The sequence below is a fragment of the Aegilops tauschii genome, chromosome 7 (assembly GCF_002575655.3).
Source record: "Aegilops tauschii subsp. strangulata cultivar AL8/78 chromosome 7, Aet v6.0, whole genome shotgun sequence".
Taxonomy (NCBI): Eukaryota; Viridiplantae; Streptophyta; class Magnoliopsida; order Poales; family Poaceae; genus Aegilops; species Aegilops tauschii.
The window spans coordinates 531,917,637-531,989,363 of record NC_053041.3 but is presented as its reverse complement, the minus strand read 5'-3'; the positions used below and the strand labels follow the sequence as shown (position 1 = coordinate 531,989,363).

Here is a 71,727-nt window from a genome sequence, read left to right as displayed (position 1 = left end):
AACGAATTGCCCAAGCGTACGTACGAAGCAAAGAAGGCTGACTGCCCTCTAGGATTAGAGGTGCAGAAGATACATGCATGCCCTAATGACTGCATCCTCTACCGCGGTGAGTACGAGGATTTGAACGCTTGCCCGGTATGCGGTGCATTGCGCTATAAGATCAGGCGCGATGACCCTGGTGATGTCGAGGGCGAGCGCCCCAGGAAGAAGACTCCTGCCAAGGTGATGTGGTATGCTCCTATAATACCACGGTTGAAACGTTTGTTCCAAAACAAAGAGCATGCCAAGGCGATGCGATGGAACAGAGAAGACCGTAAGAAAGACGGAAAGTTGAGAGTACCCGCTGACGGGTCACAGTGAAGAAAAATTGAGAGAAAGTATGGGAAGGAGTTTGCAGATGACGCAAGGAACGTATGGTTTGGTCTAAGCGCAGATGGCATTAATCCTTTTGGGGAGCAGAGCAGCAACCATAGCACCTGGCCTGTGACTCTATGTTTGTATAACCTTCCTCCTTGGTTGTGCATGAAGCGGAAGTTCATTATGATGCCAGTGCTCATCCAAGGCCCTAAGCAACCCGGCAACAACATTGATGTGTACCTAAGGCCATTAGTTGAAGAACTCTTACAGCTGTGGAATGGAACATGTGTACGTGCGTGGGATGAGCACATGGGGGAAGAATTTGACCTAAAGGCCTTGCTGTTCGTGACCATCAATGATTTGCCTGCTCTCAGTAACCTTTCAGGACAGACAAACAAGGAATACCGCGCATGCACGCACTGTTTGGATGATACCGACAGTATATATTTGGACAATTGTAGGAAGAATGTGTACCTGGGACATCGTCGATTTCTTCCGAGCAGGCATCCCATAAGAAAGAAAGGCAAGCATTTCAAAGGTGAGGGGGATCACCGGACGAAGCCTCGCCACCGTACGGGTGCTGATGTACATGATATGGTCAAGGATTTGAAGGTAGTCTTTGGAGAGGGTCCTGGCGGACAACCTGTTCCAAATGACGCTGACGGACGCGCACCCATGTGGAAGAAGAAATCTATATTTTGGGACCTGCCCTATTGGAAAGACCTAGAGGTCCGCTCTGCAATCGACGTGATGCACGTGACGAAGAATCTTTGCGTGACCCTGCTTGGCTTCTTGGGCGTGTATGGGAAGACAAAAGATACACCTGAGGCACGGGAGGACCAGCAACGTATGCATGGAAAAGACGGCATACATCAGGGTCATGCCAGCTACGCTCTTACCAAAGAAGAGAAGGAAATCTTCTTTGAATGCCTGCTCAGTATTAAGGTACCGTCTGGCTTCTCGTCGAATATAAAGGAAATAATAAACATGGCAGAGAAAAAGTTTCAGAACCTAAAGTCTCATGACTGCCACTTGATTATGACGCAACTGCTTCCGGTTGCATTTAGGGGAACCGGATAACGTTCGATTAGCCATTGTGAAGCTATGTGCATTCCTCAATGCAATCTCTCAGAAGGTAATCGATCCAGAAATCATACCAAGGTTAAAGAATGATTTGGTGCAATGTCTTGTCAGTTTCGAGTTGGTGTTCCCACCATCCTTCTTCAACATCATGACGCACGTCCTAGTTCACCTATGCGAAGAGATTAACGTTTTGGGTCCTATATTTCTACACAATATGTTACCCTTTGAGAGGTTCATGGGAGTCTTAAAGAAATATTTTCATAACCGTGCTAGGCCAGAAGGAAGCATCTCCAAGGGCCATGAAAATGAGGAGGTCATTGAGTTTTGTATTGACTTTATTCCTGACCTTAAGCCGATTGGTGTTCCTGAATCGCGGCATAAGGGCAGACTGGGTGGAAAAGGCACGCTAGGAGGGAATCCAAAAATATGTATGGACGGACGTTCTCTCACTGAAGCACACTACACAGTTCTACAGAATTCCGCCTTGGTGGCTTCGTATATGGACGAACACAAGAATTTTCTACGCTCCAAACACCCGGAGCGGTCTGATGACTTGATTACACGTGAACAAACCAGGAGTTTCGCCGGCTGGTTGCAGACACGTACCATGCATGACGCCTCTATTGAAGATGACCTGTACTCGCTGTCCCAGTTACCATCTTCGAATATAATGACTTTCAAAGGGTACAAGATAAATGGTAATACATTTTACACGATCGCCCAAGATAAGAAGAGCACCAACCAAATCAGTGGTGTCCGCTTTGATGCAACAACCAAGACGGGAAAGGAAACATATTATGGTTACATAGAGGAGATATGGGAACTTGACTATGGACGTGGTTTGAAGGTCCCTTTGTTTCGGTGCAAATGGGTCAATATGACACGAGGCGGGGTAACGGAAGACCCGCGGTATGGAATGACAACAGTGGATCTCAACAATCTTGCGTATGCAGACGAACCATTCATTCTAGCTAATGATGTGGCATAGGTTTTCTATGTGAAGGATATGTCTACCAAGCCGAGAAAAAGAAAAGATAAGGAAGCGAATGCATCATACGATGAGCCAAAGCGCCACATAGTTCTTTCTGGGAAGAGAAACATCGTGGGAGTGGATGACAAGACAGACATGTCAGAAGATTATGAAAAGTTTGATGAAATTGCTCCATTCACAGTGAATATTGACCCGAGCATCCAGTTAAATGATGAAGATTTTCCATGGCTACGGCGCAAAGGGACACACGCGAATAAAAAGTTTCATACCCAAAGATCTGGGATGTGATCGGCTTCACTATCATCACTTTCTTCTGTGTTTCACACCCAGGAGGGAATCTCTATAATAGTTAGGGGAGTTATGTGTTTTGGCATTTGTAACGCGAAGAAATTTTATGTGCAAACAAATTCTTTCATGCATTTACTGATTTTTTCCAGCTAAATGACCCTAAAATTGAAAAGCATTTCAAATGAACTCAGAAAAGGTTGAAAGTTGGCATGGTATCATAATTTCACCCACATAGCATGTGCAAAAAAGTAGAGAGGGTTACCGCAAAAACTGGATGCACTTCGTGTACAAAATGGACAATCTCTTTCGAAGTATCAGGGTTTCGGACGAAAACTCATCCGTTACAAAGGCATTTTATTTTTTAAATAACCTAAGCATTACCAAATTGAATATAATGATAAAACACACTAATATTAAACATAAGAAAAAAGAATCACTGAAAAATCTATTTTCAAAGTTAAGTTATTCACAAACTAGTGATTCACACAAATTTCAAATAATTCAAAATGTAAACTATTCAAATTTCTAAACTACCGGCACTAATAGAAAGTTTGTAATTTTTTGTACCTAAAGCAAAAATATTCACAAAGAAACTCTAAATACAGCAAAAAACAACTCAAAAATAAATAAAGCAAAAATAAATAAGAAAATAAAAAAGCCCGCCTACTGCGCCACAGCGGCCTGCATACGACTAGAAACCCAACCTGTTGTTGGGCCAGGATGCAGGCCCGCAAAGGCCCAGTAGGCCCACAGGGCAGCACAGAACATTTAGGCCTAGTAGGCCTGCTTTGGAGAGGAGCTCGAGAGAGCTACCGCACTGGGGCTTATAAACCAGTGCGGACGCCCCTCGGCTAGCGAGGTGGGACTAAACATGACGCACCGCACCTGCGCCAGCGCACCACCTTTAGTACCGGGTGGTGGCTCAAACCGGTATTAAAGGGAGGGTCATTAGTGGGCGCTTCCTGCCGCTTGGCCTGGCCAAAATTGACCTTTAGTACCGGTTGGTCGCTCCAACCGGTACTAAAGGCCCATCCTATATAAGAAAACACTTCAAAAAATTCGGTTTCTCATCTGCTTCTTCTCCTCTGCCCCGTCGCCCGCCGCCCCCCGTCGCCGCCCCCGTCGACGCCCCTCGTCAACGCCCCCGTCGACGCCCCCGTCGCCGCCCCGTCCCCGTCGTCGCCGCCCCAGCCGTCCCCGTTGCCGCCCCGTCCCCGTCCCCGTCGTCGCCGCGCCCTGCCCCGTTGTCCCGTCGTCCCCGCCCGGCCCGTCCCCGTCCCCGTCGTCACCGCCCGTCCCCATCCCCGTCGTCGCCGCCGGTCGCCTTCCCCGTCGCCACCCCCCATCGCCTCGTCTCGCCGGTGAGCTCCTGCCCCGGCCGCCATGTCCACACACACACACACACATTGTTTTTTAGTTTTTTAGTTATAGAAATTTTTCTGTTTTTTAGTTATAGAAATATTAGAAATGTTAGTTATATAGAAATGTTATAAATTTGTCTGTTTTTAAGTTATAGAAATATTTATAGAAATGTTAGCAATTTTTCTGTTTTTTAGTTATAGAAATATTAGAAATGTTAGTTATATATATAGAAATGTTAGAAATGTTAGAATTAGTTTTAGTTAGATGAATTAGATTAATGTCAAATTGTTAGAATTTGCATATAGAATTTTAGTTATCACAATCCAATCATTTAAAAAATGTTACTTTTTGCGGGCATATAGTATTTGTTCTCGACGATGCCCGGCCCGCATCCTCGCCGTCGACCCGTTCGCGACGACGTCCGGCTGACCCATGTCCGGGATTGGGCTCCGCCGGGCTGGCACTGGGAGGTGCTACCTGGAGGGGCGCGCCGCTTGGTGCGGAACCCGGCCTCGGGTCCCATCGTCGACCCTGATCTCCTTTGGTGGCGTTCGCGTGGGCCACATTCGGTGCAGAGGGAGCCGGCCCCGCCGGAGGTGGTGCGTCGTCGTGTCAGGGAGGAGGACGAGCACGTCCATCGCTACATGGCTGCTATGGACGTCAGGTTCTCCAATACCTGGCAGGTTCTTTGGGCAGATGACCGAAGATATGATCCTGTGATGGTTCCTTGTCCTTGGGTGTCCACCGCCCGCGCCCCAGGAACCGCGAGTGGCCTAGATTCTTCTATAGTATTCGATCTTTATTAGCTACCTAGCCAGTGATGTATTCGAGATTATATATTATTCGAGACGATGTATTCGAGATTATATATTATTCGAGACGATGCATATTATGTACTATATGATTCAGTTTTTCCTTATTGATTGCATCCATGCATTGTAATTTGAATACTAAATTGTTTTATATTTCTTCTGTATTAGTTAAATAAAAGCTATGGCGGACAATACCGGCAGAGAGGGAGAAGAGGCCCTGTTCGAGATCATACGCAGCCCTAACAGGCCAGATGATCTGAATGAAGCAAATGACGGCTCCCAATATCTGAACAATACCGGGGAGGGTGATGATAAGATATTCGATCTCGACGACCGAGCTGATGAAGTCATGAACTATGATTATGATTATGATGACGCGGACAATGATTATGATGACGAATACAATGTTGATCTTGAAATAACAAAGACTACCGGCGAGGTATATTTATATAAGCAGGCATCTAGTGATCATCACATGTTTTTTTATTTGAAGATATATTAACGAATCGATCTTTCTTCTTTCAGCTCTCCGGATCGAGCAAATCTGCTTCTACAGACCGCAAGACAAAGCGCCGCCCGGGCAAAAAGTTGAAGGAGGGTGTAAAGTACAACATCGATTCCATCAAAGCTAGTGACGAACCCCTCACGCCTAAGAACATTGCGAACAAGTTCGTTCGTCAGTGCGGAGTTCTTGTGAAGGACCAACTCCCGATCTCCATTCAAGAATGGAAAGAGCCAAAAACTAAACGCCCAGATGTTACTTGGGTCGACGACAGAGCAAAACAAAAGCTTTGGGAATCTCTGGTGGAACATTTCACCCTACCAGATTATTTCACTGATGCAGATGTGCAGAAAGTCAAGGACGCTGCTCTTAAGAAGATGGAAATTGCATTCAACACCCACAAGAAAACTGTATGGGACAACTACCTCGCTGCAGAAAGGAAGACTCCAGAATTCAAGGGAACACTGGAGAAGCAAAGAGAACACTGGCCCGCTTTCATGAAATTCAAGGAATCAGAATTATCTAAGGAACGGTCGAGAAAAAACAAGGCCAATGCCGCAAAAAAGACGCAGTTCCATTGGCTGGGTCCAGGTGGCTACGCGGTGGCAATGCCTAAGTGGGATAAGTCTGAGCAAGAGATGGAGGATGCAGGGGTCACTCCGGTTACTAGGAGCTGGCCCCCAGGTGCAGAACTTGGTTCTATGCGCATGGGAGGGCGTTGGACCCGAAGACAGGCCTGGCTTCGAAGAAGGCAAGTCTAAAAGGAGCAGAACAAAAGTTACTTGACGCAATAGAAGATGCTCGAAAGGGGGTGTTCACACCCAACAGAGAGAACGACGAGCTTACGCGCGCCCTGGGAAATCCTGAACACCCGGGAAGAACACGAGGCAAGGGCGTTATTCCCTGGTATGAGGGCTTTTCGGAATGGAACGACGACTACAGGACTCGTGCAAGAAAGAAGTTGGAGGAGGAGAAGAAGAGGAAGCTGGAGGAGGAGCAGAGGAAGCAGGACGCGGAACACCTTCAAGGCCTAGAAGCAAGGCACGCAGACTTGGCAGTCAAATTCCAGCAGCAGCAGCAGCAGATCGACTCACTTAGCCAGGAAAGGGAGTCTCAGCAGCGGCAGCGGCAAGCGGATGATCATCCAGCATTGGATAGCACCGTCCCATCCATGCCGAGAAGCAGCGTTGGTTCCTCCCCGGACGACGCACTGCTGGATACATACCCTGTGGATGACATCATAGAGAACACTAACTGTGAGCTACACTTCAAAATGAAGAACATATCCATGAAGGTGGCGGACGTCGTTGCTTTTACAATTACCCCCGAAGCAACCTTCCATTGCGCCCCGATTCCAGCGGGCTATGCTCGTGTCTTGGTTGATGAGGTGGTGGACCCATATTCGGGGCTAGAGCTTGACATTCCTGGAGGTGACGATGAGCACACACTGGGAGAGGCCATACATCGTATCATCCTATGGAGAAAGGATTGCATCATCTGTCGAAGTCCACCGACACCGCGTCTGCCGACTCCTCCTCGAAGTCCGCCACCGTGTCAGCAGACTCCCGCTCCTCCAAGTCCACGAACGCGTGGGCCGACTCCTGCTTCAAGTCCGGCACAGTGTCAGGCCACTCCTCCTGTTTCAAGTCCGACACCGTGTCAGGTCACACCTCCTGCTTCAAGTCCGGCACAGCGTCAGGCCACACCTCCTGCTTCAAGTCCGACACCGTGTCAGGACACACCTCCTGCTTCAAGTCTGGCACAGCGTCAGGCCACTCCTCCTGCTCCAACTAAGCCACATCAGCCGTCTCCGCCGCCTAAGCAATCGCAGAAGAGACACGCCGCAGCTATGGTGCGTAGCGGTACGAGTCGAGGTAGTACAGGAAGTACAGGCGGAGACAAGCGATATAAATATGGTCCAAGCAGCCTCGCTCCTCTTCCTCAAAGGCCTTATGACATGACCGAGGAGCAAAACGATGCAATAGTGCGGGCCGGAGTGGACGCTCATTTTGGACCGAAACCGGCAACGCCGCCGTGGGAGAAAGTGCCTGAGGAAAAGATTGACCACTTCATTCGTATGGCTAGACCACCAGCTCCCAAGCCTGTTGACTCAGACTATGAGCGCCAAATCAGGAAGGCACATCGAGCACGACTACAGAAAGAAGCGAGCTCGAGCTCGAGCCAACAAATAGCTGTCAAAAAATGCGGGAAAACCGTTCCCCAGCTGGGAGAACAGGCGGCGCAATCGACCCCCCCCCCCCCCCCGCTTGTTGTGCCAACAACACATGAGAGTACGCACGCCCAATATTATTGTGGGCAAACCGTTTACGTTCCCGAGCTGGGCGATGTGGTAATAACCGAGGAGCATATAATGCAGGCTGAAATGCTCAAGATCACTGTTGGACAACTCCTCGATATCGAGCCCATGTCTCCGCTTAGAGAGGAGGAAATAAAACGGAAATATGTCCGGGGCCAACCTTTGGTCGAGCCCGAGGAGGTCAAGAACCTCCCAACGAGAATGTATGAATTGCATGATTGGTACATGAAAATTACCAAGATTTCCAATCAAGAGTCCCTCATGGTGCAAGTCGAGGAAGATCATTACTTTAATAAGAAAGCTCTGTCCGTTGAGTATTCAGAACTATTTCAGTTATTCAATCAAGATGCACTCGACAAATCTATCGTCAGTTGCTATTGTCTGTAAGTGATTTCTTTCTGTAATTTAAGTCTCAAGCTAGCTCTAGTGCTCATTGATTGATCATTAATTACCTATAATTATATATCCTCACTATATATTCTTTTCTGTGGTATTATGCAGGATGAAGATGTATGAAATGAAAAAAGCTGGACGCTATGGCATTGGGTTCATTGACCCAAATACCGTTAATGAATACACATGGAAATTGGAATGGTGTAGACAAGATGTAGAGAAAAACATGGTAGAGTTCTGGAAGCGCCTCAATAGCAATGAAGATATACTACTTCCTTACAATTTTGAGTGAGTCACACTGTCTTGTACTACAAATTCTGTTTTTGCTTACTAGCTAGATGTTAATAAGTGTATAGGGTTTAGGGTTATAGTTGATTAGTGTTATGCACATGCCCGCTTAATTTATACATGCAAACGTACGCGCATGCAGCTTCCACTGGATCTTGTTAGACATTAAAGTTGACGAAGGAAAAGTTGAAGTACTGGACTCACTACTTAAAAAAGATAGTGACTACAGCATCGTGAAGGGGATAGTCTACCAGCACCCGGGCCTAGCTCGTGCCACGTGGTGGCACTTTAGCGCCGGTTCGTGCCGAACCGGTAGTAAGGGGGGGCCTTTAGTCTCCACTCTTTAGTGCCGGTTGCAGAAGCGGCACTAAAAGCCCTTACGAACCGGCGCTAAAGCCCGGTTCTGCACTAGTGGAAGTAGATGATTTGCATGCGCTAGCTAGTACCTAGGGTATATATCGATGCTCCGCAAAAATAATAAGACAGTGGCCCACCATGCGTGACGTAAGCTTGTGATGAAGTAGTCAACAAAGTAGCTAAACTTCGTCCTCTATGGGTCATGGTTTGGGCGCTTCTTCAAATGAATGGGTTCTTCCGCCATCCTTCTCCTAGTGGCATGGTGGCATGATCTAGAATGCAAGGATTTTTTTTTTAGGAAACAACAAGACTGCTGTGGTGCAGAAGTAGCGTTCAACAATGCAAGGACTAATTGGAATCTGGTGGGCGGCCACTTTTCCAAGTTTTCTTCATGTGGGTGAACTTTTCCTCTCTGTAGGTGTTCCTCTGCGCGTGATGCAGCTTTACTCGTGGTCGGAGTTGATGAGAGGAGCACCCCCGGGCTAGGAACACTAGTGCAGAACAGGGCATTATCACAAGTTCGTAAGGCCCTTTAGTACCGGTTCTGTAACCGGCACTAAAGGGTAGGGACTAAAGCCCCCCCCCCCTCTTTAGTACGGGTTCAACACGAACCGTCACTAAAGGGCCACCACGTGGCGTGAGCCAGCGCTGAGGGCGGGGAGACCTTTAGTACCGGTTGGTAACACCAACCGGTACTAGAAGGTTGGGGGGGTTGGGTTTATGATTTTTTTCTTTAATTTTATGTTTTCCATTTTAATTCTTTTTCATTTGTTGGTATTTTACAATACTACATATTGTACACGTTATGCATATATGTAAATAGAATTTCACGTTATGTACATATATATATATATATATATATATATATATATATATATATATTATATCGAATGTCTCGCACCACCATTCACACATACACATGTACATATATACAATTTGGTATATACAATTTCTCCTACATGGAGGCATTACTGCGGTAGCGTGTAATGGTATTCTCCTTTGGGATCTATGGCCTGGTCGAGCAAAAATCCCGCTATTTCCTCTTGAATTGCTCGTACACGATCCGTTAGTAGGAGCTTATCCCGCACCTCATCGAACTTTTAAGAAGGAGATCAATATGCATGTATTAGTCATTGTGTGATTAGATATCGATAATGATGTAAAAATTGTGAATAGTGTTCTGGCAAACGTACCCATAACTGTCTAGAAGATGTGCTCCTTTTGGACGTCATCATACGAATGTTCTCGCAAACGTAGTATGCACATAAATCAGTCCCCGGCGCCTGCTTCACGGCCTTTACGATAATAGAATTCAATCAGATAATAATTAATCAAGCATGATAATTAATGGCATTAAAACTAGAATTAAAGAGATGGTAGCTAGCTAGTACTACTTAATTACTTACCTTGGGTCGATACCAAAACAACTTTTGTTTCCATTCGTCTGGAACCGTTTTGATAACATTTTTTAAATTCTATATGCGAATTCTAGCTAATTCATCTAACATTAATATATATATCTAGCTAGCTAATTCATCTAACATTTTGACAAAAGTATAAAAAACTAATTCATCTAACATTAACTAAAAGTATAAAAAAAGCATCTAACATTAATATCTAGCTAATTCATCTAACATTTGACATTATAATCTAATTAATTAATTCATCTAACAGCAAAATAGAAAAAACTAAAAACTAAAAACAGAAAAACATCTAAGTGTGTGTGTGTGTGTGCGGGCTTGGGGGTGGCCGGGGTTCTCACAGCGGGGCCACGGGCCGGGGCGCGGCGACGTGGGCGGTGACGGGGGCGGCGACGGCGACATACGGGACGGCGGCGTACGGGGCGGCGGCGAGTCGGCGACGACGGGGATGGCACGAAGAGGGGCCGGGGCGCCGACGGGGACGGGGGCGGCGGCGACGGCGACGGCGCGCGGTGGGGGTGGCGGTGGGGATGGCAATGGGCGACGGCGCGGGACGGGGGCGGCGGCGAGGTCGAAGCAGAGGAGAAGAAGTGGAGATGAAACTGCAAATTTTTCATAAGTGTTGTACCTTTAGTACCGGTTGGAGCCACGACCCGGTACTAAAGGTCAAATTTTGCCAGGCCAAGCGGCGGGAAGGGCACCCCTTTAGTACTGGGTGGTGGCTTCAACCGGTACTAAAGACCCCCCCCTTTAGTACCGGTTGGAGCCACGATCCGGTACTAAAGGGGTGCGCTGGCGCAGGTGCGGTGCGACAAGTTTAGTCTCACCTCGCTAGTTGAGGAGGGCCAAGACCTGTTTATAAGCCCCGGCGCGGGCACTGCACTAAGCTCCTCTCTAATGCAGGCCTTCTGGGCCTACCTCTCCTACTCTGCCCTGTGGGGCCTACTGAGCTTGCGGGCCTGCATCCTGGCCCAACTACAGGTTGGGTTTCTAGTCATATGCAGGCCGTTGTGGCCCAGTAGGCGGGCTTTTTTATTTAGTTTTTTCTCTTTTCTGCTTTATTTAATTTCTTTTATTTATTTCTGAGTTGTTTTTTTGCTGTATTTAGAGTTTCTTTGTGAAATTTTTTCCTTTAGGCACAAAAAATTGCAATCTTTCTATTAGTGCCAGTAGTTTTCAAATTTGAATTATTTGAAATTTATGTGAATCACTAGTTTGTGAATAACTTAATTTTAAAAATAATTTTTTCAGTGATTCTTTTTTCTTATGTTTAATATTAGTGTGTTTTATCATTATATTCAATTCGATAATACTTAGGTTATTTAAAAAAATGAAATGCCTTTGTAACAGATGAGTTTTCGTCCCAAACTCTGATACTTCGAAAGAGATTATCCATTTTGTACACGAAGTGCATCCAGTTTTTGTCGTAACCCTCTCTACTTTTTTGCACATGCTATGTGGGTGAAATGATGATACCATGCCAACTTTGAACCTTTTCACAATTTATTTATAGTGCTTTTCAATTTCAGGGTCATTTAGCTCAAAAATTCAGTAAATGCATAAAAAATAGCAAATGATGTCAGAAAGGGTTGAAAATTGATGACGTGGCTTTGAGTGGTGCATACTAAACGCACAAAAAGTCTGGAGTTGAAATAAGTTTAAAAAAATGAAATGCCTTTGTAACAGATGAGTTTTCGTCCGAAACCCTGATACTTCGAAAGAGATTGTCCATTTTGTACACGAAGTGCATCCAGTTTTTGCCGCAACCCTCTCTGCTTTTTTGCACATGCTATGTGGGTGAAATAATGATATCATGCCAACTTGCAACCTTTTCAGAGTTCATTTGTAGTGGTTTTCAATTTCAGGGTTATTTAGCTCAAAAAATTCAGTAAATGCATGAAAAATAGCAAATGATGTCAGAAAGGGTTGAAAATTGATGACATGGCTTTGAATGGTGCATACTGAACGCACAAAAATAGGAAATGATGTCAGAAAGGTACACGTTTGTCCGAAGCACAAAAATATACAAGTCCGGAAACTCACTAGAGAAGAAAGTGATGACAGTGAAGCCAATCACATCCCAGAGTGGGATCTTTGGGGGTGAAACTTTTTCTTCGCGTGTGTCCCTTTGCACCGTAACCATGGACAATCTTCATCATTTAACTGGATGCTCAGGTCAATATTCACTCTGAATGGAGCAATTTCATCAAACTTTTCATAATCTTCTGATATGTCTGTCTTGTCATCCACTCCCACGATGTTTCTTTTCCCTGAAAGAACTATGTGGCGCTTTGGCTCATTGTATGATGTATTCGCTTCCTTATCTTTTCTTTTTCTCGGCTTGGTAGACATGTCCTTCACATAGAAAACCTGCGCCACATCATTGGCTAGGACGAATGGTTCGTCTGCATACGCAAGATTGTTGAGATCCACTATTGTCATTCCGTACTGTGGGTCTTCCGTTACCCCGCCTCGTGTCATATTGACCCATTTGCACCGAAACAAAGGGACCTTCAAACCACGTCCATAGTCAAGTTCCCATATGTCCTCTATGTAACCATAATATGTGTCCTTTCCCGTCTTGGTTGCTGCATCAAAGCGGACACCACTGTTTTGGTTGGTGCTCTTCTTATCTTGCGCGATCGTGTAAAATGTATTCCTATTTATCTCGTACCCTTTGAAAGTCATTATATTGGAAGATGGTAACTGGGACAGCAAGTACAGGTCATTTTCGATAGCGGCGTCATGCATGGCACGTGTCTGCAACCAACCGGCGAAAGTCCCCGTTTGTTCACGTGTAATCCGGTCGTCAAACTGCTCCGGGTGTTTGGAGCGTAGAAAATTCTTGTGTTCCTCCATATACGGAGCCACCAACACGGAATTCTGTAGAACTATGTAGTGTGCTTGAGTGAGATAATGCCCGTCCATACATATTATTTGATCCCCTGCTAGCGTGCCTTTTCCACCTAGTCTGCCTTTATGTCACGATTCAGGAACACCAATCCGGTTAAGGTCAGGAATAAAGTCAATACAAAAATCAATGACCTCCTCATTTTCATGGCCCTTGGAGATGCTTCCTTCTTGCCTAGCACGGTTATGAACATATTTCTTTAAGACTCCCATGAACCTCTCAAAGGGGAACATATTGTGTAGAAATACAAGACCCAGGACGTTAATCTCTTCGCATAGGTGAACTAGGACGTGCGTCATAATGTTAAAGAAGGATGGTGGGAACACCAACTCGAAACTGACAAGAAATTGTACCAAATCATTCTCTAACCTTGGTATGATTTCTGGATCGATTACCTTCTGAGAGATTGCATTGAGGAATGCACATAGCTTCACAATGGCTAATCGAACGTTTTCCGGTAGAAGCCCCCTCAATGCAACCGGAAGCAGTTGCGTCATAATCACGTGGCAGTCATGAGACTTTAGGTTCTGGAACTTTTTCTCTTCCATATTTATTATTCCCTTTATATTTGACGAGAAGCCAGACGGTACCTTCATACTAAGCAGGCATTCAAAAAAGATTTCCTTCTCTTCTTTGGTAAGAGTGTAGCTGGCATGACCCTGATGTATGTCGTATTTTCCGTGTATACGTTGCTGGTCCTCCCGTGCCTCCGGTGTATCTTTTGTCTTGCCATACACACCCAAGAAGCCAAGGAGGGTCACGCAAAGATTCTTTGTCACGTGCATCACGTCGATTGCAGAGCGGACCTCTAGGTCTTTCCAATAGGGCAGGTCCCAAAATATAGATTTCTTCTTCCACATGGGTGCGCGTCTGTCATCGTCATTCGGAACAGGTTGTCCGCCAGGACCCTTTCCAAAGATTACCTTCAAATCCTTGACCATATCATGTACATCAGCACCAGTACGGTGGCGAGCTTCGTCCGGTGATCCGCCTTACCTTTGAAATGCTTGCCTTTCTTTCTTACGGGATGCCTGCTCAGAAGAAATCGACGATGTCCCAGGTACACATTCTTCTTACAATTATTCAAATATATATTGTCGGTATCATACAAACAGTGAGTGCATGCGTGGTATCCCTTGTTTGTCTGTCCTGAAAGGTTACTGAGAGCCGGCCAATCATTGATGGTCACGAACAGCAACGCCTTTAGGTCAAATTCTTCTCCCATGTGCTCATCCCACGCACGTACACCTTTTCCATTCCACAGCTGTAAGAGTTCTTCAACTAATGGCCTTAGGTACACATCAATGTCGTTGCCGGGTTGCTTAGGGCCTTGGATGAGCACTGGCATCATAATGAACTACCGCTTCATTTACAACCAAGGAGGAAGGTTATACATACATAGAGTCACAGGCCAGGTGCTATGGTTGCTGCTCTGCTCCCCAAAAGGATTAATGCCATCTGCGCTTAGACCAAACCATATGTTCCTTGTGTCACCTGCAAAGTCCTCCCTGTACTTTCTCTCGATTTTTCTCCACTGCGACCCGTCAGCGGGTACTCTCAACTTCCCGTCTTTCTTACGGTCTTCTCTGTGCCATCTCATCGCCTTGGCATGCTCTTTGTTTCGGAACAAACGTTTCAACCATGGTATTATAGGAGCATACCACATCACCTTGGCAGGAATCTTCTTCCTGGGGCGCTCGCCCTCGACATCACCAGGGTCATCGCGGCTGATCTTATAGCACAATGCACCGCATACCGGTCACGCGTTCAAATCCGCGTACTCACCGCAGTAGAGGATGCAGTCATTAGGGCATGCATGTATCTTCTGCACCTCTAACCCTTTGGAAGCATCTTCTTTAACATTACCAGCAACTTTCCAAATCCCTTGCCAGATACACCATTCTCTGCCTTCCATTGCAGCAATTCCAGTGTGGTGCCCAGCTTTTTCTTGTCAGCTTCGCAATTCGGGTACAACAATTTCTTGTGATCTTCTAACATGCGCGGCAACTTCTTCTCCTCCTTTTCACTTGCGCGGTTTCTCTCTGCATCGGCAATGGCCCGACCTAGATCATCAGCTGGCTCATCTGATGCCTCTTCTTCAGCTTCTTCCCGCATTGCCGGCTCAGCTTCTTCCCCCATTGTTGTATCATCGTATTCAGGGAACCCATGGCCAGGATAGCTATCGTCGTCCTCTTCTTCTTCATTGTCTTCCATCATAACCCCTCTTTCTCCGTGCTTGGTCCAAACATTATAGTGGGGCATGAAACCGGACTCAAACAGGTGGACGTGAATGGTTCTTGAGTTAGAGTAATTGTGATCATTCTTACAGCCAGCACATGGACAAGGCATAAAACCATCCGCCCGCTTGTTTGCCTGAGCCGCAATCAGAAAAGTATGCACATCATCAACGAACTGGGGAGAGCATCGGTCATCGTACATCCATTGCTGGCTCATCTTCATTACACAGCACCAAATAGACCAAACTAATACAAGTTCATACATATAGTTCATACAACACTTATTCTCATAAAACAAACATATAAATAACTCTCTAGCTAAAGCATTTAAATGCAACAACAAATGCGATCAAGATCGCAACTAAGATAACAATTGATCCAACAGCATAATGATACCAAGCCTCACTATCAATGGCATATTTTATAATCTTTCTAATCTCTCTAATCTTCAAGCGCATTTTCTCCATCTTGATCTTGTGATCATCGACGACACCGGCAGCATGCAACTCCAATTCCATCTTCTCCCCTAAATTCTTTTCAATTTTTCTTTCAAATACTCGTTTTCTCTTTCAACTAAATTTAACCTCTCGACAATAGGGTCGGTTGGAATTTCCGGTTCACATACCTCCTAGATAAAAACATCTATGTCAACTTGATGGGCATAATTTGTCATAAATACGAAATGCAACAAATAGTTATAAAAGAAAATATACCACATTCGAATCATAACCCGGATGAGGGCCGACGGGGACGGATATCAAAACCATGGCACTATGAATAACAAACAACGTACAGGTAAGATAATTATACAAGTAACCATATATCTAAATCACACAAACATGATTTTTTATATAAAAAAAATAAGAACAAGAGGCTCACCACAAGGTGGTGCCGGCGATGGGACGGTGCGGACGGTCGACGGTGGTTAGGACGGAGACGGGAAGGCACTAAGTAAATTACACCTACATATGCAAACTAAGAGTTATTTTGAGCTCAAATTGCATATAAGTCAAATAAACTACCACATATAATTCCTCCCAAATTACTAAAACCCACAAATTAATCATTATATAAAGCATTGCAAGAGCTAATCTAGCAATGAGAGATGAAAGGACAAAGTTGCTTGCCTTTGTGATCACTTGAATGGATGGGGGCCTTCAAATCTTGACAAAATTTGGGCAAAATGTGTGATGAGCTCGAGGAAGAGGGAAAGAACAGAGAGGAGAGGGGAAAGGGGAAAAACAGAGTGAGCTCGATCGCGGGTGGACGAAGGGTTTATATAGGACGACCTTTACTACCGGTTCGTGGCACGAACCGGTACTAAAGGTGTTGGAGGGGCCCCAGACTGACAACATCCTGCCACCATTCTCTTTAGCACCGGTTCGTGGCAATGAACCGGTACTAACGAGAGCGGCCCGCCTTGCCGTTGGAATCGGCACTAATGGTCACATTAGTGCCGGCTTAAATACAAACCAGGACTAATGAGCTGAACATTGGGCCCTTTTTCTACTAGTGGGACGACGAGTAGGAGTGCGCCGCAGTGGCCGGAGATGACAAAAATAAAATAAAAATAACATCGCCAGAATTTGGCGGTCGACGGGGCCGCGGGTTAGTCGCCGGAGGCCAGAATCGCAGGCAGCGGGGGAGGCACCGACATGCAAGCAGCTAAGCAACAGATATTTGAGGAGTTGGTTTTGGTTGCTCAATTTTGAGAGTGTTGGAACACTTCTCCTAAAATATTTAAGGAGTTGAAGATTTTGGGAGTTCGGCTAAGTGTGGCTTAACTCCTCAAAAGGGAAAATTGCGACGTGGCCCACTACGTATACCTGATGGCTTGGACACGTGTAATATTGCAAATTGGGGTAAATGCTGGAGAATCTTTCACATGTGGTAAAACTGGCAAAATATTCACTAAATGGTTGTAATCTGGATGAAAAAAATGTAAAATCGAGTAATTTGCGTTAAAAATATCAAAGTAGGGCATAAAAACCGGAATTCAGTCATTTTAAATCCAACTCACACCTGAAGAATCAAAAGTAACAACAAACCCAAGATATATAGTATGAATGGGCCCAATGCATAGGCCAGGTCTCCGCAGCGGCGGCACGTAGCCCTGTTTTTCCTTCTGAGGGCGTTGTTGTGGAACTTAGGTGTCCTAGGGTGTGTCATGACATTGTATGTAGGCCTACCGGTGTTATCCTTCGGTAACATACTCATTGCGGTTAGGTTGTCCGGCTATTCCAGGATCTGTTGTGTAATAGGACTTTCTCACTTCCTTCTATCATTCGGCTGCGTATTTTGATTTATGTTTTATCTATAAAGCGGGATGAGAGTCGTTTCCAGAGTTAAATTTATAGTTAGAACTTTGTGACATGATATAGAGGTGTATATATTATTAGGTTATGTCTTTCCAATGCTGATGGAAGAACTATTGGGAGCCTTTAGCTATAGCTATAAGTTTGCAACCTGGCAGGCTGACACCACAACCCCCACTGCAGATGACGGTACTTGCTGGGAGTGAGGAAGCGAGCTCGCACGAAGCGTGGTGGTGATGTGATGAGTTGCTGCAAGTACCATTCATGTGTGGATGGATCGATCCATCCTCTTCAGCAGCGTTTCATATTTCAATTACGCTAGTACACCTAGCTAGTACTGTATGTGAAGTACGACGGGCGAGTGAACTGATAGATAGAATGAATGGTCGATCCCATCATAGGAACTACTGTGCATGACGATCGATCATTCCAACTTTAGATCCATGGATGGATCGATCGGTCAAGAATCAAGACAAGCTGCTACTAGTCTAGCACAGACGGACGGACATGGTGATAGAGATAGACCCATCACCGATAGATGGATGGATGGATCGGCTATATATATCGACCGATCTGCCACATCACTACCTAGCTACTCCAACAGTCAACCTGCCTAGTGCCTACACAAACCCCTAAAAAAACATCCCTACACAAGTTTTGTCTCAACAAAACTCATGACTGATATAGAGGTAAAAGCAAGGAGGTTTATAAACTTGCACGGTCCGTGATAGTTTAGTCCATATAAACTTGTAAAAGATCACTAGTAGGAAAAGGGGCTTTTACCCCGGTTCATAAGGGCCTTTAGTCCCGGTTCTGGAACTGGGACTAAAGGGTCGTTACTAATGCCCTAGCCCTTTAGTCCCGGTTCTTACACGAACCGGGAGTAAAGGCCGTCCACGTGGCCGGTGCGGGGAAGCCCAGGCAGGAGGGCCTTTGGTCCCGGTTGGTGCCACCAACCGGGACCAATAGGCAGGGCCTTTTGTCCCGGTTGGTGTCACCAACCGGGACCAATAGGCATCCACGCGTCAGCAGCTGGCAGGAGCTGAGGTTTTTGTTTTTTTTGAAAGGGGGTGGTTTAGGGGTTTTGGGGGGTTAATTTAGGTGTTTCATATATTGTGTTAGCTAGCTAATTAATAGAGAGAAGTGTCCTCTCTTATCTCCGTGCTTGGTCGACGCTACGTACTATATACGTATGGAGAGGAGTAGACACGCTAGCTAGTAATCAAATGAAGGAAACAGAAGAACGTCATGAACATATGCATACAGAGAGAAGTGATATCGACCCCCTCTCCTTCTCCAAGATATTGGTCGAACAACAAGTTCTCGTATATCTATCCGACACTACCGGCTACATATATACAATAATTATCTCTTACAATACAATCTCCTAATTAAATTGTAGGAACACAGGGTCCACATAGTATTCTCCGTTTTCAGCGATCACGTGGTCAAGGAAGAATGCCGCCAATTCCTCTTGAATTCCTCGCATACGATCTTCTGCTAGGAGTTCATCCCGCTTCCGAAACATCTAATTTGAAGAAGGGGGTCAATACATATATATATGAATAAATGAAACTCAACACAAATGATGGTAATAAAATAAAATTGTGAATATTATTGCTTACGCACTTCATATTGTTCTTCAGTGTAGCCCCGCTCACAGGTCGTGTAGCGGATGGACTCGCAAACGTAGTATCCACAGTAATTATTCCCGGGTTCCTGCCACAACCACTTTACAAGAAATAGAGGTCAATCTAACTGATAAGCAAGCATGCTAAATGGTATTGATGAAACTAGCGCTTGAATCACTAGGAGATGCGCGGAACATGCTACTATAGTACTTACTTTCGGGTGATTAAATTGCAGCTTCTTCGGCAGTCCCGGAGCTTTTGAGGTGAATTTTCTCCAAACCCTGCCAGACAAAGAAAACAATTACTTGATATCAGGAAATGAACAAAGTTGCTGATATGGTGGATAATGATCGATTTAACTTACTTCTCGAGCATTTGAGTCATGTTCGCATAGTCCTGGGGATCTTTTCGTCTCGAGTCTAAGACGGTTACTACTCCCTGCTCAAGCTTAATCTTTAGGAGAATATAGTGGAAGCTGCGCATGCATGCATAAGTCATCAATTACATTACCATAACCTGGACTAATAAGGGAAACCGAATATGCATAAGACAGTAACACTCACTTGAAGTTGTAAGGAAAGAGTATTATATCTTTGTTTTGATTTAATACCAACGATTGTAGCAAGTTGGCCTCGGCTTCTTTGGGATGTTTTTCAACCGTATATGCATCTATGAAATTTGTGTTAATGAACCCAATATCACCGATTTGTTTTTTCTTCAATTCGGGGATCTTCAATCTGCATAATATAGTGAGGATAAGTATAAATACATGCAATGAAAGAGCTGACCTATATAGAGAGACTTAATGACAGAAGTAGTACTACTTACAGACAGTAGCAAGTGATCGTTATTTTATCGAGGGCCTTTTGATTGTAAAACTGGAAGAAATCCTCAAATGGAACATTCAGCAGATCAATTCCAACGAGGTCATGCTCCGGTTTGACTCTCAGCGTCAAAGTACCAATCCCATCAGACTCTCTGCAGGTTTTCATGTACCAATCATGTAGTCTTCGCATCATCGTTGATAGAGATCTTTCATCTTTGACGAGAGGCTTCCCGTAATGGTATTTGTGTTCGTCCACCTCCATGATTTCATAATGTACATCGTCGGGCAGGTAATCTCCAAGATTGCTATAACCGGGCACCATACTCGGATCATTAGCGACGATGTCTTTTGACACCTTGAGCGGGGGGCACGATTGGTTCGCTTGTTCGCCGAGCTGGGCAATTTTTTTCCCAGATCGTCGTTCTTTCATCCTTTTATCACTGACAGTACTTCCCGACCGCTCCGCTTCGGCATATGTCTTTGCAAGAACGCGCTCATAGTTGCCTCTCGGCGGAGACTTTGGTGGTTTTGTCAGGGCAGCCAGAGTGCGCTTTGCTTTCACCGGATCTACCTTCTCCTCCGGAGGTGGATGTTTCTTTGCTTTCACCCCTTCAAAGAAGTTCTTCACTTCGGCTCGCACGATCTTCGCGTTCTCCTCCTCGGTCCTCTCGTATGGTAACTTCTCTGGAGTCTTCAGAGAAGGACCGAATATGTATTGCCTCCCGCCTCTGGCAGCTGTACTGCTAGACGCCGGCAGAGCAGACGGAGCGGCTGCGGCTGTCTTCTTTCCTTGCTTATGAGGCGGAGGAGAAGGACTACGACGCGCCGGAGCAGCCGCAGCGGCGGCGGGTCTCTTCCGCCCTTGCTGATGAGGCGGAGAAGGAGGAGGCTGGCTGCTCTGGCGCGCCGGCGCTGGTGGAGAAGGAGGCGGAGTGCCGCCACGCGCCGGAGAAGGAGGCTGAGTGCCCTGATCACTCACCGGAGGAGGAGGCGGAGTGCCCTTACTCGTCGGAGCCGTCTAGTTCGGAAGCTTGATGAGCTCCTTCCGCCATAGGCACGGAGTCTTCAGAGCTAAACCCAGCCGAGTCTCCCCTTCACCGGTAGGGTGGTCAAGCTGGAGGTCCTCAAATCCCTCCGTTATTTCATCCACCATCACCCTAGCATATCCTTCTGGAATCGGCCGGCAGTGGTAGGTTGCGCCGGGTTCAGGAGGTAAAATAGAGCCAACAGCCGCCTTGACTTTGAAGTTCTGCCATTCCGCCATAAGGTGGCAATGTTGAGACTCCGTGATAGCATCCACGGGGTAGCTAGCAGGAGCCGCATGCTCCAGGTGAAGCTGCTCGGTGGAAGCCACGCTGCTTCTCCGCTGAGATGGCGGTGTAGCTTCGGGCAGTTTCGGCATCTCGATTGCCGTCTCATTCCTCTAGCGCTTGAACCCTTTCGTGCAGCTTCTGAATATGGATCTGCTCCACTTTTTTCCTCCTCTCCTGGGTTTTGTAACCGCCCGCGTCCGGAAAACCAGCCTTCCACGGAACGGAGCCTGGCGTGCCTCGTGTCCGTCCAGGGTGCTCAGGATTCCCGAGGGCCATTGTGAGCTCATCGTTCTCTCTGTCTGGAACGAACGTCCCTTGCTGCGTTGCATCGATATAGTGCTTAAGCTTCTTGACGGGTATTGCAAGTTGCTCGTCCGTCCAACGACACCTCCCTGATACAGGGTCCAAGGTTCCGCCAGCCCCGAAGAACCAAGTCCGGCAACGGTCTGGCCAGTTCATTGTCTCTGGTTCGATCCCTTTATCAATCAGATCCCTCTCAGAGTTAGCCCACTTAGGCCGGGCTTTGAGGTAGCCACCTGACCCCGTGCGATGGTGAAGCTTCTTCTTCGCAGCATTCTTCTTGTTTGTCGCTGACATCTTCTTACTCTTTTCTGATGTCTTGTGGGCCACAAATGCGGGCCAGTGATCTCTGATCTTCTCATACCGGCCGATGAATTCTGGTGTCTCTTCTTTGTCGACAAACGTTTTCAGCTCATTCTTCCACCTCCTGAATAGGTCTGCCATCTTCTTAAGAGCATGAGACTTGATTAATTGCTCTATAACTGGCTTCTCCGGATCCTCCTCTGGCGGTAGGGTGAAATTTGCCTTCAGCTCAGTCCAAAGATCATCTTTCTGCATATCATTGACATAAGACACCTCAGGGTCTTCCTTCTTAGGCTTATACCATTGGTGGATGCTGATCGGGATCTTGTCCTTAACTAGAACCCCGCACTGAGTAGCAAAAGCATCCTTTGTCCGGAGGGGTTCAATCGGTTGGCCGTCGCGCGCGATTGCTGTGATCTCAAACCTTTCATCCGAGCGCAACTTTCTCTTTGGGCCTCGTCTCTTTACCGAAGTTGTGCTCGATCCGGAGGGCTAGAAAAAAGAAGAAAGACGAGTGTTAATTAATATGTGTACATACCAAAACAATGAATGCATCAATTAGCTAGTCAGCACAGGCTTAACTAATATATTTACCTGGCCGGACTCTGTTCGGTCACCGGAGCCGTCACCACGGGCTCCTTCTTGCACCAGCATTGGGTCATCGGAGCCATCATAATCATGTCTTTCCTCCTCCACTCTTCGATCACCGTAGCCTGCTTCTTCACCCTATTCTTCTAGACCATCATTGTCGTTAAGATACGACAAGATATCACCTCCGGCTAAGATTATGTCCCCCAACACCTCTTCTGCTTGCTCATCTCGTCCGTGCTCCATTGTTTCTGCAAATATTACAACATGGCAATTATTACACAAACATGACAGCAGGTGGATATATTAGTGCAAACGTAGACCTAGCTTATTCCGGGTTTGGGGTGGCCTAGGCAACGCTTCAAGGGTAGGGGCGCAGCGGGAGGGGGTAGGAGACCGACATCGTTTTTTTCTAGGGTTTGGGTGTCCTCGAGAGTTTTGGTCGAGCGAGAGGGCCGGGGGGTGCTCCCGTGGTATAAGTTATCACGGTCGAGAGGGGGTATACATATCGACCGTCCATCATGTCGAAGTTATCTGGGAGGGAGTTATATATATCGACAACGACGACATACATACACGGGAAAATAATGTTATCGGGGAGGGGGTATATCGACCCTCCCCCCACGTGTTGAAGTTATCGGGAGGGGGTTATATCGACAACGACGACATACATACACGGGAAAATAATGTTATCGAGGAGGGGGTATATCGACCCCCCCTCGTGTTGAAGTTATCCCCCCTCGTGTTGAAGTTATCGGGAGGGGGTAATATCGACAACGACGACATACATACACGGGAAAATAATGTTATCGGGGAGGGGGTATATCGACCCCCCCCCCCCACGTGTTGAAGTTATTAGGAGGGGGTTATATCGACAACGACGACATATATACACGGGAAAATAATGTTATCGAGGAGGGGGTATATCGACCCCCCCTCGTGTTGAAGTTATCCCCCCTCGTGTTGAAGTTATCGGGGAGAGGTATATATCGACGACGACAGACCCGATAAAACATAAGAAAACGAAGAAGAAATAAAAAGAGGAGAAGAAGAAAGGAATAGAGGAGAGGATTGAAGAAAAAAAAGAAGAAAAAAAAAGAGGATAAGAAGAAAGGAATAGAGGAGAAGAAGAAAAAATAGAATATTTTTTCTATTTTTCTTCTTCTCCTCTATTCCTTTCTTCTTCTCCTCTTCTTTTTCTTCTTTTTTCCTCTTCTTATTTATTTCTCCTCTTCTTCCTCTCCTCTTCTTCTTTCTTTCCTCTTCTTATTTTCTTCTTTCCTATCCTTCTTTTTCTTCTTCTTCCCTTCCTAGCTAGATATATAAAACTTTTCTAAAATTGTAACTTTTGCATATATAAAACTTTTCCATGGATCATCATTTCTCATATATATCGAATATATATCCATTGTCATATATAAAAACTTTCTATATATGAACAAAAAACTTTCTATGAACAAAAAAACATTTTTGACATATATATTCATACATTTTGAACATCTACATACATACAAATTTTTTTGTTCACATATACATTATAGCCACATACACATATACATCACATATGAACAAAAAAATTAAACTAATAAAAATAAAAAAACATATAGCCACATATGAACAAAAACATATAGCCACATACATACACATATACATTATATATATGATCAAAAAAACAATTAAACTAATAAAAAAACAGAGCCGGGGCGGCGGCTCTCACAGCGGGGGGCGACTAGGACGATGGCGACGGCGGGGGCGGCGAGGGCGCCGGCGCGCGGGGGCGGGACGGGGCAGGGGCGGCGAGGGCGCCGGCGAGCACGCGCGGGCTGGGCAGGGGGCTCGATCGGGGCGCCGAGGTGGCGCGCGCGAGCAGGGGAGCACGAGGCGGGGCGGCGCGTGGGGGCAGGGCGACGGCGACGAGCACCGGGCGGCGACCCGTCGAGGCAAGGGCGCGGGGCGACGGCGACGAGGAGCGGGCGGCGACGGCGAGCACGGGCAGCCTGGCGGCGTCGGGGGCAACTGGCGAGGGATCTGAAAATTTCTCAAGTGTTGGCTTATATAGGCACACCTTTGGTCCCGGTTGGTGGCACCAACCGGGACCAACGCCACCCTTTAGTCCCGGTTGGTGCCACCAACCGGGACCAAAGGTCCCTTTTCAGCAGCGCAAAGGGCAGGAAGCGGCGGCCTTTGGTCCCGGTTGGTGCCACCAACCGGGACCAAAGGCCTCTTGCTGCCCGCGTCGCGGCCAAAAGTTTAGTCCCACCTCACTAGTTGAGAAGGGCTCGGAGTGGTTTATAAGCCCCGCAGCGGCTGCTGTCTCGAACTCCTCTCTATAGCAGGCTTCTGGGCCTAACTTTGGCGCGCTGCCCGTTGAGCCCTCTAGCCCTTCTGGGCCTGTATTTGCAAACCCGAGGGTTGGAGGTCCCAGCAGGCAGTGCCCCAACAATTTTTTTTGCTGTATTTAGTTTTTTGTTTTCTTTTTTGCTTTATTTATTTTGTTTTGTTTCTACTTACAACAGAAAACTTATTTATTTTATTTTATTTTGTTTCTAATTACTTATTTATTTTACTTTATGATAATTCTTTTTGCTATTAAAGTTTCTATCAAAAAAAATTCTTTATGAAAATTCTTTTTGATGTATTTAGTTTTTTTGTTTTCTTTTTTGCTTTATTTATTTTGTTTTGTTTCTACTTAAAATAAAAAACTTATTTATTTTATTTTATTTTGTTTCTAATTACTTATTTATTTTACTTTATGATAATTCTTTTTTCTATTAAAGTTTCTATCAAAAAAGTTCTTTATGAAAATTCTTTTTGCTTTTAATGATTTTGAACAGAAAATACTTCGATAATTTTAGTTGCATCAATTTTATATGATTTTAGTTTCAATAATAATAGAGGTTTCTTATAATGTTTTGAACAGAAAATACTTTGTTAATTTTAGTTTCATAAATTTTATTAAAGTTTATTTTATTTTGTCGGAACACAAGAAGTCCGGAGTTGTAATAAGTTATTAAAAATAAAAAAGAGGCGCAATGCTCGTTGATTTGCTTCATGCCTTTCGGAATAGTGTAGACTGCACTGCACATAGCTCCATGCAGTCTACCTTATTCCTCAAGGCTTGAAGCTAAGCAACGTGAGCATTGCGCCTCTTCTTCATCGTCTCTGCACTCAGGGCTTATAAACCGCTCCTAGTGCCTCTCAGCTAGCAAGGTGGGACTAAAAAACTGCTTAGTAAGATACTCTAGTACCGGTTCGTGCCACGAACCGGTACTAAAGGTGCTCGTGGGGCCACAGCCTCATTAGTACCGGTTCGTGGCACCAACAGGGACCAAAGGGTGGAATTGGTCCCGGTTCGTGCCACCAACCGGGACCAATGGCCTTGCACAGCGGCGTGGTGGTGAGTTTAGTCCCACCTCGCTAGTTGAGAGGGTTACGGCAAAAACTAGATGCACTTCTTGTACAAAACGGACAATGGTATCATACTCGTCTATTACAAAGTTGGCATGGTATCATCATAATAGTTGCGGGAGAAAGTCTTCACTTTTTCTTCGCTTGTGTCATTTGCTTATTGCGCCGTAACCATGGATAATCTTCATCGTTTATCAGGATGCTTGGGTCAGCCTTGACTTTGAAGGGAGGAATTTCATGAAACTTTTCATAATCTTCAGACATGTGTGTCTTGCCCTCCACTCCCACAATGTCCCTTTTTCCTGAAAGAACTATGTGGCGCTTTGGCTCATCGTATGATGTATTCGCTTCCTTATCTTTTCTTTTCCTCGGCCTGGTAGACATGTCCTTCACATAGATAACCTGTGCCACATCATTGGCTAGGACGAACGGTTCGTCAGTGTACCCAAGATTGTTCAGATCCACTGTTGTCATTCCGTACTGTGGGTCTACGTGTACCCCGCCTCCTGACAGATTGACCCATTTGCACTTAAACAAAGGGACCTTAAAATCATGTCCGTAGTCAAGTTCCCATATGTCCATTATGTAACCATAATATGTGTCCTTTCCCCTCTCGGTTGCTGCATCAAAGCGGACACCACTGTTTTGGTTGGTGCTCTTTTGATCTTGGGCGATCGTGTAAAATGTATTCCCATTTATCTCGTATCCTTTGTAAGTCAACACAGTCGAAGATGGTCCCCTGGACAACGAGTACAACTCATCACAAACAGTGGTGTCACCTCTGAGACGTGTTTCCAACCAACTGCTGAAAGTCCTGATGTGTTCACATGTAATCCAGTCGTCACACTGCTCCGGGTGTTTGGAGCGCAGACTGTTCTTGTGTTCATCGACATACGGGGTCACCAAGGTAGAGTTCTGTAGAACTGTGTAGTGTGCTTGAGACCAAGAATATCTGTCCCTGCATATTATTGAGTCCCCCCTCCAAGCGTGCCTTTTCCAGTCAGTCTCCCCTCATACCGTGATTTAGGGAGACCTATCTTCTTAAGGCCAGGAATGAAGTCAACACAAAACCCAATGACATCCTCTGTTTGATGGCCCATGGAGATGCTTCCTTCTGGCCTAGCGCGGTTACGGACATATTTCTTTAGGACTCCCATGAACCTCTCAAAGGGGAACATATTGTGTAGAAATACGGGCCCCAGAATGACAATCTCGTCGACTAGATGAATTAGGACGTGCGTCATGATATTGAAGAAGGATGGTGGGAACACCAGCTCGAAACTGACAAGACATTGCGCCACATCACTCCTTAGCCTTGGTATGATTTCTGGATCGATCACCTTCTGAGAGATTGCATTGAGGAATGCACATAGCTTCACAATGGCTAATCGGACGTTTTCTGGTAGAAACCCCTCAATGCAACCGGAAGCAGTTGCGTCATAATCACGTGGCAGTCATGAGACTTTAGGTTCTGGAACTTTTTCTCTGGCATATTTATTATTCCCTTTATATTCGACGAGAAGCCAGTCGGGACCTTCATACTGAGCAGGCATTCAAAGAAGATTTCTTTCTCTTCTTTCGTAAGAGCGTAGCTGGCAGGACCTTCATACTGCTTCGGAGGTATGCCGTCTTTTTCGTGCAAACGTTGCAGGTCCTCCCGTGCCTCAGGTGTATCTTTTGTCTTCCCATACACGCCCAAGAAGCCTAGCAGGTTCACGCAAAGGTTCTTCGTCACGTGCATCACGTCGATTGAAGAGCGGACCTCTAGCTCTTTCCAGTAGGGTAGGTCCCAAAATATAGATTTCTTCTTCCACATGGGTGCGTGTCCCTCAGCGTCATTCGGAACAGCTAGTCCGCCGGGACCCTTTCCAAAGACTACGTGTAAATCATTGACCATAGCAAGTACGTGATCACCGGTACGCATGGCGGGCTTCTTCCGGTGATCTGCCTCGCCTTTGAAATGCTTGCCTTTCTTTCGACATTGATGGTTGGTCGGAAGAAATCGACGATGGCCCAGGTACACATTCTTCCTACTTTTTTCCAGGTATATACTTTCAGTGTCATCTAAACAGTGCGTGCATGCGTGGTATCCCTTGTTTGTCTGTCCTGAAAGGTTACTGAGAGCGGGCCAATCGTTGATGGTTACAAACAGCAACGCGTGCAGGTTAAATTCCTCCTGTTTGTGCTCATCCCACGTACGTACACCGTTTCCATTCCACAGTTGTAAAAGTTCTTCAACTAATGGCCTTAGGTACACATCAATGTCGTTGCCGGGTTGCTTAGGGCCTTGGATGAGAACTGGCATCATAATGAACTTCCGCTTCATGCACATCCAAGGAGGAAGGTTATACATACATAGAGTCACGGGCCAGGTGCTGTGATTGCTGCTCTGCTCCCCGAAAGGATTAATGCCATCCGCGCTTAAACCAAACCATATGTTCCTTGGGTCAGCTGCAAACTCAGCCCAGTACTTTCTCTCGATTTTTCTCCACTGCAACCCGTCAGCGGGTGCTCTCAACTTCCCGTCTTTCTTACGGTCCTCACTGTGCCATCGCATCAACTTGGCATGCTCTTTGTTTCTGAATAGACGTTTCAACCGTGGTATTATAGGAGCATACCACATCACCTTCGCAGGAACCCTCTTCCTGGGGGGCTCGCCGTCAACATCACCAGGGTCATCTCGTCTGATCTTATACCGCAATGCACCGCATACCGGGCATGCGTTCAGATCCTTGTACACACCGCGGTAGAGGATGCAGTCATTAGGGCATGCATGTATCTTCTGCACCTCCAATCCTAGAGGGCATACGACCTTCTTTGTTGCGTATGTACTGTCGGGCAATTCGTTATCCTTTGGAAGCTTCTTCTTCATCAATATTTTCAATAGCTTCTCAAATCCTTTGTCAGGCACAGCATTCTCTGCCTTCCACTGCAGCAATTCTAGTACGGTACCGAGCTTTGTGTTGCCATCTTCGCAATTGGGGTACAACCCTTTTTTGTGATCCTCTAACATGCGATCGAACTTCAGCTTCTCCTTTTGACTTTCGCATTGCGTCCTTGCATCGACTATGACCCGGCGGAGATCATCATCATCGGGCACTGGTTCCTCTTGATCTTCAGCAGCTTCCCCCCTTGCAGCATCATTGGGCACATCGTCTGGTTCCTCTTGATCTTCAGCAGCTTCCCCCGTTGCAGCATCACCGTATTCAGGGGGCACATAGTTGTCATCGTCCTCTTCTTCTTCGCCGTCTTCCATCATAACCCCTAGTTCTCCGTGCCTCGTCCAAACATTATAGTGTGGCATGAAACCCTTGTAAAGCAGGTGGGTGTGAAGGATTTTCCGGTCAGAGTAAGACTTCGTATTCCCACATATAGGGCATGGACAACACATAAAACCATTCTGCTTGTTTGCCTCAGCCACTTCGAGAAAATCATGCACGTCCTTAATGTACTCGGAGGTGTGTCTGTCACCGTACATCCATTGCCGGTTCATCTGCGTGCATTATATATAATTAAGTGTGTCAAAAACCATTACAGAACATCATGAATAGATAATTAAGTGACCAAATTAATAGAAGTTCATCATCACATTAGAACCAAAGTACATACATAGTTCTCATCTAACAACATATATATAGCTCTCCAGAGCATCTAATTAATTAAACCATACATTGAAACTATGTAAAACATTTCAATGCGAAAACAAATGCGATCATAATCGCAACCAAGGTAACAATTGATCCAACGGCATAATGATACCAAGCCTCGGTATGAATGGCATATTTTCTAATCTTTCTAATCTTCAAGCGCATTGCATCCATCTTGATCTTGTGATCATCGACGACATCCGCAACATGCAACTCCAATATCATCTTCTCCTCCTCAATTTTTTTTATTTTTTCCTTCAAGTAATTGTTTTCTTCTTCAACTAAATTTAACCTCTCGACAATAGGGTCGGTTAGAATTTCTGGTTCAACCACCTCCTAGATAAATAAAATCTATGTCACGTTGGTCGGTATATTTGTCATAAACAATAAATGAACCAAATAGTTATAAAAAGATAATATATACACATCCGAATCATAGATAGGACGAGGGCCGACGGGGGCGGATACCAAAACCATCGCACTATGTAATAAGAAGGAATAATAAAAGTAACAAAATTAGACAAGTAACTATCTAAAGTAAGAATTTTTTCCTTTCAGAAAGAAGATAAGAACAAGAGGCTCACCACGGTGGTGCTGGCGACGAGATCGGCGCGGGCGATCGACGGCGGTGAAGACGGGGACGGGACGTGACGGACCGCTAAACCTAGACAAATCTCGGGGAAAATGGAGCTCGGAGGTCGAGTTTCGAGAGGACAAAGATTAACTAGTGTGGCTCAGACATTTCATCGAACACCTCATGTGCATAGGAGGTGAGCTAGAGCACCCAAATGCCCTCCCCTCGCCGGCCAGAAAAAACAGAGCACTCTGGAGTGCTCTGCTGTGGCGATGGGGTATATATAGGGAACTCATTGGTCCCGGTTGGTGCCATGAACCGGGACCAATGCCCCCTTTAGTCCCGGTTGGTGGCACCAACCGGGACCAAAGGCCTTGTGCTGGAACTGGCGCGGTGCGGTGGGATGTTTAGTCCCACCTCGCTAGCCGAGAGGCTTCGACAGTGGTTTATAAGCGCAGCTGCGCTGACCACTTCGAGCTCCTCTCAAATGCAGGCTTACGGGCCTATTCTGTCACTATTTGCCTGTGGGCCTACTGGGCCTTCTGCGGACCTGAATCCTGGCCCATGGATGGGTTTCTAGTCGTATTCAGGCCGTGGTGGCCCAGTAGGTGGCATACTTTTTTTCCTCTGTTTTTTTCTCTTTTGCTTTATTTGTTTTGTTTCTACTTACAACAAAAAACTTATTTATTTTATTTCTAATTACTTATGTATTTTACTTTAATTATTTTATTTTTATTTATTTTACTGCTACTATTTTTATTTATTTTACTGCTGCTATTTTTACTTAATTTATTAAGGTTTATTTATTGTAGTTACTATAGTTTATTTTATTTTATTTTATTAAGGTTTACGAGCTGTGGGAGGGACGAGGGGTGGCGACGTGCTGTGGGACACGATGCAGGGGCCGAGGAGGGAATTTAGGGTTAAGTTTTTATACGGGAATGGTTAGACGGGCTTTAGCGGGCTTTCACCGGGCTTGTGGGGTTTTACCAGGTCATCGATGAGAGTTTCCAAAAATGTCATTAGAAATCCTTCATGGATTAACAGGTTTCTTGTAGTGATATGTCGAGCACAATGAGTGGTGATCCTCCGGCCTCCCACTCGCACGCAGCCGCCGCCACCCTCCCGCTCGCTCGCCGCCGCCGTCGTCACCAGTCCCGGCCATGGCGCCGTCGCTGCCGTCGTGCCCCTAAAGACCTATTCATCTTTCCTGAAGGTGATCCTGTGTCAGATCCTCCACTTAACCCGCGTGGACCGGCTCGTGGGTCACTAACAGTGGGTCCCTTGGGCCCATTGGTCAGGTTTGACCAGTCGCCCCCGCCTCCTTCCTCCTCTGGCCGAACAGAGGCGGGGCTCCGGCGATCAACGCCGGCGAACGGCGGCTCCTCGCGGGGTCCTGAGGGCGGGGATGGATCCGCCAGGCCGGGGTAGTCCTCCCGGTGGTCGAGGAGGTGGCGGTGATGGAGGGAGTCGCCGGCGGCGAGCTCCGCGGCGGACGGCAGCTTCGGGAGGTTTGGGGCTTTGGCCTACGGTGGTTCCCCGACGCAGCTGAGGGTTTGGGCGGCTCCGCACGGTCGAGGGGAGGAGGATGGTGGTGCTATACGGACGGGGGGGGGCTCTGGTTGCGACTGAATGGACCGGAGGGCGGCGGCGGCTGTACTGGCCGGAGATGGGGAAGAAGACCCTCCCTGGTCGATTGCCTGCTATGGGGGTGCTAGGTCGGGTGGCTTGAGGTCGCCTGAGGGACTGGACGGACTCGGGGGCTCCTTATATAGGCGGCCGGAGTCGGTTCCAACGGCGGCCGTGGATAAGAACGGCGAACCGCCGTTCTCTAGCCTGCAGGACGTCGTGGCGGCGACGGGCACTAGTGGACGAGCTCGCGGATAAGCTTGGACTGCTCCAGAGGCGAGCTGGCGAGCGGCTATGGCTCGGGCGGCGCCGTCCATGGCAGGGGCCTGCAGTGGCCGGCCGTCGTGCCCCTGAAGACCTATTCATCTTGCCTGAAGGTGATCCTGTGTCAGATCCTGCACGATACCTCATCACTACAACACGTCGGCGGCGGTGTATGAGGCGTCCATGGCCCTGGTGGCGCCTTCAAGGGAGGACGCATGATCTTCAAGGGAGGACGCCCTTCTCTATCCCAGATATGGCGGTTATGGAGTTGATGGCTCGTGTTTTTTTCCTCTTTTGCTTTATTTGTTTTATTTTGTTTCTACTTACAACAAAAAACTTATTTATTTTATTTCTAATTACTTATGTATTTTACTTTAATTATTTTATTTTTATTTATTTTATTGCTGCTATTTTTATTTATTTTACTGCTGCTATTTTTACTTAATTTATTAAGGTTTATTTATTGTAGTTACTATAGTTTATTTTATTTTATTTTATTAAGGTTTATTTAGTTTTATTTATTTTATTAAGGTTTATTTATTTTATAAATATAAAAAATGAACATAGATGCGCTTATAGAGAAAATTAAACCTAAATTCACAGTAAATTTCAATTTACTGTGAATTTAGGTGAAATTCCCTGTATAAGGGCATCTATTTTCACTTTAAGAGAAGCTCAACAAGGCATAGAGGGACGAGCTTATAAACTGGTGTGAGCGCCCTTCGGTTGGCGAGGTGGGACTAAACACTGGCCGCAACTAGGACCAGCCCTTTAGTCCCGGTTTATGGTATGAACCGGGACTAAAGGGTGGTGGTCCAGGAGCGTGGACCTTTGGTCCCGGTTTGTCCCACCAACCGGGACCAAAGGGGCCGGACGAACCGGGACCAATGCCCCCACGAGGCCCGGCAGGCCCCTGGCCGCACGAACCGGGACCAATGCTCACATTAGTCCCGGTTCGTGACTGAACCGGGGCTAATGTGAAAACTGCCCTGTGACCTAAGCCCTGTTTTCTACTAGTGGATGGATTCGTCGCCCACATACATTGGCCATATACACGATATAGGTTTCCTTCCCCTGGTGGCCAGGGTATGCCCTTCCCTCCAAGCTTCATCGGCGAGCCCGTGGATCCTCCTTACCTCTGCCTGCCGCTCTGGTAGCAGGTGGGGGAGAAGAATCCCGGTGCCTTCGCTCTGGTTAGTAGTTTAGTTAGGGTTTTTTTCTCCTCTCAAGTGTGATGCTTGGGTAGATGGTGCCACTTCTTCGAGTTTGTCTTCCGGACTCCAATCCTCCTCGAGTTCGTCCACTAGGACGCGGTCTAGGAGCGGTGAAATTGGGGTTTCTTGTCATGTCGCGAGATTTGGTGTCAGATGCTTCAGATCTGTTCAAGGGTTCAATGGGAATGACTGCAACTTTAGGGTGTTGGTCCTTAGGGGCACGTGCACGAAGACTTCCTGGCTGTCTTCGACAAGGTCAAGCAGGCTCCGATAGGGGAGCGGTGACGGCGACGCATCGGCGCCTCGTTTTGGTGACGGTAGTGGTCGTTCGGTGGTCTTGGTATCTCGATGCAATTTTTATTACGTTTGAGATGTTTTGTACTTTCACAAAAAAAAAGATTCACCACCCACAAACTTGCGGTCTGCGTGTAAAAAGTCCAAAGCCAATTGCCATCTAACAATGTCCTGAATTATTTTACGGAGAACCCTATGTAATGTCCTGAATAAACACTCAGGCTGCATGGACCCAGCTGTCAGCACACATTGAGGTTCTTTGCAAAATGTACAATGCCAGATGGCGACGTCTTATTGACTCTGGGCTTTTTTACACCCAGATTGCAAGTTTGTGGGTGGTGCAGTGTGCATTTATAAATTTTTGACCAAACCATCACGGGCCGAACAAGTTTGTGTGTGCCTGATACTTTTATCTCACTAAGTAATATATTCGTGAATCTCAAGATGATATGTCGGCTCAGTCTTTCGAAAGTGCTCATAGGGATAGGGTGTGCGTGTGTGCGTTCATAGGGGTGAGTGTATGCACGTATGTATGAGCGTTTACGTCTGTACTGTGTTAATACATATATATATATATATATACACACACACACATACATACATACATACATACATACATACAACATGTTTATATATACAGTCTGCCAAGTTTTTTCTTTGGCTAGTTTCGCTGGACCGCTGCTGGTCTGCAGAACGAAGAGCGCGCCACGGCCTGCCCCACGATCCCCATTGCAAGCTGTGTGACCAAGAGTTCGAGACCATGGATCACTTGCTTGTTCAAGGCGTCTTCTCGAGGATCACTTGACACGAGATCTTATCCTGGTGTCGCCTTTCGGTGCCCCTGCCCGAGGCCAACTCGTCTTTCTTCGTGTGGTGGTCCGCCTCATTGGCTGCTTCTCCGGCAAACCTGAGGAAAGGCCTCAACTCCCTTGTAGCTCTCACCGCTTGGAGCATCTGGAAGCATCGCAATGCCGCTCTCTTCGACGACCTCCGACCATCTACCGACGCCCTTGTTCACACCATCAAGGAGGAGGCCCGGCTTTGGTCCAGAGCCGGCGCCCTAGGCTTAGCATCTATTGTCTCTGTAACCTAGATCGTGTGTACAAAGGCTGAGCATCCTCCCTTATGCTCGCGCCGCACTCCTGGGGACGCCGTTGAGTGTACGCCCCCCTGAGTGCTACCCTGTACTTCTCCTTTCCACCTATCAATGAAATGATACGCAACCTTGCGTATTCACGAAAAAGGTTCTACCTGCAATAAATAAATATACAAGATGCACAGGCCTATTAATTCCGTCGCCATTAGGGTGCTCCTATATGGCGCGTGACGCGCTGGCGAACGCGGCAGTTCACACCCCTCCGCTCCCGTGCGCCCCCTAGAGGGCCGGCCCATGAGCGGGGCTGAACGCCCCAGTTTTTTTAATTCGTTTCTTTATTACCTTGGCTTTTCGTTTTTCTTCAAAATAACTCGTGATTTAGAAAAGTTCCAAATTTCAACAAAAGTGAATTTTGTAAAAACAATGTTCGTGTTTTCAAAATAATGAACATTTTTTAAATTTTAATAAAAATCCTTTATTTTGTGAACAAATTTATATGGGCATTTCTTTAATAATGATGAACTTATTTATATTTTATGAACAAAATTTGAATAAGATGAACATTTTTTAAACTTGATGAACAAAATTGTATTCAAGAATAATATTTTGAAAAAATGGATGAACACATTTGGAATTCATTGTACAATTTTTGAATTTGATGAACAAATTTTGAATTGGTGAATTTTTTTTGAAATCGATGATGAACAAATTTTGAAGTCGATGAACAAATTTTGAATTTGGTGAACAATTCATGAAATCAATGATGAACAAATTTTGAAGTCGATGAACAAATTTGATGATGAACAAATTTTGAATTTGATGAACAAATTTTTAGATGAACATTTTTTCAATCCGATGAACAAAAAAGGAATTTTATGAACATTTTTTGAATCATTGAGCATTTTTACACATTGACAAACATTTTTTGAATTCGATACAATAAAATGTTCACGAATTTAGAAAGAAAAGGAAAAAAGAAAAAAGAAAAAGGGAAACAGAAAATAAAAAAAGCAAAAGAAAAAGAAAAAGAAAAAGAAAAAAGACTACTAAAGAAAAATAAATGGGATATGGGCCGGCCCAAACGAACGCCCAGCGCGCCAGGGGTGCACGCCAGGTCGCTCGGCGGTGCCCTATGCGCCATATAGGAACCCGCGTACCATTAATAGTACAGTACGGCCTAAATATATTGCTCTCTTCTTTTTTTGCGAGAAAATATATTGCTCTCTTCTTTTTCCCCTTCCTATCCAATCTTGCACATAATCAAGTATCGGGAGTATTAATTTTCTTGTTAGACCTAGTAGGTTCATCAACACTTAATAAGATACTCATTGGACGTGCTTCTTGGGTCGTGCACCAATGCCCCATGCCCCGCACGCGCACTCCATCACCACAGCCGGCGGTGGAGGAGGAGGAGACCGGCGAGGCCTACAAGAAGGTGGTCGAAGACTCCCCGCTCGATGAGCTAGTCATGTGGCCTGGCCTGCCACTGGTGCTGGCTGAATCGACCCGAGTACAGGTCGTCGTTCCCCTGCCCGAGCCCCAGCCGGAGTAGGAGTCGTGGCCACTAACGCCACTAGCAGGGCACTCGTGATCGTGGACGTCCACGCTCTCGTGCACGCCCGAGTGGGTGGGCTTGCAGCTGGCGCAGCAGGAGGCAGCATCGAACACGCCAACGCTAGCGCTAGCGCCACCGTGGCGTATCCATGGTCGGTGCAGATCCACATTGACCTTACCGACGAGAACAACGTTGCGGGCCACTAGATCTAGGTTTTATTTGTGTTTTCTATTTTCTAATTAATGTACAAACGGACTTTTGATGACAATGTCTATATTTCTAATTCGAAAATTGGGTGTCTGACGCGGTTTGTTTTTTGAAATACCCTCAGACTTTACTAATCAACTGAGAAGAGTTACATCTTTCAAAACAAAGGGCAATAGAAAAGAGGGTGGATCACCATCCCAATTGAAATCTAATTGAGAATCATAAGAGCGCTTCGCCAGTTGGTAAGCAACACAATTTGCCTCCCGGGGGCAGTAAGAAAAAGAAACTCATTTGATCATTGTGGCCATTGCAAAACATTCCCCAGCATGGTCGTATGAGGACTTTGGTGTCCGCCTGACCGACCTAAATGATCAAAAAGACAAAGAGCAATTAATTAAGAAGTACTTCTTGCAGCAGCCCTACAAGGGTCATTTTTGGTGGCCTGGAGCACGCTACTTGTTGTGTGCTGGGCGCTTCCTTGAATTTTTCTGTACGTGTTCTTGGGTTTTAGATGACCTTCTGTTCGGTTTTTTCAGTTTTTTGCCCAGTTTTCTGGAAAAGATTTATTTGTGCGAAAAACATTTTTTCTTTTTTTTCTGCGAGAGAGGCACAAGTTACTTCTCGTGGATGCACAAATTTGCTCCCGTGAGAGTCGGAAAGGGAAAAAAATATATTTTTCTACCTTGAGAGACACAAATTTACTTTTGATGGAGACACCTATTAGCTTCCGCGAGAGGCATCGGAAAAGGACAAAAAAGAGGCATCGGAAAAGGAAAAAAACACATTTTTTTTCCTACCGCGAGAGACACAGATTTGCTTCCGCGAGAGGCAGAACTATGCCTCTCGAAAAAGAAAAAAGGCATTTTTCTCATCCGCGAGAGCCACATATGTACTTCTTGTGGAGGCAAAGAGTTGCTTCTGCAAGTAAAGCTGTACCTCTCAAAAAAGGAAAAATACATGTTTGTTTTTGTGAGAGACAAAATTTTGCTTCTTGTGGAGGCAAAGATTTGTTTTCGTGAGAGGCACAACCTCTTCGGAAAAGGTAAAACAAGTGAAAAAAAACGTTCTTTCGGTTCGTGAAAAAAATTCGTCGAAACTATCAACATGGGATCTTGTTTTGAAGATCTCAACATGAGAAATCCAACAGTGAAAACGATTCCGAAATTGGACTCCCTCCATTCCTTACATGTATTACTTCGGCACGGTAAGCCACATAATTATAGACAATTTTGGATGAAATTAATCTTGGTTAAATCATTGATTAGATGCAAGTAAATCATTTAGGTTAGGAAAGGAAGAAATATAATCAACCGGAACAGAGATACTTTTCTTTTTTCTCAACAAGAAGAGATGCATAGAATCGGGTGAGAGATACTTTTTCTTTTTCGTGAAGGGTAAAAAAAGAAATTACGAGGAATTAGAAATGCAACTTACATAATGAAATTTATCAAAAAATAAATACACCTGAAACGGAGGGAGTATTTAATTAGTGATTTCGCAAAAGCCGGACAGATTGGATTTCACAAAATCCCCGCACCATTTTGCCAACTAAACACAGACGCATTCTCTTTCCCCGGCTGGCGGCGGCGATGGCTACCCGCAGAGCCAAAAAGCGAAAACGGCAGGAGACCGAGTTGGTCTCCGGCGTCCGATCACCGGCGAGCGGCAAGCGCGAAGTCGGAGAAGGTCCCGACCTGATCAGCAACCTACCCGACGACGTTCTCTGCGACATCATCTCGCTCCTCCCCACCGAGGACGGCGCCCGCACCCAGATCCTCTCCGCCCGGTGGCGCCCCCTCTTCCGCTCCGCCCCGCTCAACCTCGACGTCGAGCTCCGCCGCAAAGACGAGCCCGCCCCCTCCGGCCTCGTCTCCCGCATTCTCGCCGAGCACCAGGCGCGCTGCCGCCGGCTTGCCCTGATCTGGTACGGCTACAAATCTGACGACGTCTTCCCATTACTGAACGGCTGGCTCGAGTCGCCGGCCTTCAAAGGCCTCTCCGAGTTCGATCTGTGGCTAAAGCACGAGGAAATTTGCCAGAAACTTCGGTTCGTGCCAACGTGGGATGTTCCGTATGCGCTGCCACTGTCCTTGCTCCGGCTTTTGCCCAAGCTCCGCGTCCTCAGCATCAAGTGTACCTGCTACGTGATCCATTTCCCCTCCACTACCACCTTGGCCGGCGATCTACATTTCCCCGAACTCAAGCAGCTCACGCTCAAAGGTGTCGTCGTCTCGGAGGGCTTCCTCCATGGCCTTCTTGCTGGATGCACCGTGCTGGAGAGCTTGGTACTTAGTGGATTGGAAGGTGCCCGTGGTGTTCGGATCAACTCGTCCACCCTTAGGAGGCTAGGGGTGTCGCCTGGTTCTGGTTGGACAGATGAATTGTTGCGAGAAGTCATTGTTGAGGACGCCCCTCTCCTAGAGAAGTTGTTCCTATATGGGAGAGATGACGGCCTATCAGTCCGGGTGCTTTGCGCACCCAAACTGGACTTCTTGGGTTCTTTGCCAGAAGGGTTCACCAAAGGCAAGCTTGAAACCAATGTTCTTCAGGTAACAGCAGCTTCTTAATTTTTGTGTTATGCATTGCAGATTCCGTGCTAACCATTTGCGCGTATTACTTAATTCAGGGAATTGTTGCCGTCAATTTGATGAATGTGGTGCGGACAGTTAAAGTTTTGGTTTTGCGCATGTCCCCTCCAAGTGTTGATGATGCCATTCACTAATAGAAAAAGGGGCTTTTGACCCGGTTGGTAAGGCCCTTTAGTCCCGGTTTTTCGTTACTAATGCCTCTCTCCTTTAGTCCCGGTTCTTACACGAACCGGGACTAAAGGCCGCGGCCACGTGGAGCTCCATCTTTAGTCCCGGTTGGTAAAGAAAATTTTATGATTTTTTTTAATTTTTTTGAAATTTTTTTTGATTTTCAAATTTCTGAATTATTTTAACCTCTAATCTCTAATCATCACCCATCCTCCCACTCCCCCAGCCTGAGCACGCTTAACTTTCGGATTCTATTCTCCCTCGTTTCCAAGTTTGCACTTGTTGTTTTCCTGACAATAGTAAGATGTCAATCCTATTAACCCTCAGGAATTTTACTTGAGTATGAAGTGACACATTTCACTGTTTGAGTTTGAAATTATTGTTTTAAAAAACAATAATTATTTAGTAACACCAATATTTCTTGAATAATTAGTTTGACTATTGTTTGACCACAGTTTGACCAGATTTGACCAAAATTCAAAATAACTGAAATAATTATTTAGTAACACTAATATTCTAGAATAATTAGTTTGACCATTGTTTGACCACAGTTTGACCAGATTTGACCAAAATTCAAAATAACTGAAATAATTATTTAGTAACACTAATATTCTAGAATAATTAGTTTGACCATTGTTTGACCACAGTTTGACCATATTTGACCACATTTTTTTCAAAAAAAAATTGAAACTATATTTTTTTCTGTTACTAGTGGCGCACCTAGCAAATGGTGCACCACTAGTAAGTTTGAATTTTTATCGATTTTTTCCACTCTAGATCTTAAAAGCCTCGTAACTTTTTTTCTGTTAGGTTTTTGAGGATTTTGAAAATGTTTAATGGGGTTCCCTAGTTAAATTCGGATGTAACTTTTCGAGTAGATGATTTTTCATATAAAAAACTTTTTCATCCGAGTTCGTATGCAAAAGTTATGCCCATTTTACAAATTTCAGAGAGATTTTGCAAATAAAGTCGAAATTCATATTTGTAAATTTTCCCAACAACTAGACCACATATCACATGGGAAACTTATTTTATTTTATTTTTTGACATTTCCATTATTTTCTTTTGTTTTTTCTAAAACTGAAAAGGCGGTGGGGGGGGGGGTAGAGTTTGAAAATGGAACCTTTAGTACCGGTTCGTGCCATGAACCGATACTAATGCCTCAAAGCCCATTAGTACCGGTTGGTGGCACCAACCGGGACTAAAGGGCCCAGGTGAACCGGGACTAATGCCTTAGCCGCACGAACCGGGACGAATGCTCACATTAGTCCTGGTTCGTGACTGAACCGGGACTAATGTGAATACTGCCCTGTGACCAAAGCCCTGTTTTCTACTAGTGATTGACTTCGTGACATTCTTTCCTTGCTTGGAGAAGTTATATATTTTGGTGAGATTTTTTTTGCAATCAATCTACTTTAGAGGCCTCTTTATCTTATGGCTAGTTGCTTCATTCATTTTCTTCTTGCGCCATCAGCACATCAATCACTCTATGTCGAACAACATCCCAATCTAACTACAAACCGCATTTCAGTTATTCCGGGATGGGGCATCAAAAAGAGCACGACACCATTTTCCACTTGGTTATATTGAATGTTTGGAGCTCCATCTCAAAAAGGTAGTGCTGATAAATTATCATGGATCACCGAGAGATGTTAATTTTGCAAGGTTCTTTCTGTTGAACGCAAAAGTGCTAGAACACATGGAGTTTGCAACACGCAAATCAGAAGATCGAAAGAAACACATTTCTGAATGGATAGCTAGCCAACCAATGAAACTACATGTGGATAACAGGGCTTGTCAAGGTGCTCAGTTTAATTTTACCCATGCTTCTTACCGCGATGACGGGATACATATTGGGCACATACATGATCTCACTGTTAGTGACCCCTTTGATAGATCATTGTGTCGATGCCGTGATGTCGATGTACTTTGAGATACTCTCAGCTGTAGCGTTCTTATTTCACGGCTTGGGAAAACTTTAGATGGTATCTGTAATATTTGACATTTGTTTTGGTTGGAACATCTGTATTTCTTTGCCAATCTATGTTGCTACATCACATGCATATTCCCATTGGTATTTACATATTTGTAGTTCCCGTATAGTAATTCGTATGTGCTCTCCCAGTTTAGACAATGGAGGTGTCATAGTCGTGGGATTGTTTCTCCCATTGTCATCTATACATGGTTAAGCTGATCTGTGTGACTTGGGCACCTAAATTGCCAAATCTGACGTTTTTGGCGCCCATAGCAAAACTCAGATCAGCAGTTGAGATTGGAACTGCACTTTTTCTTGGTATCTGCAGTGATTTAAGCCACTAGTTCTCACTTTGCTTATCATCGTTTCAGTCACATGCTTTATTTACAAATTATGGCTGTTTTAGTTTTATGATGGGACACATAAGTTTTTTTTTCATTCTCGAAGAAAGACCATGAGGTTATTTCTTTTTTTGTGTCCATACTATTTGCGCATCCTGTGTAAGTGATGTGTGCATATTTGGGATGAAAGTTTTCCTACGAGGCGTAAACACATTTTTGACATCAAAGCCAGGATCAAAAGAGAAGTGGGATGAGCCATTGACTTCGTCAATCTTAAGATGTTGTGCCGGATTAATATCTTAAAGGTGCTCATAGGGGTAAGGTTACATGCATGCGTTCATATGGTTGAATATTTATGTGCGTGTATATGAGCATTTGTGTTTGTACTTTGTCCAAAAGAAGTAGGATGCACTGTTTTTCTACATAGCAACAAAAAGGGAATGGGTGCACATTAGATAGTCAGATAGGGCAAGCTTTCTCCTCCATACTTCACTGGTGAGCCCATGGATTCATCTCTCCTCAACCAGCTGCTCTGGTGACCAGTGGTGAGGAAGGGAATCTCGGTGTCGTCGTCCTGGTTATGGTTTTTAATTATCGTAGGTGCGGCGTTGGCAACACTTCTTCGAGTTTGTCTTCCGGGCTTCGATCTCCTCTAGTTCATCCGTTTGGACGTAGTCGATGAAGCTTCGATGTTGATTCCTGTTGCCCCCTTTGGGGTGGTGAGGTTAGGGATCTTCTTCGTGTGGCGAGATTCGATGTCAGATGATTCAGATCTATGCAAGGGTCCAACGACAACGACTGCGGGTCCAGGGCACTGGTCCTTAGGGGGCGTTTGTCCTTACGGCACGTATACGAAGACTTTTCTATTGTCATGAACAAAGTCAAACCGCCTTCGGTAGGGGAGCGACGTGTCGACGGCAGGTTCTGGCGACAATAATCCTGATGTATTTTTATTATATTTGAGATACTTTGTATTTCCATGATGTGATTCTTTCTGCAAAAAAAGATAAGTCATACATATGTAAAGCATTTATTATCTTGACAGGTGAAACACTTTCCCCTATTTTGTTAACACACTACAAATGCACTCACTTCTATGAACACACGTATGCACACTCTATACTGCTATGATCACCTTGGAGATACTGAGCCGACATAGCATGTTGAGATTGACGAAGCCATCTTATAGACCTTCGTAGTTGACGGGAACATCACCTCCCACTGGATGAACATCGCCGAAAGACAAATAAATTTGAGAAAAATGTTCGGTTATAAAAAAACCTAACCATGTGAGATAGATATATGCTAATTTCGCCACTTTTCCATTAACCAGTGTGCATAACGAGCCCTTCCAGCACCCCAAGACGCGAGCAGCATATGTGCCGGTTTGTTACAAACCCTAGGACGACGGTCGACAAGACTTTAAACTCATTGAAACCTATGATTGACTATGAGCAGATGGCCTAGAGATGGTCAGAACCTATGGCCTGCTTCATATCATGGTGAGACTGTCCGTCTCAAAAATAGCTTTTTTAGGGGTGTCTCAAAAATAGCTACTTAATGTTTCTCGAGAAGTGGCAGAGATATGATGTTTTGGTAGAGATACGATGTGCGGTCGATTTTGATGTTTCGACCCTTCTGCTAAAGTTTAGTCGGATCTGACTCATTTGAAAGTATTTCGGTATCTGATCATTTTTCTACCATCAGGGTCAATGACGGTAGGGTATAACAGCTTACCATCAAGCCTTTGACGGTAATGCATGCCCTACCGCAATTTTTTTTAAGTATCAGATACAGTGTGTACTCATCTACTGCCGGGCGCATCGGCGGTAGGAGTACACAGGTTACCGCTAGCCTGTTTGATGGTAGGTCAGCACTGCGCTAACATGGATAAATTACCTATTTTTTTAGGGTTTTTAGCGGTAGCAAAAGGGTTAGATCCCGAAATACTTTCGATCGAAGATCAGATCCGGCTAAACTTTAGTAAAAGGCTCAAAACATCGGCCACGATGTGCTTCAGAGTTCAGACACTGGGGGACCGATATACAGATTTTTTGTTTTTGAGAATAGGTACAGATAGCAAGCCGTATAGAGCGAGATAGGCCCAACAGCCCAGCCCAGCCGCAATCGGCACCTAGCAGACAGACTACCCGCGCCGCGCCGCCACGCCGGCCGCTCCTCCCTCCTCGCCGTCATCTCCGATCGGACCTCCGCGCACACCGCCCTCAGCCCCCGCCGCGCCGCTCCTTTCCTGCGCTGCACTCGGCTTCTCATCGCCATGGGCAAGGCTTCGAAAGACAAGCGGGTACGCGGCCCCCCTCTCCTTATCAGTCAGCTTCTCCCCCTCCCCTGCCCCGCTTCGCTTCGCCGCCCCTCACCGTGCCCGCGACTCGCTTGTCCGCCCGTCGGTTTCCCAGGACATCTACTACCGGAAGGCCAAGGAGGAGGGGTGGAGGGCTCGCAGCGCCTTCAAGCTCATGCAGATCGACCAGGAGTTCAACATCTTCCACGGTCTAGTGTCTCAACCCAATCGGCTCGCTCGCCTTCCTGCCACTTGCTTCCATTGATGCACAGCATCGAATTAACCACAGGGCGTTATCGTTTTGCTGTTCGTGTTTGCAGGAGTGAAGCGTGCCGTTGACCTGTGCGCCGCTCCTGGGAGCTGGAGCCAGGTATTCGCATGCCCAGGTTTTCCCCATCCATACTTTCATATGTTGTTCCATTGCTTTATCTCAATCACACATGCAGGTTTTGAGCCGCAATTTGTATTTACCGGCGAAGCTATCATCTGACGGCAAGTGAGTAATAGCGTCACTGCGAACACACCTTATGTTCCAACATAATTTCATTCTTTGTATCTGATTGTTTCTGTGCTCTGCTTATACCAGAGATGGTGGCCTTCCTCTCATCGTCGCAATCGATCTGCAACCTATGGCTCCGATAGAAGGTGTCATACAAGTGCAGGGCGACATCACCAATGCTCGAACAGCGGAAGTGGTGAGATGGATGGACACATAGATAAAATCTCTGATGAAACTTCTGCTTGCTGTAACAAATGTAAATATGCTTCCAGGTTATCAGGCACTTTGATGGATGCAAAGCGGACTTGGTTGTCTGTGATGGTGCCCCTGATGGTAAGATTGCATTGCTAGACAAGTGGTCCATAACCACGTTACATGTTTTTATGGCACTTCTGGTTCTTATTTTGCTTTGGATGATTGCAGTTACTGGACTTCATGATATGGACGAGTTTGTTCAGTCCCAGCTTATATTGGCGGTTGGTATATTTTTCTCTGTCTCTGCATATCAATTTAGATCAGAGATACTTTTGGAAGCAATTCGCAGTGTCCATAAGATACATTGCCCAAGAATAATGATATCTTAACCCTGCAGTTTATGTTCGACATTCTACCTTAAAATGTTTACTTTCGGTGCAATACCTTATTTGTATTTTTGTATTGAACATTGGGCCATTTTTACCCAACCTTTGGATAATTGGTTGCTGTTTATGTTGTAGAACAACATGGTGTAACACTATGGTTCCATTAACTTATTATATTTTCCAATAGTTGCAGTTTTCCTTGTCTTAGTTTTGCAGATTGAATTTGCAAGTTGCTTGTTTACTTGGCTAATTTGTGTATATATATGTGTTGCATTTAGGCACTGACAATTGTGACTCATGTACTTAAAGTTGGTGGAAAATTTGTTGCGAAGATTTTCCGGGGTAAAGATACAAGTCTCCTGTATTGCCAGGTATTGGTTGGTGCTGGTTTGCTTGTCTGGTTAGGAATTTCCATATGTACTTCAGAAACATTTTGTTTGATCGAGGACGTTAGTCATCAGTTTTCTTGTGTCTTTTCTGTATAGGTTGATTACAAATAGTCTATATTGTTATCCAGATTGTTGCCTCCAGTTTTTCTCTCAATTGTACACGGTAGAGTTGCCATGATATTGCTACAATTTTACACGCTGTTTAGTAGAAGTGGCATTTAACTTACTGATTCAGTCTAGATGTTTGCACAAGGTGTTTATGTGGAAACGGTATAGTGCTTATTGCTATCAATGTTTTATGCAGTTAAAGCTGTTCTTCTCACAAGTTACATTTGCAAAGCCAAAAAGCAGCCGCAACTCAAGTATCGGTAAGCCTTCGTTGCTTAAAAGGAGAATGGGTCAGCATGTACCTTTTGTATGTCTGCCTGCCTATTTTCCCATATGACACGTCATTTTTGTCGCATTACTGATATTCTGATGTTATTGTCTTTTTGGCATCGATAATATTTTCCGCTTGATGGGAAGTGTTGTTTTTTATATGGTCTTAACTTTATGTTTGTCAAACAGAGGCATTTGCAGTTTGCGAGAACTACTCACCTCCAGAGGGCTTCAAAGAGAAAGATTTATATCACCTGTTGGAGAAAGTGGGAACTCCTTCTGGGGCTGATGATTTAGGTACCGAGAATGATATGCTCTACTGCTGCAATAGGCTGAACGTATGATACATGATACCAACTTCTCTATGCTATTTTTCACGTGCAGATTGCAGAAGCGGATGGTTGGAGGGACCAAACAAGGTCTACATCCCGTTTCTGGCTTGTGGCGACCTCAGCGGTTACGATTCGGACCGTTCATACCCCCTCCCGAGCACAGAAGGCGGCACCTACCAGAGCCTAGATCCAGTCCAGCCTCCCATCGCCCCGCCGTACAAAACTGCGTTGGAGATGAAGAAGGCGTCTAGCCACGGTGCTGGCGCAGATACCAGCAAATCATCTCTCGACCCCTAAACTACATTATAGCTGCAGTTTATGCTCATCTACCCGATCGCTACATGGAAACATGTGAATCGGCATGCAGCGACGTTCAGCACATGCTGCAGAGTAGATGCTGAAGTTGAAGCTGAATTTTGGTTATTCATCCAATCTTGAAGGCAATAGCATGCAGTAGAAGAGATGGGATGGTATAAATCCAGCGGTATGCATGCCATGGGCCAAGCAACTCTGTAATGAACTAAGCCTGGGAGGGCGCTCCTATGGATTTTCGACTAAGCTTGGATCATCATTGTAGTACTTTGACTTGTGGTTATTTCTGGTATTTTCCATATTGCTGTGTGTAAGCACAAAGATCCGGATCCTACCAGGCTGGGATCGTGGCAAACGGTGGTTTTTGAGAAATTCAAAAATGAAGTCTTGAATCAAACGCAGTTGATTATTAAGCAATGTGAAGGAGAGTGGCGATTTGGCGCCCAGGGGTATAAAAGGAACCCTTTCTTCTTCCTCTAGCCCAATCTTTCCCATTTGAACTACCCTCCATTAGATCTTGAAAAAGCTCACACCCCATTGATTCCTCCAACCACTCTTGCCCAAACTTTGATGATTCAAAGAGGAATTTGTGACCCCCCTACTTGTGCTTACCAACCTTGTTACTCTAGGAGTTTGGAGGCTGCTAAGCAGTAGGAGTCTCCAAAACACTTTGATGTGCGTAAACCATGGTATATCTGCTAAAAGTGGATACAAACATGCTAAAATACTGTTGTTTTTTCAATACTTTGGTTTTTACAATAATTTGCTGCCAAACACACCCAAATGGTTGGTGGCAAAATATCTCTCGGTTTTTCCAATTGCTAGCCCAAGTTTGTCTAATGTGTGGTAATCCACCGGGCGGGGGCTGGATATGTACTCCACGAGCTGCCCAGGTAGCTTATCCAGCAGACCTTGGAGAACCTTCTGACCTGCACACAAAATTGTTGCCTTTCAGTGATGGGTGTCACAGTTATTTTTTCAGGTCAGGAATAACCACGGTGGTAAAGCAGCCGGAGTTAGTCGAAGGTACGTGAAACTGCTGCTGACCTCCATTTTTCTTCATGCGAGCAAACTGTACAATGTCCCGGCTCGCGACATGACCTGTTGAGCTTTCCAGCCGCTTACCGTAGCCCGCCTCTAGCATCTGACAAAGCCAGGGGGAATTGTCAGATAAACACTAGTGGTACTTCATGTTGCGTTGAAAAATAGGCAGACGGCCTTTGTTCATCAGGCAAACTACATGTGATTAGAAGAATTGTTTCTGGTAGGTGCAAGTGAATTCCTGCATCTTTGTTTGGACGCATGGCGGCATCGCAGATGCCGTTAAAGTGCCCTCATAAAGCTCAATTCTGAAAATATTCAGTAAACGTGTACCTTAATTTCTGTGAAATCATCATCTCCTACTCCCACAATGAGAATTGATAGCGGCAACTCTGATGCCCTCACAATAGAATCTATTGTTTCTTGCTTGTCGGTAAATACTCCAGCCTGCAAACAATGCTTGGGTGAATTTTGTGAACTAACAGAGATCACATAAGGATATCTGATTACATACCGTAATAATGAGCAAGACCGAATATGTTTTATTTCCGTTTTCCACAGAATGGCTGACAATTTCTGCAGCTTTGTTGATCACGGGCCCAAACATGGTTGGCCCCGCAAGAGAAACCACTTTTAGAGTAGATTCATAAGCTGCAAATACCTCAGTAACTCCTGTGAGCTGTGATAGGAATAGACAAGTCCGTAAACATCAAAAGGCGGTCTGAGAAATTTAAGTGCTATCAGCTGCAAAAAATGCACTAGATCTGCAAAAGTGATATATAATAAGCAATATAATTAAAATACATCAGTTATTCTGTACTACTTCCTCCGTTCCAAAATATAAGCCCTTTTAGAGATTTCAATATAGACTGCATACGGAGCAAAATGAATGAATATACACTCTAAAATATGTCTATATACATCGTATGTAGCCTGTATTGAAATCTCTAAAAAGGCTTATATTTAGAAACGGAGGGAGTATTATACACGTTGCTCTAATATTTTGGCAGCATTCAGCAACAATTCTGGAACAACATCATTTTGTAGGACGATATATCTTGTGCCAATAGGTCGAACATGATAAGAACATCACTACTTTGTAACCATGATATTCATGAGTCTAACAGGAATCTAATTTCTGAGTCAACAATATCTGCCCGCTAACATTTGCAAGGAAAGCCAAAAACAGAAGGGTATTGGAAGCTTAACAGAAGTGGGCTCTGGAGAGCTATGTTCTTGTGTGTGAAACATTAGTTGTTCAGTTAAATACTACTGATGACAAGTAAATGAACGAAGTACATAATGAATCTTACCTCCTCATTGACCAAGTTGAAACAGTATGATAGATGATGGCCTTGTATAGATGCACCAAAACCCAATGCTTGAATTTTGCTACCATTGCCATACAACCGCAGAACTTTGCCGACCCCTTGTATTGCCTGGTTCATCAAATGGTTCAATGAGAAGGTGTTCAGTTTCAAGAATATCCTATTGACGTCGTAAAATTCCTAACCTGCTGGTATAAGTTTAGACTGCCAGAGGGGTCAATGTAGTGCCAAGACCATTGTGAACCAGGATTACCATTACTTGCTGGAAACACAAGCACCAAAAAAATCGTAAATTGACAACAAATCGTTAACATAGCTACATAAAAATCATTTAAGCTGTTAATTAAGAAACTAACCTGTAAAATCTATAGCCACCATAAAGTTGAGCTCAAAACCGTAGGATATATAGTCCAAGAAAGTATATTTTACCTTTTCCTGGAAATTATCCAAGAACAATATTCCTTTCTTTCTTTTTAAGAGCTGTCCTTTAAAAGAACAAAGGTTGCTTACATCAAGAGGCTAGATGGACTGATTTTTTGTTAAGTAGATTGTGTCGTATAATTAAAATCTAACCTTCCTTTGTCGAGGTCGAGCTTCTAGAGGAGAAAGCTTAACTAGTGTGGCTCGGGCATTTCATCGAACACCTCACATGTATAAGAGGTGAGCTAGAGCACCCAAATGCCCTTCCTCGCCGGCCAGCAAAAACAGAGCACTGTGGAGTGCTCTGCTCGCCGGCGATGGGGTATATATAGGCAACTCATTTGTCCCGGTTCGTGGCTGGAACCGGGACTAATGGCCATCCTTCTGTCCCGGTTCCTGCCACGAACCGGGACCAATGGTTGTGGGCCAGGAGCGAGGCCCATTGGCCGCGGTTCGTGCCAAGAACCGGGACAAATGGGCCCAGACGAACCGGGACCAATGCCCACGAGGCCCCGGCCGCCCCCCTGGGCTCTCGAACCGGGACAAATGCTTCCATTGGTCTCGGTTCGTGGCAGAACCGGGACTAATGGGCTGGCCAGGCCTGAACGAAAGCCCCTTTTTCTACTAGTGCTAGCTCCGTTCGAATGGATTGAGCTAGCTAGCTAGCTCCGTTCGAGGGCTGCGGAGCTACGGGCGAGCGCGGCGGCCGGGACGGAGGGCCGGCAGGCTATCGGACGGCCGGCGGGCGAGCGCGGTGGCCGGGGCGGACGGGCGCGGCGGCCGGGCGAGCTTCATGGCATTTGCGGGAGCAAAGATTCCTCAACCGCCAACGTTGACCGGTATGCAAGGCCCTGTTAAAATTGCCCTCAAAACTGTATATACGAGGGTTTCGCGTTCGCGTTTGCAGGGCCCCTTAAATTTTTTTAAGGGTCGAATGATTTTGCGGGGTCTGTTCAGGCTCGTTTTTCCGTCTAGAACTGCAAATAACGGTTATTTTGCGGGTTTGAACATTTATACGGGGTCTGCTAGAGATGCTCTTAGAGCAGTCGAAGCGTGATCAGACGGGGAGCTCACAGCGCGCGCGAGAGAGATCAGCGAGAGAGGGAGTGGCTACTTCGATGGGTTTATGGGTTTTATAGCCGACCACCTCGCCCATGGTTGGCATGATTGGTTTGATGTCCAGAGTCGACGTGTCAATATATTTGGCAGGACATCCGCCAAAATTTTTTTTGGCAGGGCCTCATAAATAGTTGTCAATGTTTGATCAGTTTTGGTAGTAGCAAAGTAAGCTGCGTTTGCAACAGCGCGTCCAGCGGTCAGGTGTTGCACCGTCCTCTATCTAGAGCTTACCATATTGGTTGAGATGCACGCGCTCGCCACCCGGCCGGCGCGCTCCGTTTCCGACCAGGTGGATTAGCCTGATTGGTAAGTGACGATACGTGGCTATGTTCCCTCAAAGCATCTCCAGCCGCGTCCCCAACAGGCCCCCCCTTCAGGTGTTTTTTTGGCGCCGGCGGCCGAAAATCGGCCCAGTCGCGCTTCAGGAGCCCGTTTTTCATCGGTTTAGGCTAAAACTGGCACCGGCGGACCCAGGCCGAATCAGGCCGAACACGTTTTTTGCCAGAGGAACGCGTTTTTGGCGTGAACGGGGATGGGCCAGCCGAGTCAGCTAGACGCCGCTTCGTCGTCCTCATCGCCTCGGTTCCTGCGGGAATCAATGCCAAGGCTGGCCAAGGCTGCCGCGCTGCCGCGCCGGTCAGCCTCCATTGATGCCTCACGGGTGGCGTAGTGAAGGTGCCACCGACCCGCGTCCCGCCCGCTCCCGCCACGCGTCGCCCAGCATGCAGGCTCTCGCCGCCCCGCTGCGGCTATAAAAGCCGATCTCCCCGCCGGTGAACACCACAGCGTTCACACTTCACCTCACATCGCCACGCAAAGCAACGCACTCCTCCCTTCCCGCCGATGAGCAAATGGTTGAGAGGTACCCAGGCGACGGCACGGCGGCGAACGGCTTCGGCCGCCGCCATCTCTAAGAGCCGGAGGCGCGCCTCCTCTACGAGGCCGACTATCCGGCGCCCCCGGACATGCATGTGCCGGGGCGTGGAAGTTGAGCGCAAGCGGCGTCCTGGTGCCACCAGTGCCCGAAGGGGCTGCACGACGGGCCGAGATCGCCCGCATCCGCACAAACCCGAAGGGGCTGCACGACGAGCCGAGGTACGCCGCCGACAGCCACACATTGTGGACGATGTTCTTTGAGCGCCGCGGCCCGTGAGGCCGGAGCACGCGGGCATAGTGGCCCCCGACGATGAGGCCGCCCTAAAATGGGCAAGGGAGGACTACGTCCACGAGCAGGTGCTCCGCCAGCGCCGGGCATACGCGGAGCTCCAGGCCCGCACCGTGGACGCGAGGAGGGTGGAGTCATCGTCCTCGACAATGACGAGGAGGACGAGGCCGGGCCGTCCAACCCCCCACCGCGCGCCGACGACCCTGGGCAAGGGTGCAGTAGGGACTGCGACGGCTCCGGCGCGGCGCGCGACGACGACGACGACGGCGACTACACCCGTTTCTACAGGCTCCTCGGCATGTAGATGGCGGGCGGCGGCCGCGGCTGAGCAGGGCTAGGCGTAGGCGCAGTTTGGCGTAGTTGGAGGCGTACTTTGCGTGTTTATCTGTTTTTGTATAAATTTCAATGAAATATCGCCGAGTTTGTGCCAGATCACCGAGTTTGTACAAATTTGTATGAAATATCGCCGAGTTTGCGCGACTTTGGCGGCGACCTGGGGGCGTTGACTGGGGAACGCAGTCGCACCCACGTGCCAAGCAAGCACCGGCTTGGCCCCAGGCGGCTCTTTTTCGGCGTCCTGGGGGGCCGAACTGGTAGAGATGCTCTCATGCTTCGATTGCAACCACCGCCGGTGGAAGCTACAGCGCACGACCCGACGTCATGTTTTTTCTTCAACCGGTCGTTTTTTCCTACAACCCATGCTTGGCGATGCTAGAACCGACGTGCATCCTTGCTGGAACTGACGATGGAAGGAGAATAACCGATGATGGGGATGTGATACGTCTATTTTGCATCACTATTTCTTATTACATTTTACTCTTTATCAATGAAATTTTGCACATTATTGATCAATCCTAATTCATTTTTCCTTCAATTCTCATGTAACACACATAGAGGGAAATTTTCATGGAAATATCACACCATTGGAAAATAGAGGCAAAACAACAACATAAGAAAAAGTATTTTTCCGGAGCTCTAAAAAAGCTGAAAATTTTACTGAATTATTTTCGGAGGTAAAGAAGCTAGGGGGCAGAAGTAGGTCTAGAGGGGAGCCACAGGGGCTGAACCTCCACGCGGCCTGGCGACGCAACCCCTGGCCGCGTGGAGGCCCTGGTTGACGCCTCTCGACGCCCTTCGGCTATAAATTTAGTTCTGACCTAAAAAACTCCATATAATTAATCTATGATTTTTATGCCGCCGTTGCGAGGCGGAACGTGGTGGAGCCCTTTTGTCCTCTAGCAGGTTGATTCTGCCGAAGATCCATCCCTCCGAGAGGGGGAATTTGAAGCCATCATCATCACCAACACTCCATTCATTGTTGTGATCATCATGTCCATCAACACCACTATCTTCATCAACTCCATTCACCCCATCTTTTTGATCTATGAACTTTTACCTTAGATGCTTTGCTGAGTGTAGTTTCTGGTGTTGATTACTCCTTGTAGTTGATGCTTAGAAATTTTATTAGTGAAAGATTCGTATGTTCAAATTGCTGTTCATATATTCATCTCCATTGATCATGATCCATATGATGTGTTGTGAGTAGTTCGTTGCATTCTTGAGGACATGGGACAAACCTTGTTGCTAGTAATCTTGTGAAGTTGGATCTAGTTCAATGTTTTGATATTATGTTGTGGTGTAATTCTCTAGTGGTGAAGTGCGAACATCAACAACATATCACTTCACCTTTAAGGGCCTATAGGAGTGTACCATGTGATTAGTTTGTTCATGGATGGGTAGCCGGAGTGACATATATTACTTTACCCTAAGTTTGTGAACTATTGCATGAGGGGTGATGGAACCCTAGAATATACTGCTATGGTTAGATGTTATCTTAATTACTCTCTTGTATTTGCGGATGCTTGCATAGAGGTATAATCATAAGTATGTTGTTTGTTCGAATAAGAACATCACATTATCATAGGTTCCACCGCACAATAAGTTATCAAAGCAATAAATGGTAACTCAATGGATCTTGATGAAAGTAACCTCGTGAAACTCCCGTGTGTCCTAAAGAATGCCTTGATCCCAATAAGTAAAACCACCGGCTTGTCCTTAGCATAATTTAGGATTGGACCACTTGCTGCACGTTGTACTTTTCTTACTATTTACTTTCTTGCAATTACTCTTGCTTTCAAACAAATCATCAAACACTCTTTGTAGATTTACAGTGATATCTTGATAGCTTTCATTAACTAATTTCTTCTAATCCTCGTTGGGTTTAACACTCTTACTTATCAAAAAGGCTACGATAGATCACATATACTTGTTGGTATCAAGACTCTTTGTTGGCACTATTGCCGGAGAGGGTAACACTCTTGATACCTGGAATTTGGTAAGAAAAACATTAATGTGCTTGTTGTTTTTTATTTTGTTTACTATTTTAGTTCACTATAGATTTGCTCACTGCTATGAACTTGTCATTAGGAGGGGTCGCATATGCCATCCATGTGGTTAGGGTAGAACCTCCACCTTCTATATAATATTGCTATTAGCTTTCTTGAACATGTAAGGGCTAACAAAACAGATCCTCTTGAAGAACACTTATGTTATCTTCTTGAATTATGTGGTCTCTTTAAGCTTTCAGATTTACCCCAAGATGGTGTGTTGAAGAAATATTTCCTTTATCTTTGGAGGCAAATGCTTTATCATGGTTTAGTTTATTGGATAACCCATCTGCTATGCAATGAGATGTTTTATGTTCTGAGTTTTGATACATCTCCGACGTATCTATAATTTATAAAGTATTCATGCTATGTTTACATCAATTATATATGGTTTTCATGCATCTTTATATATTTTTTGGACTAACTTGTGGTGCCCAGTGCTACTTGACGATTGTTGCATTTTTTTGGTTTTACAGAAAATCAACATCTACCAAGGTCAAAATACTCTGGCGATTTAATATGATCTTTTCTGGAATATATGTGATTTTTGGGCGAAGGAATCAACGCAACACTACTACAGGATTCTGCTAACGCGACACTACGATCAGAGACCCTTCGACGAAACTGTGTGCGATGGAATAATCGCAAATGGTGGTGTAAAAGAACCGTAAAAAAAGTGCAAAACGTTTGCGATGGCGGAGCCATCAAACACTGTTCAGATTTTAGTTGCGTGTGCGATGCAGGGCATACGGTTCAGTTCAATGAACTGTTTGCAATGAGGCGGAACAAAAGAAACGGGCAGCCAGATGAAGGTGTGTGCGATATACAACATACGATTCACTCGGATGAACTGTTTGTGATGAGGAGGAACAATAGAAACGGGCAGCTAGATAAAGGTGTGTGCGATTGAGGGCATACGCTTCAGAAGGATTAACTGTTTGTGATTAGGCAACAGAATAGAAACGGGTCAGCCAGATCAAAGTGTCTGCGATTGATGACATACACTTCACGCGGATGAACTGTTTGTGATTAGCCACAACAAACTAAAACAGTTAGATAGATCAACGTGTGTGCGCTAGACGGGCACACACATTTTAAATTAAAAAAGCATGCGCGATGGTAATAACGAGCGCGCACGGTTGTTGGAACAAGACGTGTGCTGACATTGCCTATTGCGGTGCACCCTATGGTGGAAACGCCACGTACGCGGTCGAGAAGTCGAATGTGCCCACGTTGCGCCTTCCGGGAATAGTGCCACACTTATAACCGTCAGTAAATTTTGAGCCCGCGTCCCGTCACATTCCAAATTGCAAACCTGTTCACACCGATCAAAACCTAAACGGTTTCCCACTTAGGAGCTTATTAGTACTCGGTTATAAATACTAGTACTCCAAGATGACTGCACATTCCTCCTCAACTCCTCATCCACAAAAACAAACAAGTCATCCATCATCGTTTCCTTGCGTCTGCCATGGCCAGCGTGAGTTCTAGGTCGAGAGATTGCCACCAGGGAGATGCGAGCATGGAAGCGGAAGCACGAGACATGTGCCGCCTCGCCGCGAACGCAGCCGGCATGTCCCGCCGCGTGGCCGTAGCAGCACAGAGGTCCCGCCGCGCTGCCGAAGCAGGACGGAGGTCCCGCCGCACTGGCGATGCACCAGATTGGTTCGGCCGCGCCGCGGAAGCAGAAGAGATGTCCCGCCGTGCCGCGAATGCAGCAGAGATGTCCTCCCGTGCCGCGGCGGCCTGGGAAAATGTCTCACGGGCAGGCGAGGACTCTTGCAGGCGCATGCATGCGATCGTCCATAGCCAGATGGATCAGATCTCCGGCTGGGCGAGGTTGCAGGACGACATGAAAGCCTCTTTCGAACAGGCTACAGGTGTCATCCGACAACTAAAAAAAGAGCAATGCGAAGCTCCTGGCCAAGCGCAACCTGCTGAGGGCCAAGATCGTCGGAAGTGCGGAGCAACAGGAGGAGACCACTGCCTTGTTGAAGAGGACCGGCGTCATCGTCGAGAAACTTATGGACAAGAATGCCATGCTGCGCATCGAGCGCAGAAGGCTGGTGGAGGAATCCGTAGATGTTCTCAAGCATCATCTTGAGGACAAGAAAGTGCTCATCGCCGCTCGCCGCGGAGACTAGTTCCCGCGGCCTGCAGCAACGCATCAAGAAAGTAAAGATCAGCAAGCCAGATCGTTGTCTTCCTTCTTCTTTTGCCCTTGTGTATTTCGGGCGTTGCCGCATGTGGCTTTTTTAATTATGTTCCTAAATATGTAAGACAATTATTATCCACTGTCATCGTCCTTATATTCATCATGCTTGCTATAAGTCGCAGTCAATGCTATATAGGTCCGTCGGATCTTACATCAAGATTCGTGCAAAACTTTCTTTTCAGATTTTCATTTTTCTCTCTTAAATCTCAGTCTAGTGAGACATATAGCCACGCCGTAGAACAAGGGCTCGGGCACCATTAATGGAGACGTTGGGAGGGAGGTGCGTGGCGGGTAGAGGTCAAAGGGCTCTCCTCCCGATGAGCACGCGCAGGGGTCTGATATCACGCCTCCCGTACTCAAATAGCTACCCCACATGGCACCTCCTAGCCAATAAAAAAAGAGGATGTGTGGCGGCACGCAATTGGTAAGTAGAACGCCCACGGTTTCAATAATACTTGTGTTTCCGATTTCTAACGTGACAACACTTGTTCCAAAATGACTTTGTTGGTTGTTAATGTGTGCGCCTTCGCAAATCGGACAGAAAAATTACTACAACATGTTGGTGCCATGCCATGACACAATGCCAAGTTTCACGATTTTCGGCCGAGCCACGACGCCCAGATGTGTGAATTTCATTCTCATTTCTTGCATGGGACCTAGAAATTCACCCAAGGACACACATGTGATTTTTCAACCAACTTTGGTGCACTGGAGCATGTGCTTGTAGTTCAAATTTGAATTATGAACATTAAATGCCCAGAAACTCAATTAATGTATAAAAAGGCCAAACAAACCCAGAATAATTCTAAAATTTAGCACAATACTTCTATTTGGTCTAATCTGCCTGTGTAAAAAAATTAAGGCGGGAGAAGGCAGTGTACGTATGTCGTTTCGCCCACGAAGGTGACACGTTCCCTCTCGGAACCACGAGCCTTCTTGAGGGAAGCTCCGGTTTGCAAGAAGCTTAACCAAAGCTTGTCCCAATTCGGCCAAAAAAATTACCGCGTCATGTTGGTGCCATGTCATGACACCGTGCCAAGTTTCATGATTTTCAGGCGTGTTTTGGATTTACAAGAATTAAAAAACCAAGTTTCTCAATCTTTACGACCGAGGCACGACGCCCAGATGTTTAAATTTCATTCCCATTTCTTGCATGGGACTTAGAAATTCACCCCAAGGACACACATGTGATTTTTCAACCAACTTTGGTGCACTGGAGCATGTGCTAGTAGTTCAAATTTGAATTATGCACATTAAATGCCCAGAAACTCAATTAATGTATAAAAAAGGCCAAACAAACCCGGAATAATTCCAAAATTTAGCACGATACTTCTATTTGGTCTAATCTGCCTGTGTAAAAAAATTAAGGCGGGAGAAGGCAGTGTACGTATGTCGTTTCACACACGGAGGTGACCCGTTCCCTCTCGGAACCACGAGCCTTCTTGAGGGAAGCTCCAGTTTGCAAGAAGCTTACACTAAAGCTTGTCCCAATTCGGCCAAAAAAATTACCACAACATGTTGGTGCCATGTCATGACACCGTGCAAAGATTCATGATTTTCAGGCGTGTTTGGAATTTACAAGAATTAAAAAACCATGTTTCTCAATCTTTTCGCCGAGGCAGGACGCCCAGATGTTTGAATTTCATTCCCATTTCTTGCATGGGACCTAGAAATTCACCCCAAGTACACACATGTGATTTTTCAACCAACTTTGGTGTACTGGAGCATGTGCTTGTAGTTCAAATTTGAATTCTGCACATTAAATGCGCAGAAACTCAATTAATGTATAAAAAGGCCAAACGAACCCGGAATAATTCCAAAATTTAACACGATACTTCTATTTGGTCTAATCTGCCTGTGTGAAAAAATTAAGGTGAGAGAAGGCAGTGTACGTATGTCGTTTCGCACACGAAGGTGACACGTTCCCTCTCGGAACCACGAGCCTTCTTGAGGGAAGCTCCGGTTTGCAAGAAGCTTACACCAAAGCTTGTCCCAATTTGGCCAAAAAAATTACCGCAGCATGTTGGTGCCATGTCATGACACCGTGCCAAGTTTCATGATTTTCAGGCGTGTTTTGGATTTACAGGAATTAAAAACCAAGTTTCTCAATCTTTACGGCCGAGGCACGACGCCCAGATGTTTGAATTTCATTCTCATTTTTTGCATGAGACCTAGAAATTCACCCCAAGGACACACATGTGATTTTTCAACCAACTTTGGTGCACTGGAGCATGTGCTTGTAGTTCAAATTTGAATTATGCACATTAAATGCCCAGAAACTCAATTAAGGTATAAAAAAGGCCAAACGAACCCGGAATAATTCCAAAATTTAGCACGATAGTTCTATTTGGTCTAATCTGCCTGTGTAAAAAAATTAAGGCGGGAGAAGGTAGTGTACGTATGTCGTTTCACACACGGAGGTGACACGTTCCCTCTCGGAACCACAAGCCTTCTTGAGGGAAGCTCCGATTTGCAAAAGTTTACACCAAAGCTTGTCCCAATTTGGCCAAAAAAATTACGCAGCATGTTGGTGCCATGTCATGACACCATGCCAAGTTTCATGATCTTCAGGCATGTTTTGGACTTACAGGCATTAAAAAACCAAGTTTCTTAATCTTTACGGCCGAGGTACGACGCCCTGATGTTTGAATTTCATTCCCATTTCTTGCATTGGACCTAGAAATTCACCCCAAGGACACACATGTGATTTTTCAACCTACTTTGGTGCACTGGAGCATGTGCTTGTAGTTCAAATTTGAATTATGCACAAAATTCCCAGAAACTCAATTAATGTATCAAAAAGGCCAAAAGAATCCGGAATAATTCCAAAATTTAGCACGATACTTCTATTTGGTCTAATCTTCCTGTGTAAAAAAATTAAGACGGGAGAAGGCAGTGTACGTATGTCGTTTCGCACACGGAGGTGACACGTTCCCTCTCGGAACCACGAGCCTTCTTGAGGGAAGCTCCGGTTTGCAAGAAGCTTACACCAAAGCTTGTCCCAATTCGGCCAAAAAATTTACCGCAGCATGTTGGTGCCATGTCATGACACCATGCCAAGTTTCATGATTTTCAGCCGTGTTTTGGATTTATAGGAATTAAAAAACCAAGTTTCTCAATCTTTCCGGACGAGCCACGACACCCAGATGTTTGAATTTCATTCTCATTTCTTGCATGGGACCTATAAATTCACCTAAAGACACACATGCGATTTTTCAACAAACTTTGGTGCACTGGAGCATGTGCTTGTAGTTCAAATTTGAATTATGCATATTAAATGCCTAGAAACTCAATTAATTCATAAAAATGCCAAACGAACCCGGAATAATTCCAAATTTAAACACGACACTCATGTACTAGTTGCATGTTCACTGTACGTAAATGTTCTATCAATTCAAACACCATCCTTTCCCTCCTTAACACCATTTTATCTTTCAAAACATAATGAAAAAAATCAGGTATACCACAAACAGTTTACTAAACAGAATCGTGTGGGATGCGATATAAAATATCTTGGCGCACCGTCTTGTCTGGCTTACGTAGGAAGCTTCGCCATCTACAGTCCACCGCCCCCGCTTGAACCACACTTGCGTGCCAGTTTCTTGCGGCACCGAGCGAATTTTTTTTGCCACTCCGGAAATATCTATCTCCCCGCCCCTCCCTCCCACCAAAAGCCACATTTCCATTGTTCCTCCTTGCTTTCCAAGTTAAAACCTTCACTGCTGCTTACTGGCAGTTCAGCCTCCTCGCCGGCGACCCTTCTTCTAGCAGCGCCGCCTCCTCACCGGCTACCCTTCTTCTTGCAGCGCCGCCTCCTCACCGGCGACCCTTCTTCTTGCAGCGCCGCCTCCTCGCCGGTGACCCTTCTTCTTGCAACGCGGCCTCCTCGTCACTGACCCTTCTTCTTGCTGCACGACCTCGTCGATATGGTCAGGTAATCCACACCCCACCCACACCATCCTCCTCCTTTCCCCTCCCACATGCCTCGCCCGACGGCACTACACCTTCCGCCGAAATCACTGTCCCCCTCCTCCAATTAAGCGTCACCCGCAGCCATTTTGCACGCAGTATAACGTGGAGCTCAGTAGCATGCGGCCACACGCGTGCACGAGGTCGCTATGGCTGCCATGCGTGCCGACCGCCAGATCTTGGAGGAGCACGTCGTCTTCGAGGCCACTGTCGACACCGCCATGCGGTTGTTACTTTAAAATATAGTTCGTGCTGTTTTCTCGAGGCCACCTCCAGTGCCTTCTAGTGATTTGTCCTCTGTAATGTTAATATGCAATCTGATGTTCAGTTAACAGTTTGGTCCTCTGAAATGTAATGTTCAGTTAACACTTTGGTCCAACAATTGCTACATTTCGTAGTACTGTTCTCAAGCATTCTTTGTTTTGTTAACTGTCTTATCTTCTAGTACATGTTTCTATTCTGCAATGTTGTGCTCAGTTAACTATTTTGGTTCATTTGGTCTGCTGTCCATTTAACTGTTTGGTTCAGTTCTGCAATTTGATTTTCATTTGCTGTGGGTACAATTTTGTATTTTTTTTGACTGAACACTGTGAGGCAAAAGCCCCATAGCCTTTAATTAAAATAGGCCCAAGTCTTAACATGTAAAGGAAAACTAACTAAGTCTATCTAGGGGATGAAAAGACCTACCTATGCAAGTACAACAAAATATATACAAATATACAAAAGAAGATGCCACAAGATCAAGGTAGGGTATTGATCCACTAGAGAAGAAGAGGCTTGATCGAAGCCTTCATCCTATGAGAGTGCAGGATGATGTCATGAATGAACTTGGCTTTCCAGCCCCCAAAGGTTGGCCTGATATGTCTGAAGATTCTATCATTCCTCGTGGTCCAGATGCTCCAAGCAGCAAGGTAAACCACTTCAAAGAAGAAAGGATGCTGAAAACTTCTCTTGGCAGCCAGAATACACTCTCTAGGAGATAACCCTGTGTACCAGGTAATCTGGAGGTAATTCCAAACTCTGTTGCTGAAGGCGCACTTGAAGAAGAGATGATCTATGTCCTCATGCAATTGGGGCACACATAGGGCATAGATTGTCATCCTCCTCAGATCTCCAAGGACTTCTCAGAAGCATGTCTCTCGTGTTGAGCCTATCATTCAGCATCAACCATGCAAAAACCTTTCATAATACACTTGCTCTTCCAAATCCATTTGAAGGGATCATCATCAAGTAAATGTGCATGAGCCAGTGTATAATAACTCTTAGCAGAGTAAGAGCCTTTTCCAGGCGTCCATGACCAGGAGCCAGGTTCATTGGGGCATCTTTGCAAGCCAGATAAGGCAGAATTGAGAGAAACCAGCTCATCCATTGCTTCATGAGAGAGGGGCAATTGAAAATATGTCCAAATATCAAAGTCCTCAATAAAATCCCTGACAGATATCTTGTCATCAAGGGAAAAGGAAAAGAGTCTTGGAAATCTCTCGTTAATTGGCCGATGGCTTCCACCCAAGCTCCATGTATCGTGCCAAAATAGAGAGCTATTTCCATCATTGATTGTGATAACAGAATGTGTGCTCTATAAACTTCACTTAACTTCAAGATGTCCCTCCACCATGAAGATCCACACTGGACAGTTGCATGAGGGACCACTCCATTGTAATAAGTGTCCCAAATCAGAGAAACCCAAGGTATATCAGCCTTATTGTAAAACTTGTGTAAATGTTTAGTGAGCAACACTACAAAAAAAAGACACATCCGTGACATTTTGGGCCAAACGAATTTTTTTCTGTCATACTTATGGCACTTCTATGACGATAATTTTGACAAAACCCGGTATCATCATAGATGTGGTGGGCTCCTACTTCTATGACAAAAAATCATGACAGAAAATGGGCTTTTCGTCCTGGGCGGGCCGGAGACGCAGCTGCATGATATTCTTTGGGCCGTCCATGACGGAAAAAACCATGGTAGAAGCGAGGGCAAGAAAAATATCGGGGGAGTTCCCGATTATGGTGGGTGGTCGGGGCCGAGCGATGTGTGTTTCTCTCGTATGTACACGCGTGTGTGCAAGGCGTTGGGCTCTAACCGAACCCGAGCGATTGCACTAGCTATGTTACTGAACCCGAGCGATCGATCCCTTGCTGTTAACTGAACCTGAGTGATTCCATCGCTACTGCTGCTAATTGAAGCCGATTGATGCTGCCTCTGGATGAACAGTGAGCGTTGTTGGGGGGTTTGGATGAACAGTTCCCGGTGGGGGGTTGGATGAATAGGAACTCGTGGTAGTAGAGGCCGTTGCCGCTGGATGAATAGTACCCCGATCGAAGACGGTGGATGAACAGGACCCCGTGGAGGGCGGGATGAACAGGACGACCCGATGGAGGGGTGGTTGAACAGTAGCCGGTGGAGGGCTGGATGAACAGTAGCCCGTGGAGGGGTGGTTGAACAGGACCCGGTGGAGAGCGCTGGTTGAACAGTAGCCGGTGGAGGAGCGCGCGGTGGAGGCTGGATGAATAGGAGCCCGTGGATGAACAGTCGCAGGTGGAGGCTGGAGGAGGTCGACGGTGGATGAACAGTAGCCCGTGGAGGCTGGAGGAGGTCGACGGTGGAGATGAACAGTATCCCGTGGAGTCCTGTTTTGCGGTACGCCACACCCCTCCCGATGAACAGGACCCTCGTTTCGACCGTAGCGCTCCAACACAAGTCCGTTTCCTCCGTTTTGCGGTACGCCACACCCCTCCCGATCAACAGGACCCCGTTTCGACCGTAGGAGGTCCGTTTCCTCTGTTTTGCGGTACACCAGACCCCTCCCGATGAACAGGATCCCGTTTCCACCGTGGCCGGTCGAACACAAGGCCGTTTCCTCCGTTCTGCGGTACGCCATGCCTCGTTTTCATCGGCTGTTCCGTCCAAGCCGGTTGGCGCCCGATGAACAGCATGCATTCCGTTGCCTCGAGATGAACATGACGCATTCCGTTGCCTCCCCATGAACACGACGACGATGCAGTTTCTCCGTTCCAACCCGGCCATGTACACGAGCCCTGGCCGTACGTATGCGCGAGTAGGCATTCGAGACCCCGCCCGTATGTATGTACGTGGCTGTATTTACTTTCTTGCACCCTGGCCACTGTACGTACGTGTACATGCTACGTGCGCGCCTCTACTACGACACGTGCGCGCCTCTACTACGACACGTGCCCTTCCTTACACAACCACGGTTCATCGCTGCAGCCTGCAGACAGACCGATCGACCAGTATGTACGTACACGTTCGCGACCAGAATGACAACGCTATGTACGCTTCGACCAGGTGGGTCCCGACTGTTAGGCACTTCCTTCCGTGCGAAGATGTACCAGGTGGGTCCCAGCAGTCAGGGGGCGAATCATTTTTTCCCGTAATATGGACGCACTTCCTTGCGTGCGAAAATGTAGCTGGTGGGTCCCAGCAGTCAGGGGGGAAACATTTTTTTTCGTGAAATACGGTGGCCCGTCCGGTGGGTCCCTGCTGTTAGGTGGAGGAATCATTATTTTCCGCGTAATAAGGAGGCACTTCCTTGCTGCGGCCGTGGACCCAGCTGTCAACCTCTCCACATACAGTACTCTTCCGATGGAAGTCGTTCGTTGACCACATTGACCACGCCGCGCTGAGAGCACCAAGGCGGTGGACGACGGCGAGGCCTAGGAAGGGAACGACGCGGTAGTGGATGCCCACGCGGTGAGGAGTACAAGGGTTCACTGGTTCGGTTGCGGTGTGAGGCTGCCGTCGCCGCAGGGCCTGGCCAGCGGTGGGAGTAGTAGGGGCTGTGAGGCCTCCGCGGCAGCACAGCCGGCCACGGGAGGCAGGAGCAGGCGGCACGGCCGGCGCTGCTTTGGGTGGCTGGAGCAAGAAGACCAGAGGTTGAAGAAGCACGACGGTCGTTGGATGGGCATCGTACGGTCACTGCAGCTAGAATCGTTTATATTGACTAAGTTGACAAAGCCCTTGGTACGCGTCAACTTAGTAGGCCCATAGGTCAGCCTCCGAAATGGTGCGCCCTAGATGTCAGGGGGAGGAATCATTTTTTGGGTGGGTGAAGCTAGAATATCCGAGATTGAAGAAGAAGCATGACATCTGTTGGATGGACATCCAACGGCCACTGTTGCTAGAACCGAGGTGTGTTGACTATAAGTTGATAAAGCCTTGCATACGTATCAACTTATTTTTTGAGGGGACGCGTCAACTTAGTAGGCCCACAAGTGTGTGCCAGAGAACTTATAGCCCATTTGAGATTTGTAAGAATGTACAGCCCATTTTTGAATTCTAATGGAATTTACTACAGCCCATTTACAGTTTGTTAAAAGTACAACCCAATTTCTAGCTAGGACAACGATTAATAATTTCAACCAACCGTTCAAAATAGAATTCAATAAAATTTCCAACATTTTGATGAGATCCGAAATATTTTTATCCCTAAATTTCTAGTCAGATTAAATATAATTTAAATATAAATTTGTCTTGCGTAAAAATCCAACGAAACATTGCGCGCGCAACAATTAATGAAATTAAAAATTTCAAAATCCAAAAATAATATTTTATAAACTAATTACGTGTTTGGTGCATTTTTTATAGTTACAGCCCAGTTTTTATAATTACATCTCATTTATTATTTCTTAAAGCCCATTTTCTTGTTAAGCCTAATGCATCCCTCCTAGGAAAGATTTGCAGCCCAGCGGGGCGGAGAATAACAAGTTGATCTTGCCTAGGTATTCCTCAAAAAAAAGTATAGCTGGGCTAGCCATTTTTAGCTTGAAAAAAATTAATATATGGGCTGGATATCTGGCCTGGGCTAGACGGGCCACAGCCCGCCCAGTTAATACCCTGCTCTCTTGTGAACTACAACGAAAACATCGCTCTTGTCTAAAAAAACCGAAAACATCGCTTAAGAAAAACTCTGCAGTGCTCACACCTCAAAAACACAAATACTGCTCGAGCTGCTTGGTCCCAGCTGTCGGCCGCTCCTTGCGCAATTCTCTCGTTTGTTGACTACATCGGTTGACAATGGTGTGGGACCGTGATGTCAGGAAACCAGGAGGAAGCAATTTTTTTACAGTTGTAGTATATAATAAGGAGGCACTTGCGGACGTGCGGCTATGGCCCTGGTGGGTCCCCACTGTCATCCTCTCCGAGTAAAGTCATCTCCTCATTCCTCATGTCTGTTGACCTTGTTGACAACGCGAGACGGCGGCGCCACTGTGAGCGCAACAACTCGAAGGACGACGAAGAGGGCCTCGCGGGCCCTACGGATGGTCTGATACAGCGCCCGCTGCTCATTCGGGAAGCCAGGATCATAGGGCCACATGTCCGCGATGGCATTGTCGTTCGCTTGTTCACCGGTGCTCATTGACGAGACGGAGGTTGCAGCACAGGTCCTCCTGCGCTGGTAGCTCTTCCGCCATTAGGGCGTCGAAGTGCGGCCGCACCTGATCTATGACGAATAGAGTATGAACCGGCTTGGACAGGGGCGCCGGCTCCTGGTCGGAAGCTACGTCCATCGTCTGATTGTCGTCGCTCATCTCGGCGAGCTCGCTGGCGAGCCAGCATGTCCGGCTGCTGGACCGACCCACTACCAAGCACGAGTCTGACTACCCTGGCCCACCCAAACCGCCTCCCTCGCCCGCGCGCGCTTTCTGCCCGAAACGGTCAGCGCCGCCCGCCCCGCTTCCCAGTGCAGGCGATTGCTCCGCCTTCAAATGACACAAGTGTCATCCGTCTGCCTCCCACATTAATGATACGCGGTTGCTGAGGCGGCTACTCCGGCGCCACACGTCCGTCCCTTCGCCGCCCACCATTGCTATATAAACTGCTGCGCTGGCCATAGCCGCAGTCATCCGCCTCTGTTCCTTTTCTCCTGTCCACACCACTACTGACCACCATGGCATCCTCGCGCTCCAGCACTCTTCGGGACAGGCGGACGACGGACCACAAGGAGATGGCAGCCATTGCTGCCGACTGCCTGGCCGGCAGGCAGCCGGAGGAAGACGACGTCCCAATGGAGAACATGGTAGTCGACGATCCGGCGCCAACCCCCTCCTCCGCGCCATCCTCGCTGGTGCATTGCACCATGACCATCGGTGAGGCCCGTGCCCAATACATGGAGACAGTGAGGCAAAAGTATGAGGAGCAGTTCCGGGAGGCGCAGGCCTACGCCGCCTACAACCACCATCTCCTCCAGGAGCACCTGCAGGCGGAGGAGCAGATCGCCGCAGAGCGGGCGGAGCAGGAGGCGCTGCTCGACTCGTACCGGTCCGCCCGCGAGGGCCGCCTCGAGCGCTGGCGGTACCGCATGTGGGTGGCAGAGGCTGGGGCCGCCTACAAAGAGGGCGATGAAGCGGGCGAGGCGCTATTTGGCGAGACCGAAGACAAGGCAGAGGACAATGCCGGCTCCGACGAGTCCCCGCTCCGCTGGCGTCGACGAGGCCCTGCTCCACCGAGGCCCTGCAGCGCCAACAACGAGGCAGAGGACACTGCCGGCTCCGCCGAGGCCCCGCCCCACTGGCACCGAGGCGGAGGCCCTACTCCGCCGAGACCCCAGCCGGCCAACAATGAGGCAGAGGACATCGCCGGCTCAGCCGAGACCCCACCCTGCCGGCAACGAGGGGGAGGATTTCCCCCACTCCGCCGAGGCACCGCCCCACCGACAACGAGACAGAGGACATCGCCGGCTCAGTCAAGGCCCCGCCCCGCTGCCAACGAGGCCGCGCCACACAGAAAACGAGGAAGAGTAGAACACGGTAGGTTGCCGCCGCTCGGGTCCAAGTAAGGCCACCGCTGCTACCCTCCGCCGACATCGAGACAGAGGACATCGCCGGCTCCGTCGAGGCCCCGCCCCGCTGCCAACGAGGCCGCGCCACACAGAAAACGAGGAAGAGTAGAACACGGTAGGTCGCCGCCACTCGGGTCCAAGTAAGGCCATCGCTGCTACCCTCCGGTTGAAGCCAAGCTAGGCGGGTTGACCATTGACGGCCGATTAGCTTCTTGGCGGCAACGTGGAGTCGGAGAGCTATGTTGGAGACGGACGCTGCTTCTACTTAACTGCTGGTGTAGTTGGCTCACTGACACGTGGGCCTAACAAGCATCTGGGCCACATGTCAGTTACACAACTGCACCTGTAGTTAAGTCACTGAAACTCAGTCCGCTGGAGAAGAAGCTTCTGTTCGGCTCAGCCGGACACAGGTGGGTAGCTTCGGTTAATTAATTATACCTTCAGCGCACCCCTTTTTAGTTGAAGAATGTATGAAATGTAATGAAATCTGGCATGTTTATATGAAATCCGACCGAGCATGAATGAATTTAGTTTGATTAGTTCGAATTGTTGTATCACTGGCATTGGATGAACATGCGAAACAAAACGTACTAGCATTATTCCCAGGGTGATCACCTCGTTTGCTGTAGTTTCACATGTACTCCCTCTGGTCCTTTTTAGTCTGCATACAAGTTTTGTCTGCAGTCAAAGTATCTCTACTTTGACCGGAGTACAAAGAGTTTGAGCAGCTTTTTAGCGTTCCTATACATTGCAATCAAACACACAGGCCTGGCAATTCATAGAGAACATTCAAAACAATCGATGATTATGCATCTCAGCGATTCACATGTCAGAGCCAATATTTTCACAACTAAAGAATAAAGAAAAATAGATCGATGCTGCTGACAGCAAAGGGCGTCCCATTCGCAAATATCAAACGCATGTCTTCTTGCTAACATCAATGAGCAAAATTTGACAAGGTTGTCCCATTCCAAAATGTCAAATGCTTGTTGTTTTTGTGCATCAATGAGCAAACTTTCACTAGTGCAGAATCGGGCTTTAGCGCCGGTTCGTAAGGGCCTTTAGTGCCGATTCTACAACCGGCACTAAAGAGTGGAGACTAAAGGCCCCCCTTTACTACCGGTTCGGCACGAACCGGTGCTAAAGTGCCACCACGTGGCACGAGCCAGGCCCGGGTGCTGGTAGACCATTAGTACCGGTTGGTAACACCAACCGGTACTAAATGTTTGGGGGGGTTTTGGTTTTAATTTTTATTTTCCCATTAATTTTGTGTTTTCCATTTAATTCTTTTTTGTTTGCTGGTATTTTACGATACTACATATTGTACACGTTATGCATATATATAATTAGATTTTCTCGTAGAACCGATCATATATATACATATATATAATCGAATGTCTCACAACCACCATTAATTATTCACACATACACATGTATATATATATATACAATTTCTCCTACATGTTGCCTTGGTGCCTTCGGAGCACGATGAAAAGTGGTTCATGGGGGCGGTAGCGGGTAATAGTATTCTCCTTTGGGATCTATGACCTGGTCGAGCAAAAATCCCGCTATTTCCTCTTGAAGTGCTAGTATGCGCTCCATTGTTAGGAGCTGCTCCCGCACCTCTCTGAACTGTTAAGAAGGAGATCAATATGCATGTGTATTAGTTGTGTGACTAGATATCGATAATGGTGTAAAAATTGTGAATAGTGTTCTGACAAGCGTACCCAGTCCTGTCTTTGAGATCTGCTCCTTTCGGACGCCATCATGCGAATGTTCTCGCAAACGTAGAATGCACACAGATCAGTCCCCGGCGCCTGCTTCAGGGCCTTTACGAGAATTGAATTTAATCAGGTAATAATTAATCAAGCATGATAATTAATTAATGGTATTGAAACAAGAATTAAAGAGATGGTAGCTAGCTAGCTAGTACTACTTAATTACTTACCTTGGGTCGATACCAAAACAGCTTTTTTTTCACTTGCCTGGAGTCACCTTGATGAACTTTGCCCAAGCCCTGCCCACCGGCAAAGAAAAATAATAAAGGGGTTATTAAATAGTTCATATCAGGAAATGACGAACTAAATAGGCCGAGATATAGTTAATAATGATTGAAATTACCTGTTGACTATCCCCTTCACGATGCTGTAGTCACTTTCTTTTTTAAGTAGTGAGTCCAGTACTTCAACTTTTCCTTCTTCAACTTTAATGTCTAACAAGATCCAGTGGTACCTGCATGCGCATACGTTTGCATGTATAAATTAAGCGGGCATGTGCATAACACTAATCAACTAACCCTAAACCCTATACACTTATTAACATCTAGCTAGTAAGCAAAAACAGAATTTGTAGTACAAGACAGTGTGACTCACTCGAAGTTGTAAGGAAGTAGTATATCTTCATTGGTATTGAGGCGCTTCAAGAACTCTAGCATTTTATTCTCTACATCTTGTCTATACCATTCCAATTTCCATGTGTATTCATTAACGGTATTTGGGTCAATGAACCCAATGCCATAGCGTCCAGCTTTTTTCATTTCATAGATCTTCATCCTGCATAATACCACAGAAAAGAATATAGTGAGGATAATTACAGGTAATGATCGATCAATGAGCACTAAAACTAGCTTGAGACTTAAATTACAGAAAGAAATCACTTACAGACAATAGCAACTGACGAGAGATTTGTCGAGTGCATCTTGATTGAATAACTGAAATAGTTCTGAATACTCAACGGACACAACTAGCTTATGGAAGTAATGATCTTCCTCGACTTTCACCATGAGGGACTCTCGATTGGAAATCTTGGTAATGTTCATGTACCATTGATGCAATTCATACATTCTCGTTGGGAGGTTCTTGACCTCGTCTGGCTTGACCAAAGGTTGGCCCCGGACATATTTCCGTTTTATTTCCTCCTCTCTAAGCGGAGACATGGGCTCGATATCGAGGAGTTGTCCAACAGTGATCTTGAGCAGTTCAGCCTGCATTATATGATCCTCGGTTATTACCACATTGCCCAGCTGGGGAACGTAAACGGTTTGCCCACAATAATATTGGGTGCGCGTACTCTCATGTGTTGTTGGGACAACAAGCGGGGGGATCAATTGCGCCGCCTGTTCTCCCAGCTGGGGAACGGTTTTCCCACATTTTTTGACAGCTGCTTGTTGGCTCGAGCTCGAACTCGCTTCTTTCTGTAGTCGTGCTCGATGTGCCTTCCTGATTTGGCGCTCATAGTCTGAGTTAACAGGCTTGGGAGCTGGTGGTCTAGCCATACGAATGAAGTGGTCAATCTTTTCCTCAGGCACTTTCTCCCTCGGCGGCGATGCCGGTTTCGATCCAAAATGGGCGTCCACTTGGGCCTTCACTATGGCATCGTTTTGCTCCTTGGTCATGTCGTAAGGCCTTTGAGGAAGAGGAGCGAGGCTTGGACCATATTTATATCGCTTGTCTCCTTCTGTACTTCCTGTACTACCTCGACTCGTACCGCTACGCACCATAGCTGCGGTGTGTCTCTTCTGCGATTGCTGAGGCGGCGGAGATGGCTCACATGGCAGAGTTGGAGCAGGAGGAGTGGCCTGACGCTGTGCCGGACTTGAAGCAGGAGGTGTGGCCTGACACGGTGTCGGACTTGAAACAGGAGGAGTGGCCTGACGCTATGCCGGACTTGAAGCAGGAGTCTGCTCACACGTTCGTGGACTTGGAGGAGCGGGAGTCTGCTCGCACGGTGGCGGACTTCGAGGAGGAGTCGGCTCGTGCGTTCGTGGACTTGGAGGAGCGAGAGTCTGCTGACTCGGTGGCGGACTTCGAGGAGGAGTCGGCAGACGCGGTGTCGGTGGACTTCGAAAGATGATGCAATCCTTTCTCCATAGGATGATACGATGTATGGTGTCACAACCCTAGAAATCTGCTTGTAATTAGTGGCATTGCATCCATGCATCATTTTCAATTTTAATTAATCTTGAAATGGGGATGTTCAAACCCTAGCATCACTTGAATCAAACTAGGTTCAACTAAAATTTGCATTCAATGAAACCAAAATGATCTTTATTGATATTTGGTATTTTTGGCAAGGGCTTTGATCCAAACCAAAAGTAATGAACATTTTTAAGGAATTATTTTAAATCAATATCATATTTGGATTTGGTTTTATATTCTTAATATACGGAATATAATTTCAGATAACTCTGAAATAATTTATGTGCCTTTGGATAATCGCATTGTGTAATATAAAAATGTTGAGAGGAATGTTGTCACTGTTTTACATTTGTTGGAATTTAATAACAGTGGCAAAATGATTAAATAAAGGAAAACAGAACAAAAACTAAAACAGAGCAGAAAACCCACGTGGGCCACTTACCTGGCGCGGCCAGCTGGACGGCCTAGCCCACTGGCCAGAGCGGTTGTCTTCAACCTCTGCCAGTAGGCAGAGGCGTGTCGACGCCTGCGCGCCCGAGGCCTCCACCTCCTCCCTGCCTACCTCACGCCCCGAGACTCTCTCCTAGCGCCACGGAGACGCCCCGACCCCACTAGACACCTCACTCCTCCCCCTCGCCCTCTCCCTCTCCTCTGATCGCCATGGCCGACGCTGCCGAGCGCTCGCCGCCGTGAAGCTCGCGGCCACCGTGCTCCCCTCGCCTCCCCGATGCGTCAAGGAGCTCCACCGTCGACCTCTACATCGTCTCCGTCAAGCCACGCAAGCGGACGTACCTCGCTTCACCGTCCCCGACCCCTTCTTCCTCCCCGGTCACCAGAGATCCATCTCGCCGCCCCGACTGCTCCTGGCCTTCTCCGAGCTCGCTGTCTGCACCGTTGCAACCGCCGTAAGCCTCTCCCTCAAACCCCCTCTCCATTGTCCCGATTTCACGCCGTAGCTCCTACTTCATTGACGACCGAAGCCCGCCACCACCATGGATGTTGAACCACGTGCTCCC

General features: G+C 46.5%; 3 protein-coding genes across 4 annotated transcripts; 2 read left to right on the top strand and 1 right to left on the bottom strand.

Annotated features, from left to right (window-relative positions):
• Positions 1 to 37,994: 37,994 nt before the first annotated feature.
• On the top strand, positions 37,995 to 41,302 carry LOC109785891 (F-box/LRR-repeat protein At4g14103). Of its 2 annotated transcripts, XR_012189547.1 has the most exons (3): positions 37,995 to 39,032; positions 39,110 to 40,626; positions 40,771 to 41,302. XR_012189547.1 is itself a non-coding variant. In XM_020344472.4 (2 exons), the coding sequence occupies exons 1-2, from the start codon at positions 38,073 to 38,075 to the stop codon at positions 39,203 to 39,205; spliced, it is 1,056 nt and encodes a 351-aa protein (XP_020200061.1). In that variant the 5' UTR covers positions 37,995 to 38,072; the 3' UTR covers positions 39,206 to 41,302. The 2 variants fall into 2 exon arrangements, 1 of the variants encoding a protein (XP_020200061.1); XM_020344472.4 differs by having other exon boundaries at positions 39,110 to 41,302.
• A 2,327-nt stretch (positions 41,303 to 43,629) lies between these two features.
• LOC109785893 (uncharacterized) lies at positions 43,630 to 46,745 on the top strand. Its single transcript, XM_020344474.4, has 11 exons — positions 43,630 to 43,860; positions 43,973 to 44,066; positions 44,178 to 44,227; positions 44,304 to 44,353; positions 44,444 to 44,552; positions 44,629 to 44,689; positions 44,780 to 44,832; positions 45,216 to 45,308; positions 45,631 to 45,694; positions 45,894 to 46,001; positions 46,089 to 46,745. The coding sequence occupies exons 1-11, from the start codon at positions 43,834 to 43,836 to the stop codon at positions 46,331 to 46,333; spliced, it is 954 nt and encodes a 317-aa protein (XP_020200063.1). The 5' UTR covers positions 43,630 to 43,833; the 3' UTR covers positions 46,334 to 46,745.
• A 356-nt stretch (positions 46,746 to 47,101) lies between these two features.
• Positions 47,102 to 49,095, bottom strand: LOC109785892 (protein BONZAI 3-like). Its single transcript, XM_045231528.1, has 7 exons — positions 49,074 to 49,095; positions 48,903 to 48,979; positions 48,703 to 48,828; positions 47,904 to 48,068; positions 47,723 to 47,836; positions 47,396 to 47,492; positions 47,102 to 47,277 (listed from the first exon to the last, which is right to left on the bottom strand). The coding sequence occupies exons 1-7, from the start codon at positions 49,093 to 49,095 to the stop codon at positions 47,102 to 47,104; spliced, it is 777 nt and encodes a 258-aa protein (XP_045087463.1).
• Positions 49,096 to 71,727: the final 22,632 nt, after the last annotated feature.

Coding starts and splice junctions, on each gene's coding strand:
- LOC109785891 (XM_020344472.4), top strand. CDS start 38,073: ATGGCTACCCGCAGAGCCAAAAAGCGAAAACGGCAGGAGACCGAGTTG. Junction 39,033..39,109: donor TTGAAACCAATGTTCTTCAG/GTAACAGCAGCT, acceptor TACTTAATTCAG/GGAATTGTTGCCGTCAATTT.
- LOC109785893 (XM_020344474.4), top strand. CDS start 43,834: ATGGGCAAGGCTTCGAAAGACAAGCGG. Junction 44,067..44,177: donor GGAGTTCAACATCTTCCACG/GTCTAGTGTCTC, acceptor TCGTGTTTGCAG/GAGTGAAGCGTGCCGTTGAC. Junction 44,690..44,779: donor CTGTGATGGTGCCCCTGATG/GTAAGATTGCAT, acceptor GGATGATTGCAG/TTACTGGACTTCATGATATG.
- LOC109785892 (XM_045231528.1), bottom strand. CDS start 49,095: ATGGTGGCTATAGATTTTACAG. Junction 48,980..49,073: donor GGTGGCTATAGATTTTACAG/GTTAGTTTCTTA, acceptor TTGTGTTTCCAG/CAAGTAATGGTAATCCTGGT. Junction 47,278..47,395: donor TCGCATGAAGAAAAATGGAG/GTCAGCAGCAGT, acceptor TTTTGTGTGCAG/GTCAGAAGGTTCTCCAAGGT.